A 70,089-nucleotide genomic window follows, 5' to 3' on the forward strand; every position below is an offset into this window, starting at 1 on the left:
CTTCAGAAATTCTGCTCCTGTGTTTCATGAGCTAAACTATTTCACAAGGATGAAATCAGATACCTTTGAGGATCTCCAAGTTAACAACGTCCTGTGAATTCAGAGATTTTCTGAAGGAGGAGTAGATTTCATCGTATACGTGGACTTCGTTTGTTGCCTGAGGATACAGTTTTCCCTTTTTTCATTCTGAAAAGCTGTCTACATGAAGATGAGGTTGCATCCAAGATACAGTCTGGGGAATTAGGTGAAAAAGGACACTGTTAATGAGTTTACCAACATTTTTTTCCATTGGTGTTTCCAGATTTTTTTTGGTTGTTGTTTTTAATACAGAAATGAAGGACAAGTATAAAACAGCAGAGCTGATGTATTTGTCTGAGGCCTTTGTGTAAGCCTCTCTTGTCTGGACCTGGTGCTAAAGGAAGAGCAATCTGCTCTTGATCAGCTGATTGTGACTGTGGAACAGAACCTTTAATTTAAAGTAACTTTCTCTGGCTTGCACAGGATGAAAGGGAAAATTAACATGTTTTACCAGTCAGGGGCATTTTACTGAACTATGAAAGGGAAAGTTAGGTTTTCCTAACTTCTAATTTAAAACCAAGAACTGACAACATTTTTCTTAGAATTTGACTACTAGGCAGATCTCGACAGTTTAAAGCAAGTCAGATGTCAGCAAACGACTCTTCTCCCCCATCCTTACAGAAGTTTTCCCCACCCACGTGTCATGCTGCTGCACAACAAACCCCAACGTTGTCTTCAAGTCCCCAGTCGGGGCTCTCCAGTCGGCTCTCCAATGGCAGTTTCAGCACGCAGAGCCTCACAAACTCCAGGGGCTCTGTGCACGGGGTCTCATTCCTTCTGCAGATCGGTCTCACTCGAGAGACTGTCACCATTGAAGCTCAGGACCTGTCCCTCTCTGCTGTTAAAGACCTCGTGTGCTCTATAGTTTACCAGAAGGTACAGTATAACAGCACCGTGTTCTGCTGTTGGCAGTGATTGTTTTCTAACAAACTGCTAGGAATATCAAGGTGGAATTGGAATGTGCCGAGAAGTTTGGTACAGGGGCAGAGATCCATGGCAGATGGTTGCAGTTACACACAAATTTAGCTGACTCCCGAGGCAGAAGCTTTTGCTTTAGAAGGAATAAACCCTCCTGTTACTTCCTTGCTTTTGAAATCTAATAAGGGAAGGTGTAGAAGTCAACTTCTTGCAGGGATTAGTTTTCACAATATGGCAAGTGTTTTTTCCTTTCCATAATTGTCACCGGTGTCCTGGGTTTTTACTTGCTTCAGTTTGTGCTTGCTGCTGCTAATGGATAGTCTTGGTACAGTATAGCCAGCTGTAACCTAAGGACCAGTTGTAGCTACAGAAGTACACCGCAAGCCTGTGGACTTGCATGATGCTAGCTTTTACTTTTGTTTTTAGTTAATAATTAAAAAAAAAAAAACCACTAAGCAGCTAATGTTGTATGATTTTTTCCATATATGGAGCACATACTCTGCTCTTTAATGAGAGGACTATTATCAGTGTCATTTCTTTGTTCTAAGACAGTTGACCAAAACATAAAAACATCTTAGGGTACTTCTAAGATGTATCTTGATTAGGCTGTTGCATCGTTCTGACTCTCTGGGGAGGAAATGCCATCTCTCTTGTTTTTATATCCAAGTTTTATCCGTGTGTTTACGTTAGGTAGGGTAGGTACTACTACCCAGCCTGAAGAGTGGTTAACAGTGTTTAGTGTAAATAAGAAGTAATTACTCTTTTCCCTCAAGGAAGTCAAAGGTAGATAATTTTGTAGGGAATTGCTTTCCTCATGTCTTTCATTGTAGTGGCTGGTATTTTTGGTTAATTAGTTTTATTAGATGGTTCTTTTTCACTTAATAGCTCGAGAGAAAGTAAATGCAAATGTTACATAAACTCTCCTTTGCATATGCTGGCATATCTTTTCCCTCATCTCACAACTTACTGCATCTTCCATATGTTTACAAATTAGTTGGCAAGCAAGTTGATTTCATAATAGCTTTATGGGCTACCACAATGTACTTCAGCGTGTTAGTTCCTTTCTAAACAGACAAATTATTTGGGTCAACCTTTTTTTTTTTTTTTTTTCATACAGTGTGTCTTAGGTGTACTTTTTTGCAGCCATTTTAGAGGCCGCTTTTTCTTTCTGTATCAACTCCTTCTCTTTGCATCTGCATATTTCCTGTCTTCTGTCTTGAAGAAAGATGAAAACAAATATATTCATACTTACTGCTGTTTTCCCTCTCTGTTCTCTAAGCAGACAGCTAAAAGTTTAGTTCAGGTTCTTGTTATAGCTTAAGAAACTTCCTACACACTGAGCCTAATCTACTGCAAAAGGATTTCAGGATCACAGTTTACCTCTTTCCATCTGGCTTTGATTCAGTGCACGTTCTCCTGCAGCTGATGCTACCAAAAAATGACTGTTCAATGAGCGTATGCTTGCAGGCAGCAAACTGATCAAGAAACGCGTGTGGGGTAACAACTTTATGTGCGGCTGGCTCATCTTTCAAGAGGAGTTTTGCAGCCAGTGCACAAGTGGCAATATCCTCCCTCTATTGGATAGTAATGTGCCCTGCCTGGATTTTGTTCTTTGATCCGGTGACAGTTGCAAGCATATAAAATAAATGAATATTAATATATAAGTATTTATGTAAGAAGTTGTAAACCATGTTCTTCTGTGTACTGCCATGCATATGGCTGCCTGTTTTCTCCAGTTGCAAGCTTGAAGCTATTGGGCATGCCTTTGGGATTTGGTGATGTTAAAGCTTCCCTTTTCTCTGGCATTCTGTGGCTGGCTCAGATTGTCTTCTCTTGACCAGTTCCTGGTTGTCAGCTTTAGGAAGCTGTAGGGTTTGTTCTTGTTAGCAGTATCTATATATTGTTGCACGTCTTTAATGGAAAAGGAGGTATATTTTTTTATACTTGGAATTGTTCATAGCTTGTCTTCTTATTTGAATGCTATCTTAACTCTACTAGAATGAAGTGGAATTTTTCTTACTTATTTCTAATAGTGCTTTCAAATCATATTTCAGACTTGTATTTCTCTATATGCCTTGAACAAAAAATGTTTGAGGGAGATGTGACCACCCTCGGTTGCTTGGGAGCTTGAAGTACCTTCCTGGCTCTGTTTGAGGCTACAACTATGATATCAAACATGTTGGTTAGGACTTGCAGCTGATCTCTGAGGGGGCTGGATTTTGACCTTTGTAAAAGTAATTGCAGCATCCTCAGAAGTCTTTAGAAAAATGACTTATGCCTTTTTTTTTTTTTTTTTTTTTTTTTTCCCAGGGGAAATTAATCAACTGGGGAAAAAAAATCTTGCAAAAGCCTGTCTTGGGGAGCAGCTGAGTTAGGAAATAAGTACTGTGTCTACCTAATGCCTTTTCCTAGCATTTAGTGTCAGTCTTTCTGTAGTACTGATGATCAGTAGTGCTTCCTGTTTCAGATGCTGCTCAGTGCAGCTTGTTCAGGTTTTGCAGAAGGGTATTTAAAAGTAGCATCAGCAGAACTGAAACTAAAGAAGCAGCAGACACATATGCAGGGAGAGGGAGATGGGTAATGCAAACGTTTGATGTGTCTCTCAATTTTGTTAAAAATGTTCTAAACATCAGGAGAGGAACAAGAAAAGATTTTTTTCAAGTTTAAAGTGAAATTTGGGGAGTGCTGTGTGAATGGTATTGAGTATTAGAATGCTTGAAGGAAGTCTTCAGGGAAACAAGTCAGCTGTAAACTTGGTAGGGATGCTTGTGAAGATTCTTCATTCTAGTCTTGATCTCTCTTCTCTGTTCATTCCTTACCTAGATTGCTGCCCGTTGAAGCACCAGGCATACAGTTCTCAGGGAAAGTCTGCAAAGGAAGCAAAGCAAGAACAGATGGGAAGAGAGAAAGTGTGTTTAGAAGCAGACAAATGTGTCTTTAGCATAAGTTGTAGATGGACAGTGTATGTCGTGCACAGTGATCAGATATTAGAGAGACAAGTTCTTAATCTTGTCTTTACATGTTGTTTCTTTGTTCTAGACAAGTAGAACGTGGGCCTTACTAGTTTAAGACGAGAAAAACCACAACATGTGGTGATGCCCTGCTGTCCGCAAACAGAATTATGTAGGACAGCATATGGTGCTAAAAGTGCTTTATTCTAGCTCATTTATTTTGTCCTGCTTGAAGTAATAGCTACAAATGAAAGACATTTGATTGTTCTGTGCTGTTACTTGTACAGCATCAGTATCTGCAGGATATCTTGTGACCTTTTTCCTAAACTTGTACATCTTTACTTTCATGACTCTGAAACTTCCCTTTTTCACTTTTCTTTCCGTGTTGTTTTTTCGTCATCTTTCTCTCTATATGCTGAGTCTTTAAGGTGTCATTGTTTACCTTAAATTTCTTCTCTCAACAATATTTATGCTTTCTTACTGATGTTAATTTCTCGATTGTTTCTTGCTTTATGTTGCTTCAACTTGCCAGAATTCCAGCCTTAATCTGTTAATAGCTATTTAGGCAGGTGCCTAATGTGTACTCATATTTATTTGTTCAGCCTCTGTAAGGTGTTGAGAATGCAGTCGCTGCAAGTGTAGTTGTGTTCAAAAGGAGTTAAATTTTGCATATTACACCTTCTTGTGACTCTTTCTACTGTTTCTGTAGTTTTAGACTCTAATTGCTTTTCTAAATGTCATAGCTCTGGTACACAGTGTTCCCTGGTCAATAGTTTGAATGATCTGTATTGAATATGATCCTGGCAGTATGTTTGTACTTTTTTGATAGCTCTGCCTATCATTTTAATTAGAGTGGTTGGGATTTAGTTTTTGATAGCTGGAATATAACTGAAGTCCTTGGGTTCTTCAGAAAATGAGCCAGTTTTCTGTGAAGATGAAGTACATTTGAAGGAGGCAAGCAAAAACTGGGGAGATGTGTCCAAATGTTTTGCTTTGATAATGAAATAAGCCTGACAGGAAAAACACAAATAATGCTGTAGACTCTTCTAAACAAGTGATGATTAATTGTATACTTATATTATTGATACACCTAAAAACTTTGGTTTTAATGGGACAGTAGTTTGGATAGGTAGCTCTTCTTTAATGGCTGCTGAAGAGGGGAAAAAAAAGAGTGTTCATTTTAAAATGCTTAAAATTATGTTGTGAAGAGACCAAAACATGTGGTATGAGTATGAGCTGTTTTCTGAAGGTTTGGACACTGTCGTAGTAATGGGGAGCTATCTAACCTGTTTGTGGCAGAGGCGTTGACTTGGAGCTGGAGATGATTTCTAAACTGCTAACAGATGTTATGTTTAATAAAATACTGAGAAGTAGAAGCATCCTGTTACAAGGATCATATTACAGTTGATCTGTATTACTACAAGAGTTGCAGAGATCCATTTTTTAATAATTTGGTGTAATAGGTATCAGTACTTGAACCTTTCCCCCCCACCCCCCCAGGTTAAGCTTGTATTCTTAGTTCATGGTGCTTATTTTTGAATGGGTCTAAAATTAATGCAGATCTTGCTTCATGATCAGGCTGTGCTTGAATGTTTTTTTCCCTGTTGGTTTGCCTTCTTGACTTGCCATCTGCTTTCTCCGTACAAGCTAAACAAGTCAGCAGTGTAATAGAGGTGGGGCACGAGAAGCCACCAGGCCTTCAGGAAAATGGGAGCTGGGGGAGTATGGGGGCACAGAGACGGTATGTGCAGGGCAGGTGAGCATCTGCAGTGTGGTAATAGGTTTGTGTGCTGCAAAACCTAGCCAAGCAGTAGTCCAAGTGTGTCTGTGCTGAGGCGTCTAGCGAGGGAAAGATCTCCTCCAATGTGGTTGGAGCCCAGTTCTCTGTGTGACAATGTGATTTGGCACATGACTTGAAAGAGTGGGAGCAGATAGCTGCGTAGGGATGCAGGAGAAGAGATGGGAGTGATTGCAGTGAAGGAGGAGGCTTTCCAAGGTAATGGGTGTTTTTGCACCATTAGACTTTGGGATTAACTTCCAGCAGTTTGAAGCATTTGTTTTGAGTTATGACGGGTCATGAGATATTGGACCTTGAAACAATATCCGCCTACACTTTTCCCTAGTGTGAATTTTTGGCGACTGGTCCAGAACTTTGTAAAGTAAGTCCTGGAACTTGAACTAGAAGGATCTTTTGGTTACTGCCAAGCTAGAAAGAAACCCCAGTCGTGTTCTGCTCCAGCAATACTGGCCGCTGGCTGTTGTGTTCTTCTGGGGAAAAAGAGCAGCGTACCGGTGCGCATCAAGGAAAAGCAGGCATGTGGCAACGCTTCGTTTGAGCACTCTAGATATGACCCTTGTTTTCCTCGGTGTAACTGTAGCAATGCAGTAGTAGTGTTACTCGTGCTGGTACCACCTCCGTACAAGGATCACGTGTGCTCTTTATGTGAGTTAATATTGGTGTACCAGAGATGAATTTGGCACAAGCCATCGCATACGTAGACTTCCCGCAAGTGATTTCCTGTAGTTAGATGCTCTTCTGGAACTGCTAACGCTGGGAACAGCCTCCTTTTTGCTTTTAGGAAACAAAGTGGTACGGGGATTAGCAGTTTATGTGTTCTGAGTGACTGCGCAGATAGTTTGGGCTTTTAGGCAGGAAAGTAATAGCCATGTAATCTGGTAAGATAAAACAAGCTTTAAAAAATTCCACTTTGAATTTTGTTTTCAAGTTTACATTAGGAGCTCTTAACACTTCAAAGGAGCTGGATAGTGTTCCTCCTTAACAGCTTCGTGTAACAGCATAAAGACAGCTATAAAAGCTCTACTTCACTGCACTACAAGAGAGAAAAGTCTGGTAGTGTACAGTGTGAGCACAGTTTAAGCTTCGTGTAAAAATCCTGTTACAAGATACCACCTGAAGCAAACAAACAACCCCCACGACCAAAACCCTGTGTCAATCGCCAAGGTTATTGCTGGCCAGCACTCCACACGCATCCTGCTGGCGAAGGCGCTGGCGAGGGGTGTTGCATTCCCGGCTTTGGGGTGGAGGAGCCAGCAGGCAAGAAATTAAGGCATATCTTTATCAGAAGAAGGAGGCTTAAACCTGTGAAGTGTCACAGGGGCTGCTTCAAATCTGTGATTTGTAGGTGGTTTTGTGAACCGAGTGCAAAGAGGCAATAGTTCATACTATTTCTCTGAGTCACCAGTTAGCTGTCCGTCCTGGCAGCTGCAGTTAACCAACAGCATCGGTAAGGAGCGGTGCGCTGATCTGCAGGCAGATAGCATAGTCTGGTTGGCTTTCTCTCCCTTTTGTTGCGATGAAGTTATTCAGCAACATAGCGCAAAAGATATACTATAATTAGACACTATCTTGAGGATTAAAGGAATTGTAGCATTGATATGATAGCTTTCTCTTGTTGATACGAGCATGAAGTCTGATATCTGGCTAACCAGCATATATAAGATCAAGGAATAAAACCTCACAGCACATATTCAAAGACTGTAAATACATTTTGCTTTCTTGTTAATTGAGGCACACAGACTTTTTAACTTTTTACTCATTTACTGGAGATACAGATTAACTTTATTTTTTTTTTTTCTCTGTTAATGGGGCTGGAGGAAAATGTGTAGTGATTTAGTGTAAGGGGCCATTGGAGCCCATGCAGCAGTTGGAGAGTAAGCGAGTCCTTTACTGTCTTGTAAGAAATGGCAAACAGCCCCTCAAGGGCTCTGCATCCCACAGAACACTTGTGAATATTTGATGTGAATGTGCAGGGCGTGCACACCAAAACAGAGAAGGCCAAATTAATGTTTTGGATAAAATTGCTGCCGGAAAGAGGAAATTATTTTCTCTCTGAGTGGGAAGGGAGTGTGAAAACAATGGCCATGACGGATACCTTCATTACGTCTTTGATTTGGTAGAAATGAGTCTTTAGGCTACTTTAGCAAAGGACAATTGACATACCACAAGCTTCATGCAGTTTAGACCCTCTTACTTACGACGCCAGTCTTAAATTACCAAGCTGTAGTCTGTTTGTTACCTAATCAATAGAAAACATGTTGTGTGCTATTCTATATTTTTTCTGCACATTCTTCCTACCTTCTGTCTAGCCCTTCTGTGTGTTTATTCACACCTTGAGATTGAGTTCTGGTCTGAACAGAAGAAGGCCAGAGCAGCTGGTTGATCGCTGTTCATTGCTCTCACGGTTCTGTTCCTGTTCTTTTTCTCTGTGAACTGTCTCTTAACTTTTAAACTTTTCACTTTAATGTGTATTAATCGCATTCAAAGAGTGGAGAAAATACAGAGTAAGAGTCATTTTAGTGGAACGTCATGGAAATATGGCATGTTGTATAGCATATCTGTTCCCTATATGAATTGGGAATATTATCTTCTGCCCTTGGAATGAACTGAGTTCTCCTTTTTTTGCATCTGCAAATCTCAACTGTTGTGGGACATGAGCACTGAGCCTCTTTGGCTTGCCCCTCAATGGAAGAGTGGCAGGTGCTGCTGGAGTGGCTGGAGCTGCCTGCCTGGCTGATCACAGTGTCTGTGAAATAAGGGTTGCAGGTGGTGATAAGCTGCCTTAGAGAAATCTGCGTTGGCTTTCAGGTACCAGACTGATTACGTATGTCTGAGAGATAAAAAGCCCAAGCATTTTTCCATTTCAGGCTTGCGAAAGTGTCACTGTTGGTTAGCAGAGAGGGAGGGAGGCAGGGAAAAAGTTCTTATCACTGGGTTTTGTTTTATTTTTTTTCTTGTTTAATGCTACATTTCAGTTCAGAAAATGCTTCAGTTCCTCAAAAATGTCAAGCAGATAATATTTTTTTTTCCCCCATGGAACACTTAAAACACTTGAGTTCTGTAGTTATTAAAAAAAATAAATCATTTTGTGGGTAGGATTAACAAAGCATGTGTTAATTTAGAGTTTGCTTTCTATTGCAGTTCCCAGAGTGTGGTTTCTTTGGCATGTATGACAAAATTCTCCTCTTCCGGCATGACCTGAACTCAGATAATATTTTGCAACGGATTACATCAGCAGAAGAGATACATGAGGGAGATCTTGTTGAGGTTGTTCTCTCTGGTAGGTATTGTTAACAGAGTAGCACTTGCTTTGGCTGCTTAAAAGAAAACGGGGTTTTATGGAATATTAGTATTGTGTGTGCCTTGAACTCTTTTGGCTAAGCAGTCTCACACAGGGTCACCGTTTTGGGGTAGAGATTTCCAAGAAAATCCATGCAGTACTGATGCTTCAGTACTGAGTTTTGTTATTGTTTTCATGTTTTAATCTTATTTAGATTTATTAATTATTGAAATTGAAATGCAGGTATGGTTCAGAAATTGCTTTTCCAACCGTGTTCTTGGTCTTTTGCTTAGATTTGTCATCGTTCCGTAGCTTTTGCATTGACAGTTCATATCACGGAAATGTTTCATCCGTATGTAGTTGCTAAATCATACCTATAAGGACAGTCTTAATGGTTATTGTAGTGTTTGAAAACAATTTCTTTTAAATGATGAAGTCTGTAGCACTGGCAGTATTAACCTGTAGTTGTCTTCAGTAACGTCAGTTAGCAAACCCTGAGTGACTTTGGTTGTGTGTGTTTTGGAAATACCCTGTTGAAGTCAACCAGAAGTCAGATGTAGACTGGTAGCTAGTTAAGCTACAAATAACAGCTGGCCTAGTATTGAGCGGTGCTTTCAGGCTTTGAGGACTCAGTGCCAGACTGAAGCTGTGCTCTAGAAAGAGATGTCTTGGCTGTCATGGGGTTAGATTTGTTACTTGGGTCGATAAAGTGTGACTTCAAGAGTTCGAAGGCTGAGTGCCTTGGCTGCATTTCAGGACCTAGGCATGTTTAGTGTGTTTAATAATCGATCATCTCGGTTTGAGCTTTTCATTGCTTCTGGTTAGTGGCACATTGGGAAAACTTGTGTGTGTTTCTTCTTGACAATCTGACAGTTTCCTTATAAACAGAGACAGATCACCAGAAACTGAGGTGTTTTGAGGACATAAATCTCTTTCAGTAGGGTTTTTAAAACTGAGATGTGGGAGTCTGGATATGAAGCATTAGTGTATATTTTAGTCAAAGAATAAAAGACAATGGGGTAAGGTAATGATAGCATAATTTTATTTTTATTTTTTTTTACGTTACAAAGAAATAGGACAAAAACAGTACAATGGGACAAAATATATTTGTGCTTTTTTTAAGAAAAAGAACAGGACTAGTGAAGTTTGCAGTGTTCCACAGAAACTATCCGCAATTCCATTCTGACACACATCAAGTTCGTTCTAATAAACTTTTACTGAAAAAATCCTTTACAATATGAAGGAACCTGTGGAACTATCCTTTGTTTGAAAATGTTATAGGTTACAAAACAACTTGAAAATTGAATTGTTTCATCAATTGTTTACCTTTAACAAAGCTTGTTATATTTTTCCTTCTTGACTTACTGAGGTTTTCAACATGAAAGGAAAAAAAAAAACCAACACAACCTGATGATTGCAATTATATTACTGTGACTCATACTGTTGATTGGTTGTGGCCATTAGCCTGCAAAGTCCACAGGATTTTCTTCCTCAATAAAAAAGCTTACTGAAAACTATGTAATCTTCTGAATGCATTTTTAAATGGTATACGGAATAATGCTGGTGTCTAAATGGCTTATTAGTGTTCTTTGAATCAGCCATTTTTGAAACAATCTATTCTTTTCATAAATCCTTGTTGATCTTATGGCAAGAACTGTAACTTACTGCAATTTTTTAAAAGCTTTGGCTACAGTTGAAGATTTCCAGATTCGTCCTCATGCGCTTTATGTGCACTCCTACAAGGCTCCTACTTTTTGCGACTACTGCGGAGAGATGCTTTGGGGTTTGGTACGACAAGGGCTGAAATGTGAAGGTAAGTCTGATTTTCGCTGTATTTTTGTTGTGATTAGTTTTAACAGATGCAGAGGAAGAAATTGCATCTTGTTCAAAATGGAAACACATAGCATTGGAAATCCTCCTGCATCAGGAAACCTCAGTTCTGGTCTTGGCTTTAATACAAATTGTGTGACCCTGGGCAAACAAACAGCTTAACAACTGTTCTTGTCTCGCTTTGAAATAATAGCTAGCTGACAAATGCCTGTTGCTTGCTCAAGGAGCATGTACTTTGGAGAGACTCACAAAGGGGAATCCCATTGCTTATGGCCTTCGTCCAGCTGGCTGCAGAGTGTTCTGCAACTGCTGACAGGTACCAACCCTGCCTGCTTGCTGGCTGCTCCTTGGCTCCTCTGCTCCACAGGGAGGGAGTGGTGAAAGCCTCCTGCTGGGAGAAGAAGTGAGGAGGGAGATCAGCTGCCTCAGAGTCTTGCACCTTGTTTCTAGGGCTGGGCTTACCGGAAAACAGTATTCCAGTGTGCTATGCAAAAACCGTTTCTGTGAATTGCATCAAGAACACTAAAATCAGAGAATTTAACAGAATCTGTTTCTGTCTTCACCATTCTTTTGAGTCCACTTTTAACGATTCCCCTTATCAAAAACAGTTTGTTGCTATTTCTGTTACTTTTTTAAAATTTTGTCTGCAAAAATGTCTCTTTCAGGTTGTGGGTTAAACTACCATAAGCGATGTGCCTTCAAGATCCCAAATAACTGTAGTGGAGTGAGGAAGAGGCGTCTGTCTAATGTGTCTTTACCAGGAGCAGGGCTTTCAGTTCCAAGGCCAGCACAAGCTGAATACACGGCCTCTGCCTCTGAAGAGGTACGTAATGTGAAAGGGGAAACCATTTCTGGCTTTAAATCTTTTAACATCTGGGGAACTAGTTGGTGTTTTAAGTGGTTGAAAATCAGTAGGAGGGAGTTGAGCTTGACCGGTATGATTAGTTTTAGTTAATTTTTAAATCTCTGGTGAGTCTTAGATTGTGACACTTACAGAGAATGCTATTGCTGTGAGAAATGAAACTGGAAGGAAGAGATAACTTATGTATAATTTTGTCATTAGTCTGTCACTTGTGGTTATGTGAACTATGAGAACCTTGATTTTGGGAATGATAAAATACCTTGCCTTCATTGTAATCCAGATTCATTCTGTAATTATTGTATCATTGTAGAATGGTTATTTAGCTAGCTAAGTACAAACTGTAAGCTTTTATGTTGGGAGAGTAGAGAATGTTCCTGATATGCTGCTAAACTTTTCACAGAGGGAATCTGAAAAACCAGCCCCTATCAAGGAGGATGCAGGGAATGAAGGGCTTGTGGTAAAGCCATCATCCATAACAGTTTTTTGTTATAATGGGTGCTATGGTTGCTAAGACATTACTGGATATACTTATAACACAGGGAGGACAAGGGGGAATGGTTTTAAATGAAAAGAGGGGAGGTTTAGGTTACAGGTTAGGATGAAATTCTTTGCTCAGAGGGTGATGAGGCACTGGCACAGGCTGCCCAGAGAAGCTGTGGATGCCCCATCCCTGGAGGTGTCCAAGATCAGGTTGGATGGGGCTTTGGGCAACCTGGTCTGGTGGGAGGTGTCTCTGCCCATGGCAGGGATTGGAACCAGGTGATCTTTAAGGTCCCTTCCAATCCTTTTCTGTGATTACAACCCTGTTCTGTGATTCTATGACAGGACAGATGGTTATTGGATCCACTAATTTCATTGCAGCTTTTACCAAGGGGTAAAAGGTGTGCTTCTGACACTTAGTCTTTCCCACTTATCTAAGTTTCTATTACTTTACAGTATAACTATTATGTTCTTGTCGTACTTTAAAATATAATTTATTTAGGTTGTCTAGTACAAGAATGTATTTTTTTTAGCTCTGAGCTAAGAAGTATAATTTTGAGTCATGAAATATATTAATGCTGCTGTTTATGACTATTGGTAAGATTTTGTTTAGTGAACATAAAATAGTGTTTCTCCTCTCATGGAATTTCCTAGTGTTTATGACTTCTGCATACCTATTTAGTACCTCTTCAGTAACTCACAGAATCACAGAATTTCTAGGTTGGAAGAGACCTCAAGATCATCGAGTCCAACCTCTGACCTAATGCTAACAATGCCCACTAAACCATATCCCTAAGCTCTACATACAAATGTATTTTAAAGACATCCAGGGATGGTGACTGAACCGCTTCCCTGGGCAGCCTGTTCCAATGCCTCACAACCCTTTCGGTAAAGAAGTTCTTCCTAACATCTAACCTAAAACTCCCCTGGCTCAGCTTAAGCCCATTCCCCCTCGTCCTGTCACCAGGCACGTGGGAGAACAGGCCAACCCCCACCTCGCTACAGCCTCCCTTGAGGTACCTACAGAGAGCGATAAGGTCGCCCCTGAGCCTCCTCTTCTCCAGGCTGAACAAGCCCAGCTCCCTCAGCCGCTCCTCGTAGGACTTGTTCTCCAGGCCCCTCACCAGCTTCGTCACCCTTCTCTGCACCCGCTCAAGCACCTCCATGTCCTTCTTGTAGCGAGGGACCCAAAACTGAACACAGTACTCGAGGTGCGGCCTCACCAGAGCCGAGTACAGGGGGACGATCAGCTCCCTAGCCCTGCTGGTCACACCGTTCCTGATACAAGCCAGGATGCCGTTGGCCTTCTTGGCCACCTGAGCACACTGCTGGCTCATATTCAGCCGACTATCCACCATCACTCCCAGGTCCTTCTCTGCCTGGCAGAGCAACTCTTTGCTATCTGGCTTCTACTATTGGCTTAGATTATCAGTAGTATATTATGGTAATTGCTGTTAATCTTCCAGCAGTCTTACTTTCATGTGTGGGGCCACATTTTCCTCTACAGTTTTTTAGATTTAGATAACTGTAAGTTTATCCTGCTTGAAAGTTCAGTAAGATATTGAGTATTTGTTTGTTTGACTTTACAAAATACTTTTAATTTTTAAAAAAATATTTTTGCCTAACTTAATAAGCTATCCAGGCACGAAGTACTTTGCTTTTGAAAACTGGTAATGTGAGGTAATTGTGGTTTCCTAGTTTGCCTACCTCCAGAGTTCTCCATTTAATCCCCGATTTGGGGGTCTGTATATGCTATCTGTGAATGTGGCCAGGTTGCTCTAATAAAAAAAAAAAAAAAGTCATAAGAATGAATTTTGGCCTTGTTTTTTGGCATTTTAGTTCCTGTGGAAATATAGATTCATGCATACTTTCCTGAACTTTGCAAGGCTTTTCCATCTGGTGTTTTCTTTTTTTTTTTTTTAATAATTTATTTTATCAAAATGTCCTCTTAAAGCTTCTTGGCCAGGGTTTGCTTTCTTTATCTGATCACTTTCAGTGCCAACTCTTTGTCCCACCCGCACCTCACTTTTCTCCCCTGCTTTCCCTCTGAAGTGGAGCTCTGTTGATGCAAGTGCTGCATACCTTCTGTATTCTAGCGCTGCTGCCCAGAACCTAGTAAAAGGATTCCCTCTTGGAGTGGCCGTCCCATCTGGATGGAAAAAATGGTGCTTTGCAGAGTGAAGGTTCCTCACACCTTTGCTGTTCACTCTTATACTCGTCCCACCATATGCCAGTATTGCAAACGGCTCCTCAAGGGCCTTTTTCGCCAAGGAATGCAGTGTAAAGGTAAGCGCTTAATTTTCTGCCACAGCAATGAATTTCAGTAAAGGTCTTCTATATAGAACTTATTTAAACATACATTTTGATTACTAGAAGCTTGTATACTGCAAAATAAAGCAGTGTACATATTTGAAAATTGCATGTTCTTAAGAGTGTTACAGCACTCGTCCTTTTCATTTGAGTAGACTGTGCATTCTGTTTCCATTTTTATGAAAAATGAGATCTAATCATGTAGAATGGAACACTAATTTTAGGATAATTCTGAAGTATTAGTGAAAATGGGAAATCCTTTTCTTTGTCTTCTAGACTCATCAATAAAGACTTTAGAAGCTTTCCCTATATTGTTCTAATACAGGATAATGATGATTATATTTGTTTATATTGATGACTATGTTTTTGGAAAATTTCATAAAGATAGGTACCTTTCCTGAAGTAGCTTAGGTTCCATCAGTTGTATATTTTTTATTTAGCATACGTTAAGATGCATGGCTTCAGCTCTTAGACTCTTCCATGAAGTTCCCAGGATGTAATTAAAGCATTGCGTTTTTCTTGTGGCACTTCATTACTGGATTGTACAGGTGTGTTAGCTTTGTTGCAGGAAAGAAAACTGTAGTGAAGAATCCTAAATATTAATACGGGAAGGACTTTTAATTTCTCATGTGAGTTTGTCAAATGTGAGTACCAGAGGCTAACATATTGAAAGAGATCACTTAAAGCGAAAACTGTAAGCTTATAGCTGTGTTAGCTTTCTGTTGACTAAATATACTGCTGTTTTGTATATGAAAGAGTAGTTTTATTTCTGTTTTTGTTTTATTAATTTGCAGGTCTTTTAGTCTACTTGAAGTATGCATCCCTGTTTGATTTTTCAATTGCTGTATCTCTTAGACATGTGTAATAATGAAGCCTGTAAAAGATGTTTTGCAGTTTTAACTTTTAAATGCCAGTGACCATACACAGTTGTTGTGATTGTATATACAGCTATGAAAAACTGGGCTTACAACTTCATTTTCAGTAAAATGAATGACACTGGATAGAAAACTGTTAATATATAGAAAACGAGGCTAGAAAAATATTAAACTTACACACAGAACATGAATAAATATATTAATAGGCATTTATGCAGTTGTATCTTATATGTATTTTTAATATATTGGTAACTGATGTCAATCAAAATATTTTTATACTGCTTTGTCATACAGATTCTTAATGTTTCCCACTGACTTCCTTGCTCAGATTCCCAAAGTCTGGGGTCTTGCAGCAGTCTCATGTTCTGGAGTGTCTCTGAGAGCCCTGCATTTCTTAAATTCATCGGGGCTTGTATTCTAGACTGTGAGATGATCTTTGGGATGCTAATGCTATATTTATATTAAATTAAATGTGCCCAGGAACATTCCTGGACACTGAGGTCAACTAGGACAAAATGGTCTTTACTCACGCCCAAGTTATCTTAGCCTCCCAACCCTGAGTGGCTGCGTGTGGATGGCTTGTTGGGAACAATGTCATAGGATGCTCTGATTTATGAACTAGGTCTGGGAACTGTTTGGGACTGTGCTAGTGCCGTAGGCTAAAAGCATGTTAGGGATTGTGGCTGTTTACTAGACTAGAGTTGCACTGCAGTACTGAAGAATTTTTCTGGACATCAAGAGTAAGTCAATCCTAATAAGTTAGTTTTTCTAGTTTCCTGGGAGGATCTGAAATTTCTCCATTTCTTCCAGCCTCCTTCAGACTGGCGAAGTAACGGTATTCAATAATACGGACTGTAAACATTGCTACAGAAAGGACAATTTATTAGTCTTCTAGAATTCTTCCTCTTAGGCACTCAGAAGCTAAACCAGGTTGCAGCTGGCCCCAGGGTTTGGCTACTCAGCTACTAAACCAGGAATGATAATGTCTTTCTTATTTGGACTTACAGGGAAAAAGCATGATGAACTTTCTCTGGATAGCAGAAATGGGCTAAATTATTGCTTTGAAAACAGCTGTGGGGACACTAGGGAGCTCTAAAATTCATGATATGGATACGCAGTTGAAAATTACAGTGATGCTGCTAGTAAAGGAAATTCCTGTAATGCTACTAACGGGTGCTGGACTATTGAGTAGGCAGCATCTGATACCTCAAATGCAGAAATGGCACACATCCAAGTTATATTCCATCTCCACATCAGGCCAGATCTGGATGTGCAGTATTCTGTCAGCCACGTGTCCAAGGAGAGATTTGGGCGGGCAGATATGGAGCTTCATTGATGTCTAGCCAAATCTGTAGCCTGAATGATAGGGGAACTGAACTTTGGGATTTACTGCGAAGCATACTTGCTCCGCGGTATAGGAGTGTGATCCTAGGGGCTATGGTGGCTGCAAGTCTTAAGCAGCAGGTGGGGAAACATGATAGAGATGAGACATTTAAAACAAGTAGCAATGGAAAAAAAGGGTGTGGAACAGATGAGAGGATGGGGAAAATTACATCATAATGGAAAAAAAATAACTAGAGGGAAAGCTATAGAAGTAAAATCTTTTGTACTGGGAAGGGAAGTGCTGACATAATAAACAGTGGTTGGACAAATCATGAGACATCAGGACAAGATCATAAATTCTGGAAGTGATCTCATCAGTACTGTCTTCTGTTATGTGCATCTGGACTGAAGCTTGTGAAGGAAGTCGTGATTGTATGTTAGTGTCTGCTTGAAGAGGAGTAAAATCCTGGTATCTTGGGCTTATTTATCTTCTGTTTTAGATTGCAGATTCAATTGTCACAAACGTTGTGCATCTAAAGTGCCTAAAGACTGTCTTGGAGAGGTGACTTTCAATGGAGGTAAGATGAGAAACATTTCAGCTTTTGACGTCCTAGTTTTTGAATATTTTGCATGCTTTTATTTTACTTTCCCATTTTTTTTCACCTGAGATTGTTGACAATTAAAAGATTGACTGTAAAACATATTTTGGTGGCTTTGATTTTACTTAATCAGTCTTGGCAAGTATAGTATGCTTTGCTTGATTGTGATTGTTCATAGAAAATGAAAAATTGAGAAATCTTCTTAATGTGCAAAAACTAACACTTATTGTTAATCATCTCATTGTTCACTGGAAACTGTTCATTGCAAACTGTGCCAGTGCTCAGTCACCTGCACAGTTTAAAAAAAAAAAAAAAAAAAAAGAAAAGTGTTCCCTGGTGTTCATATCATATAGAGCCTCCTATGTTCCATTTTTTGTGTGCCCATTGCCTTTTGTCCTGTCCCTGGGCACCACCAAAAGGAGCCTGGCTCTGACCTTTGCACCCTCCTTTCAGGGATTCCTGTACATTGATGAGATCCCCCCCGAGCCTCCCTTTCTGCACAGTGAACAGGCTCAGCTCTCTCAGCCTCTCCTCATAGGAGAGACATTAACATACTGGAGAGAGCCCAGTGAGAAAGAAATTTTGTTGATTTCCTTTTCTTCAAAAGCTATGTAGACATGGTCCTGGTGACCCTTCTTGAGCAGAAAGGTTGGAATAGATGAGCTCCAGAGGTCTCTCACAATCTCAGCCATTCTGTGATGTGCTGCCCAAAATCTTGGGACTTGTAATTTTTATTTTTGGGGGGAATAAAACTGGTAACATCCAGCAGATCACACTGAATTGCAGAGCCTGATTCAGAGGCTTAGGCAGCAGCCCTGTGTGTCATTGGGTCTGCTGTAATTGCACAGCATATCCCGTCGTTAGTGTTTGCCTTTTCCAGCTTCAAGGCTCTTGCCTGGGTCTTGAGACTGGTGGCCGTGAACTATTATGTTGCACTTGTTGCAGCAGCCTGTTTTCAACACCCTTGTGGTGCTAAGGTGTTAGGGTATGTAATTTGGGAACTACAGTTTCAGACAATTTTTTCTCTTGTGGACTAAAGTCTGGGTAATTTTTTATTTTTTTTTCTATTGTTAAATGGGGCTCTCAGAAAAAGAACAAACAAAAAATAACAACAAAAAAAAACCACAGACACAAACAAGAACAACAGAGGGCTGTGGATGAAAGTGTTAATATCTTTTTATTCTTAGTTTTCAACTGTACAAGTTGTAGAACTTCAGGTAATTTTAAAGTGCCAGCAAAGAGTCAGATGTGAATAAGACCTGTTCTGCTTTTCTCTTCTACAGTACCACAGAACCCTCTTTTCTTTCTTTTGATGTTATGGGCTGCAAGGGCAGCAAGAGTAGAATTGAGTTTCTGTTGATGAAGTATTTGATCTGCATAGGCATTAGTTGCCTGGATCGTCTCTAGCCATCAAGAGGTCACTTTGTACCAGTCGCTTGTGGAACAGAATTACTTAGTGAGATGTGGATGTACGCATTAAGATTTTCACTAAAACCCTTTCAATATGGCTGTTGTTTTGGTTGGCTTTCTCTTGCCCTGATATTAAGCAAAAGCAAATTGACAATGTTTGTTGGGATATTCTGTATCATTTAGCAAAAACTTGAGGATTTTGTATATTCATATTGCACTAGTATGTTTACTTGCATAAATTGGAACTGGAAAAGATGATTTTTTTCAATTGTATATTTGAAATAATATCTGAATCCTGTATTGCTTCTAGAACCTGCTAGCCCAGGCCAGGATTTGGACATGCCAATGGAGGTTGATAGCAGTGAAATGAACAGTGATGGTAGCCGGGGTCTTGATGATACTGAGGAGCCCTCTCCTCCAGAGGACAAAATCTTCTTTATGGATCCATCTGACCTTGATGCAGACAAAGATGAAGAAGCTGTCAAAACCATTAGGTAAGTCATAAAGTGGATTTCAGTGCTCTGGATACACTTTCCTCAATATTTGAAGTAAAACTTTGAATAAAACATTTCTGAGTAGTCTAGCTGTACTGCCTAATGTGTTTTTGTTTTTTTTTTTTTTTTTTTTTTTTACTTGAAACTGCTTTGTAAAGTGATCTTGTCCCAGGTAAATCTGAAAAATAAATAAATAGAAATAATGTAGTCTTTTCTGACTGAGAAAGTACCATGCTATGACTGCTATTCAAGAAATAAGACAGATTATTAAAGCATGGTAAAATGCATGCCTTAGACTAAGTCATATTTTAAGGCTAAGACATGACTAAGATCTTCATGACTTCAGCCTAGGGGGGTCTAGAGACATCTTCCCCAGATCAGGTTGCTCAAAGCCCTGTCCAGTCTGCCTGTGAACACTACCAGAAGTAGTTCCTTTGAGGTTTGTCCTCTTTACTTTCTGTATTCTCGTAAAATCATAGAACAGCTCAGGTTGGGAGGCACCTTGAAAGATCATCAGGTTCAACCTTTTATATGTTTTTTGGGGGAAAGAGAACCTAGATGAGATTATCTAACACCCTATCCAGTCGCATTTTGAAAACCTCCAGTGATGTGAATTCTACCATGTCACTGGGAAACTTCTTGTTCTGAATAGTGTTATCCTGATTTTTTTAAGTCATTCTTAAAAACTGAAGAGCAGTTGTAGTAGGCCAAACAAGGGTGATTTTAGCCCAGTGTCTCATAGCAAATATTTAAGGAAGAGTATAAGAACAGGAAGCACATATAATGATACCTTTCCAGTTTTCAGTGATTTATAGCTCAAGGACTTCCTGAGTTGGAAGTAGCATCTTTTTTTTTTTTTTGTGTTCCACCTCTAGGTAGGATTTTTCCATGTAATTCTAACTGCATCTGAAGCAATTTAAATTTTCAGTATGTTCAGCGTCTTGTGGCAGCCATTTCTACCGTATAACTGCGTGCCATCTTAAAGCATTCTTACGTTTTGGTTTGGAATTTATCATATGATTTTCTGTGATTGCAAAGCATTCTGCTAGCACCACATACATGTAGGAGCTGTGGTGCTAAGTGGGCAATGTGGTGGTGTATTCCACCCTGAATGCTATCAAAACCTGTTGTTTAACTAATGACTCTCAACATCTTAGGCTGTCATATACTTGTCTGCAGGAAAGTTAATATCGATGAACATTGATAAAACTTTCTAGTATGATTTGAATTAATGCACTTCTGTTTGTTTTCATAAGAGAAAATGTACTTGATTAGTGTAATATTATGTTATAATATAGTTGATGTAGGCAAGAGAATGTAATAACAATGCTGATGTTAATCACTTTTATGTTGGGCTAAGAATCAAGTGGCCAGTTAATTGTTTTGAGAGAATGATTTCTGTGGTTATCCCTATTCCACTGTGCTTCTTTTTGTCTTTCTGTAATGCCACTTAAGTACTGCAATACTTGCATTTGGACAGCTAGTGGGAGCTCAGATTTCTTATCAATTTCATCTATTAGTGAGATAAAGTTGGGAAGAGAAGGTGCCTGTTTTATACATTTAGCCAATAGTTCAAGTACTGTTATAATTGCAATACTGTTGTATTTTAATTTAAATACTAACTGTTCTATCTTTTTAGTCCCTCAACAAGCAATAATATTCCTCTCATGAGGGTTGTACAGTCCATCAAGCATACAAAGAGGAAGAGCAGTACAATGGTGAAGGAAGGATGGATGGTCCACTATACTAGTAGAGACAATCTGGTCAGTGATTTTGATTCTTTGTACATTAACTTAAATTATTTCTCTAAACCAGTGTACTTTATTTATGTAGATATACTGATTTACGGTATCATCTGACATAATTTAGCAATTGTGTTCATTAGAAAAAATTCCGGTGCACCTGTAGTTCATTCACAATCCTTCGTGGGGTGATTAAGTAATTTTCATTTTAGAAAGTACTTTTCATTTTAGAAAGAGAAGCATCTCTGAACTGTCTCAAATGAATAGCATCTTTAAGATTTCAGCTTTCCCAAAACTGGAATAATTTGTTTACTTGTATCTTCCTTCTGTTTGGAAGTTTTTTCAATTACATGAAAAGGTGAAAATTGTTATAAAATGATGAGTACTTAAACAGTTAACCATATTCTAGTGGTCAAGGTATTGAGTAAATGTAATATGTAGATATGGAAGCCCTTCATTCCTCTAGCATTAATTCTATTTGGAAGTATTATTGAGCACCGTTTCCTCCCTCAGCCTGCTATTTCTCTTCATGTCAGTGGAATAAAGATCTGTGGCTTGGCTGCATATCCTTAGGTATGCAAGCATCTTTCACAAGGACTATGTTGGTTTGCAGTGCTACCAGTAATGATCTCTTAAACCTTCTTAGGCAAGTTCCTTGTTTTTATATATTAAGGAGGAAGATAAGGAAGGATAGCTGGCTGTCTGGTGGGAGAGAGTGAATTTATTCATTTGAGGAGATGAAAGAAAAATATGAAGTCGAGAAGTTTCCAGAGCTTGTGACACCCAGTTTGTCACGTTGAAACTGTTCATGAAAAGCAGCATTGTATTCTTTGTCTCCATGCAGGAGTCTGATAGAAGGAGACTTCAGGAATTTAGAGAGGCAAGGTTTATTTCAGTTATGTTGCAGTCAAGCTTAAGGGTGTGATACTAGTCAGCTCAGGTTACTGCAGTATTTTTACTTGTTTTGGTTGTCACCTAGACAGACCACCACAAGTGGTCTGTCGAAAGCTGCCTTGCAAACCAACTCTTGAAAGTACAGTTTTCTAATAAACAGATGTATTTATCACAAATCAAAGTAAATATCTACCATATTTCAGCCCAGACTCTTAAATAAGCACTACTGTCAGCTGGCTATCAAATTAGGACCAGGTGGTAGACAGAAGACGAGTAGCTCTAGCAGTGTTCAGGGTAGATGTGATATTCAGATCTGATTTCATCTTTCAGTACAGTCAGTACATTTTTTCCGTGGATTCAATGATCAGATTGTACACCTTACCTTAGTTTGATAATTTTTATTTGTCAATTTGGCTGCCACCTAGATGATAGCTAACAAAAAGGTGGTATAAATGAAATAGAGTATTCTGTTCCAAAGCTAGGTACCTTCAGCCAAGCAAGATTTGAGAGAACTTCCTAATGGGAGGAAGCTTTTGTATTAAGCACTGCAACATCAGATATATTAATTGATCACTTCGGTCTCAGCACTGTTAGCCTATTTCTTATTCCTGATATGATTTTAGCTTTCCATCAGTTCCAATGATGTTTGTTTTACCAGCAATATCCCTATATTTCTTGCTGACCCAGGGTAACACTGTATTTTACACTTCATAAGGAGAAGTTTCCAATCATCATCTGTATTCTTGTTTTCCTTGCTCAGAGCCCTTCCTTTCTCAGTATGCAGTATAAGCATATATTGAATCCCCAAGTACTTACCAACCTGTTCCATAAACACTCTTCTCCACAGGTCTTCCCTGACTTACATTTCAAAAAAAACACCACATATACATGTATGTCAAAAGGATGGGTGTACCCTTATCCTTTCACCCAGCTTCTACTCAGTGCTGGCTTGGAATTCTGTTAGGTTAAATCTCTTCATGTCCAAGCTTTCTTGGCTGAACTCCTACAGGTGGTCCTAGCTTCACAATGATTTAAGCTCTGCATTTGGTTTTAATGAGGGTATTAAGTTTCTAAATGTTGTAAACGTAGGCCAGAGCTAGGGGTCTTTGATTTTTCTTCCAGAAAATAATGTTTTTAACTATATGAACATGGTGCAAGCAAAGTAACTTAGATCCATATGGCTACGTTAGCTTTCACGTGCTTTTCTATTTTGAGGAATGTTCCTGTGCTTAAGATTATTGGACAGTTATGTGCATCAAGCATATTGCTTTTTTTGTGGAGAAGGTATTTCTTGTTCGTGGAGACTTCTGAAAAATGGCTCTTTTAGTCTGTCTTGATTTTTGTTTTATTTTTTTCCCCAAGATATTTTGTCCACCTGAGTCTTCTAATTTGTCTTTCTTGCCACTCTGCACTTTTGACCTTCTAGAATTTTGTGTTGACAAAATGATTAAGGACTTACTAGGCTTGCTCAGTCCTTAAACACATGAGATCTTGTGAGGGCATGGAAGGAGAAAGCATGGCTCCCGTAATTGTTACTGAATGAAAATAATTCAGGTTTTGTGAGTACATACGCCTGGAGTGAAACTTATGTAGGTAGGTGTTTGCTGCAGGAGGTAACAATTGTTGTCACCACTGTCAGAGTAAGGTAAGTTATATTTTTTCTGGTTTGTGGAAATATTTCTGCTAGCCTCTTCTTGAGTTTTAAAAAATAATCATAAAAAACCTGCATTTCCAAAGTATTTTTCATGTGTCTAGCCTAAGATGCAACTGTAGATTAACTTTACTTGATTATCATAGTTGTTTAAAGCATTTCTAATTTAAATAATTGGATAAATAAAGTCCTGTCAGTGATTTATTCCTTTTTGTACTGTGCATTTTCTAGAGAAAAAGACATTACTGGAGACTGGACAGCAAATGCCTCACACTGTTTCAAAATGAATCTGGAACAAAATATTACAAGGTACTTAATGATGAGTAATAACTGTGTTGCACTTGATTTACTCCAGGTGCTTCATGGACTTGAAATATGTCCCAATGAATAGTATACTAAGTATTATCTCAGTTTTCCGTATCTTTTTTTAATCAAAACTGTGACAGGTCAAAATTTGGCCAAAGCTCGTAAGTGGGAAGAACCAAGACTAACTCTCTGAAGCTGCTTGCAGCTCCTGTTTTAATCCTCGAGTATATCTCTTCTGATGTTTTACATGTTCTGTTCTCCTGAATTGCCTTGCATATTGAGCTTTCTTCACAATTCCTAGGTGATGTGTTTGGCTGTGAGTCTACTTAAAGGCTAGGATTTTTGCATTCTGTAAGAAGTGTGGGAAAGTTTGCATGCTTAAATATTTTATTTTCTGGTTCCCAAAATGAAATTCCCAACTGTACAACTGAAAGTTACAAGTAAGATTTAGAGGAAAATTTACTCTGCAGCCTGGCATAAATGAAGCTTAGCAATGAGTATGTTATATTGCTAATATATTAATGTGTTCAGTGGTGGAATGTTCAGAAAATGTCTTGAAATGTATAAAACAGGATTTTTCCCTTTCTCGTCTTACACCCTTAGGTGGGGTCCAAATCTTGCAGCTTCTTCCCTTATAACATCTCTAAGATCAAGCCTTTTCTCTGTACGCCCAGCTAAACTTGCCCAGATCCTTTTCATCCCTATCTTGACCGCTGCAGTCTCTTCTTCTCAGACCTCCCTGATACTTGTATTGCCCTGTGCGTTCAAAACACAGCTGGTAAAATATGTTCCTTGCTTGTTGCTCCGTCCTGTCACTGCTTTTAGTCCTTTTACTTGCCCCTTTGCCCCCCTTTTTTACTGCTTAAATATTAGGTTATTTGTCTTTGCTGTTAGAAAATCCAGTTGTTACCTCTGTGTTTATTTGCTCTTCATCTGAATCAGCTGCTGTCTTTTAACCCCATAATGCCAGCCTGGTGTTCACCTGCTTGTTCGCTACTCTTGCAAGTGATGTGCACCTGTACGCCTTCCTATACATGTGGAATGTCCTTTTCCAACTAGTGTCAACTTACAACCGTTTTTTCCTTCAGATCTGTTCTCTGTACTGCTTCGTGCCTCGATCTTAAGCTGGCAAGGTAGAGGAGCTGAAAGAAGTTAAGATCTATACGAAAGAGAATCTTTACCAAAAATAATTCAGATACATGAAGCAGTGCTTTTTGGCTAGCTTACATAACCACATCCTGTTCCTAATGTTGTCTTGTTTCACTTTTTTCCCTGTCATGTTCTTCTCTAGCTAAGCTGTATAAACTATAGGGGGAGAGAAACAGTCACTCCATAGCTGCGCATCGCTCATATGTTGGGGTGGAGTGTGTTGTGCTGAATATAAATGCAGGTTATAAAGAGAATGGTGATGGTATGGAAGGCACTGTGGTGGGGCTGACAGTCTCTCTAGGCATGTATACAGGAATTTAGAAAGCTGTGGGAGGGTGATGGTTGTCTACAGTTTGACATCAGTTACAAAGCTTGTTTGTTTTTTTTGTTTTGGTATTTTCATGCATGTGCTTTGATTTGTCTGCAAACACTTTAAGTTCTGAACATCAGTGTATTTAAGTATTATATGCATTTTCATTTTTTTCATCTTTAATATTTTTCTTCAGGAGATTCCACTTTCAGAAATTCTCCAGGTGACTCAGCCTCGAGATTTTTCAAACGTGGTGCAGGGCAGCAACCCATACTGTTTTGAGATCATCACTGACACGATGGTGTACTTTGTTGGCGAAAACAATGGCAGCAGTCATCACAGTCCTGTTCTTGCTGCCACCGGAGTTGGACTTGACGTAGCTCAGGGCTGGGAGAAAGCCATTCGTCAGGCTTTGATGCCAGTCACTCCTCAAGCTAGCGTTTGCACTGCTGCAGGACAAGGAAAAGATCACAGTAAGCAGGCAGACAAGGCACTATTACTCATATTCTGAAGCTGTAAATTACAGATTCCTTTTCAGAAAAGTTCTTATGAAGAATGGAGTATTTTTGTCTATTCTCTGCTGAATTGGGTCCATACTCTTCCACCAGTTTCTAAGAAGTGATGTTCAAGTTTGTGGAGGGTATATGGGCAAATCTTTTACCTGCTGTAGCAGGAAGTAGTAGTTAAGAATCGGATTTCCCCTATGAATGCACATTACAAAACCTTTATCACAGGAGCATTGAGAGCTCACACGTTGTTGGTTGTAAAAAAGGGACTATAGTTTAGATATTTCTAACATAAACTTCCATACGTATATTTATTTTAGATGATATATATGCATACATTGGATGCTATTTGATATTGTCACCTATGTTTAGAAAATAAAATTGCAAAATGTCTGTAGCTAAGGAGAAGGAAAGGAGTTAGTGCTGAAGTGTGATAACTGCGAATGATGGAAAGAACTTATGCTGAGCTGTGGGTAGTAGTTTTTTAAAAAAATATATCTTCATATTGTGCCCCTGCTACCCTTTTTCTCTGGCACAGGATCATATTCATTATCAAGGCTCCATGAAGCATACACTGTGCTCTTTCTCTTCAGACATCTTGTTCTGTGCAACAACATCCATGCACGTTCTGTACAGGCATTTATGCTTTCATTCCTTAGTTTCCTTTCATCTTCCACCTACTCCTTAATCTTCTTTTGGTGATGTATATTTTTTTTCTGGAGATCCTGAGATTAGTTTTCCTCTCTCTGGTATCTCATTATTCTGCATCAGCAACAGTTCAGTTCATGTAAATGCTAATCGTAGGTAAAGGCACTTATTGAAAACCATGGTCTGCAGTGGTAAACTATGAAATGGTAGTCCTGGTATTTCTATTTAATTATTGTGAAGAAACATTTTCAAGAAGGTGTCTCAAGCAGGCCATGAACTTAAGTGATATGCCACTTCTGATAAGGAAGTACTACTTTCAAACACATACATACCTGTTTTTTAAAACCTAAAGCTTACTGTTGATGAGAGACTTGCAAACACTGTTGCAATTTGTAGTGTCACGAGATAGTCAATTTATACCATGTTCTAGCCAGCAAGCAATTAGTAATGAGGATACTCTTCCAGTCTGACCCATTAGAAACAATCCTTTCTGACCCTTTACCTGGTGTTTGGGACAGGATGTTTCTTTCTAGGACGTTTCTGAGCTGAAACGGGAGCAGACAGATTAAAGGCAGAGGAACAGTTCAGTAAGCTATTACATGGTATAAATTACATGCTGAATTCTGGCATTACTGTTTTCTTCAGAGATGTCAGCATTTCAGTCCTTACTTGTGTGCATTTTGAACACTTCAAAAAACTAGCTTGGAGTAAGTTAATCTGTACCTAATGTGAGGAAGAAGGTATTTTGTGTTCTGTAGCCATTTGTGGAGAAGGGTTCAGTGTGTTCTCTTAAACAGTTTCAAAAACTGTATCTTCATTTTTTTTTTTTAATAGTTGACTTGTTTCAACTTTGCTGCAATTTGTCCTTAGTCACTTTTTAGTATGCCTTTGTGTTTTTTTGTTTCTTTGTTTTCCCTTGTGCTCTGTGTTGTCGTTACAATACGGACTTGACCATCTTCAGATAGAGGGCAGTAATCACTAGACATATGCAGAGCTGTAGTTCCAATTGGTATTTCAGATGCAGTGTTCAGAGTGCCTTTGAGAACTACTATTTGTTGCTCTCTTAAGTCTGTAAATTCCTTCTTTGAGGTAAGGTACAGGTGACAAAAATCAGGTACATTTTCTTTGTTCTCTGAAACAGCGGTTCTGAAACACAATGCTCTTCTTAGGGTGATAAATATTCTTTTCAAAGTGCTAGTAAATCTGTAGTGTACTCTGTATTCACCTGATATGTGAAGTAGTGTTTTTTTTTTATTTTTGAAAATTAGCATTATAAGTAGTAGGTGTCCATTTTCTGAAATGCTTGACCTCTATCTTGAAGTCAAAGGAAAAAGATTCTTTCTGCCTTCATGCGTCTCTTCTTGTCTGTGCATCCTAATGTTATTTCTGGAATGAAAATTTTGTCAACATCGTTGTAGGCTGAAAAGAAATTATACATCTTTTTCTGGTGCTTTTACTTGCAAGGTATACTTTCAAGATGTGCTCTGAAATTCCCAGGATTGAAAGGCTTCTGTAGTTTATCCATGAAATCCTTTGCTTACATTGTGGGTTTTACTGCTTTCCTAAATTATCAAGTCTTCTGTTACTTGCTTTGCTTGATTTATTTCCTTTTCTTATACATCAATTCTTAAAGCTACAGAAAATCTGTAACCACATTCATTTGACTACAAAGGATCTACTTGGTCCTCTTATATTTTTTTAAATTACTACCAGAATTCTTAGTAGTTCATTGAATTCTGATGCGATTGCCACATCACTGTTGCTTTCAATTCTCCAGCTCTGTATTTTGTACACACTCATACTGTTTTTATAATCATTGATATGACAGAAATGAACGGTTAATCCCAGCTAAACTCCCAGGGTTGTTCATCCAATCAATGTGTGAAATTTGAGTTTCCAAGTATGATGTTTTTGCAAAACATCAGTAAAAAATCCTTTCACTGTGACTGGGTTAGAAGTCAATAAAGGTCTTTTTTTTTTTTCTTTTTTTCCTTCTCACTATCAAAAGCCTAACTTTTCTTATTTTGTTATATCTTTTTATTACAGAAGAGTTATCCCTAAGTATCTCTGTTTCAAATTGCCAGGTCCAGGAGAATGTGGTGAGTCATATGCATTGTAATAATAATGGTGTTCATTTACCTGGGTATTTTAAAGTAATTGATAATACTATCTGAAGGAGGAAGCAACACCCCAGGGTACTGCAGCTACAAAAGTCTGCATTAGATACCTAATTGGAAGTAATCCACTTGCCTACTAGCACAGCTGGTTGGTTTTAATATATGTCCCTGTATATGATGTGGTTAAGTGGAACCACTCCAGGAAAGTTTCTGCTTTTTTCCCCACTCTATTTTGGGGTAATGATGATACTCTTTACGTAATTAAATGTAAAACTTAAGAACAGCTTAGCCAGTACTAAGTAATATGTTTGTGAGTGCTTTGATTATGCCTGATAACTTGTGATTTCTTCTTTTCATGCCTTAGGATATCAGCTCTGTGTACCAAATATTTGCTGATGAAGTGCTGGGTTCCGGTCAGTTTGGTATAGTATATGGAGGTAAATTATATTAGATTCCATTATGCATTTATTTGAGATAGAGTGACTGCTTATAATTTTCATATTTGCCTAGCTGTATCTAGAATGTCTAGGTGAAGTTTAGCTTGTTAGAAGTTTTGTTTGGGTTACTGTGGTTAAGTCTTTGAGGTTTTATTTATAGTATTTCTTACTATTTTTTTTTTCTTTTATTTAGAGTTCTGTGTTGCATCAAAATCAGTTTGGGATTTTTGTGTTTTGACCACATTTAAAAACAAAGCAATCTCTAGTCTGAATTCAGCCCATGTGGACTGTATTATACCATGTAAGAAGTCATGTATTTCAAGAGGCCGTTGAGTATACCTGGTATTTTTATAGATATCTGAGAAAAGTAGAGGAAAGCAATTAGAAAAACATATTTTAGTTTGTGCTTTTCACAGTACTTTATGCAGACAATTTTATACAAATTTTTGTCAGCAGGAAAAAATAGAGGGATTCTTTGTCAAGAGTTCTCAGCTTTAGACTTTATGTAGTTTTATCACTTTTTTATTTAAAACATTCCATTGCAACGTATAATGTGTTTACAGTGTATAAGCTTGACAAGAAGAAATATAAGAAATATGTTGTGTGAACTCTATTTCTTTTTCTTTTTCTTTTTTTATAAATACCATATATTGTATCTCTACGGTTTGTGGTTTTCTCAACACTAAATCTGTAAAGGAATAAAAAAGGGCAGCTAATGATTTAACAGTGGGAACCTTTCTGTTTCTATCATGTTGTCTTTCTAGTCAGGAAATATTGTGGCTATGATTTTTCTGTGAGCCAATATTGTAGTTAAATACTTTTTTTCTATTACTTTAGTACTGTTTGATGGAAGTACAATTTGAGGGTCTAGTTTACATCATTCTTGAGAGGCCATGTTCCCCCTGCGCCCCAGCTTGGATTTCCTAAAGCATATTGTGAATTGAATTATGCTTCTTTTCTTATGAATAGAATGTACATAAATGCAGACAGTAGTTTAATGTTTTCCTTTTACCTCCATATATACTTCCTAAACTGCATTTTAGATAAACCTCAGCTTGGTATTTTTCACAATTCAATGAAATGACATTCGTAAATACATATTTTAAAAGCTTTTATCATATTCAATCTTTTTCACTTAATGATGTCTCAAAACATATAGGACATGCACACTCAGTTTCTTAAGATACAATCACAAGCTGAAAGAGCAAGGGAATATAATCTTACATTTTTTTCTGGCTCTCCACAGCGTTTAATTGTTGCTGCTGTTTGGGGAGACTGTATCTGGTAACTTTGCGTTGTCTTCTCCCCACCTTTATACAATTAGTGAAATAATAATAACAAAATCTGTTATTGAAAGCAATACAAGGGTAACATTAAGTTGCTTCCATTGTTGTTTTCCCCCTCACCCCATCCTCTTCTGGACAAACATTGCACTTTTACAAACTGTAAGTCAAAAAATTATAGGCTGCTAGTATCCAACTGGTGTTTCTTCCTGTGAGAATAGTTTCCCTCTGCTTTTTCTATTTAAGTACATTTTGAAAGGTCTGAAAAATGGATACTTACAGGGGTGCGGGGGGGAGAAATTCTAGGCAGTTTCTAACTGATGTTAAAAACTGATGTTAAACTTCCCCTGAAACTTGGGATAGTTTGACATCAGGAAAGGAATTTTCAGGCTGCCTTTCTGTAAATCTTTCTTCGTGTTCTTCTAGCTTCTGTGGCTAAGTGTGTTGTTAGTTTAGTGTTTTTGTTTTATGTTCTCTTGCAACCTTGTGTTTGTTTTCTGATGTTATTTCTGCTATTTCTGTTTGGTAACCTTGTTAACCCTTCTGGTCCTTGAGTGATGTCTCCATCACTGCCTCACTTCCTCCAGTGGAGATAAGCCTGATTTTAAGCCTTTAAGGCAGGAACAGGAGCTGCTCCATGCAGCAGCCTTCAGGAGCAGCTCCTCTGCCCAGCCTAAATGCTGGCCACCAGTACTGACTGCAGAGCAGCAGGTGAGGCCTGTCAGGGTCAGTGACAAGGCATCGCCAGGCTCTCCAAAGCCCTGCCTCTAGCTGTGATGGCAGAATCAATCCCCTGTGCTGTAGCTGCGTGCATCATCCCTTCTGAAATGGCCTCCAGATGTGTCACTGTGCAGATAACTGCTTTCGTTTTCCTTGGTACACAGGTTCACTTTGATCTGTATTAGTGTAGTATTAAATTATCAAGGTCTTCCAGCATGTGTTCCCATTAATCTCTCTGATCTGAATGTGAGAGGAAACAGTTTTAGTAGTTATGGGGAAGCTGAGTGAGCATTTACAGCTACCCAAATAGCCCTTGAAACATCCTGTGTATTGCAGGATGCTTCTTATGTAGCTGGTGCAGGCTGCAGCAGGGATACTATCAGCATTATCAGCTCTTTATTTAAACTATAAACTTCCAGAGCTTTTTGGTGACAACAGACCACCTCCTGGGTGTTAACCTTTTCTTCTTCATGGCACGTAATTACCTGCGGTTCCTGCAGAATATTAGGTATAACTTCTGTGCACATGGAGCCCGTAAACGTGTTTACTGAAACCACTGAAGACTTCTTTTTAAACACAGAAGAGAGGCAAAATTCTCATTTAGGTAGCGCGTCATAATGTATGAGTCCCTTACACAAGGAAAACCTCCAACTAATACATCTAACGTCAGTGTGTATATCTGAGAGCCAGTTTAAATTTATCCACAGCCCTCCTATCAAGGTTGATCACTCCTAGTTATTCACATGCCAGCTGCAGTTTTAAATACAAATATAGTGATATTGTACTTTTGTACTAAATAGATCTGTTTCTCCAGAAAGGAACTTTTGCTGTACTGTTTTATAGCTGTGAATTATTTCTGCCTTTTGATGTCTGATATTGACTTTCTGTTCAGGAAAGCACAGGAAGACTGGAAGAGATGTAGCTATCAAGGTCATTGACAAGATGAGGTTTCCAACTAAGCAGGAAAGTCAGCTCCGTAATGAAGTAGCCATTCTCCAGGTACCAAGATATTTTAGTATGGTTTTGGAGTTCAGGTCAAATCAGCTATTCCTAAGATTTTGTAATGTGTTTAGGTGCTCTAAATTGATGTCTAAATCTGTATGTGTGATTTCTGAGTCTTTTTGTAAGAAAGAATCTTCTTATTGGGGGAACTCCTGACCATTTGGTAGTGTTGATAACTTGGCATTGGTATCTACTGCGTATGTGGAATCCACTGAAGCCATGTACTTTGGCTCCATGTTGTCCTTCAGGCAACAGGAAAATGTTTGTTTGTCTTTTTGCTAATGGCCACTTAGTCTAAGTGGTGTTTTTGCATGTTCTGCAGTCAAACTGCAAAGAGTTTCAACTTTAAAAAGTAATCATTATAGATAAGTAGCGTTAAAATAAATTAGTCTTAGTAGTGATAGATGGCACGTTTCATGGGCTGATGTGTACGTTTCATGCTCATTTCTTGCCTCTGACATTTTGTTTTTAATTTCTAACTTTCCACTCAGCTACTTTTTGATCTGTGGTATGTTATTTCTATGTAATTCAGAATATTTCATGCTGTTTTATTTTAGTTCTGTACCTCTACTACTTTATTTTAGAATTTGCATCACCCTGGGATCGTGAACCTGGAATGTATGTTTGAAACCCCAGAACGGGTCTTTGTTGTGATGGAAAAGCTGCATGGTGATATGCTAGAGATGATTCTCTCCAGTGAGAAAAGTCGACTTCCAGAACGAATAACTAAGTTCATGGTCACTCAGGTTGGTATTCAGTCATTTTTCCTGGAGATGAAAGGCTAGATATGTCTTCTATAATTATGTAAGAATGGAGTTTGGAGAAGGATTTTTTGTGTAGTTATGAAAGAGATAGATATACAGCCCCATGTACTAACAGCAGTTGAATAAATGTGGAAAGAATTTTGAATGCTAATTTTTTGTTCTTCTATCCTAAGGATTAAGGTTGTGGGTATCCAGAGATGCACATCAAAACTCTAGGTATTCAGAAAGATAGATAGGGGTGGGAAAAATACATTTTAAAAGAAAATCAAAAATTTTTAGCAGGTTAAACCACAACACAAAACCATCAGTTCCACATTTTTTTCCACTTCAGTTCCAGCCTATTGATTGGAAAAAATAGTACTTGCACGGTCTTCAAGAATTAACCCGTATATACTATGTTGATACAAATTATTGCATTGCTCTGTTTTGAAAATATTATTTCCTTTTTAAAGATACTTGTTGCTTTGAGGAATTTACACTTCAAGAATATTGTGCACTGTGATTTAAAACCAGAAAATGTACTACTAGCATCAGCAGAGCCATTCCCTCAAGTAAGTGAAGATTAAAAGAATAATTGTTTCCTGACTTCTCTTTGGGGGTTTGGAGGATGTGATGGGGGTAGAAGTACACTTCAGAGATCAGCCAGAGATTTCTCAGTTTAAAACCTACTTCTTTTGCAGGTAAAGCTGTGTGATTTTGGCTTTGCTCGTATCATTGGTGAAAAATCTTTCAGGCGCTCTGTGGTGGGGACACCTGCGTATCTTGCCCCTGAAGTGCTCAGGAGTAAAGGTTACAACCGCTCTCTGGACATGTGGTCGGTTGGTGTTATTGTCTATGTGAGCCTTAGTGGTACATTCCCATTTAATGAAGATGAGGATATAAATGATCAGATTCAAAATGCAGCATTTATGTACCCACCAAATCCTTGGAAGGAAATTTCTAGTGAAGGTAAAGAAACGAACTTTGTTATGTATTTATGTGTAGACAATGCATTCAAATACTTAAACCACAACTTTTACTGAGACGGGAGTGCAAAAATTATTAATAGTTTGGGTTTTGCTGGCTATGCCAGAATGGCTAAATTTAAGCTGGCATCTTTTTCTGAAAGATAAAATGTCAAATACCATGTTTTAGATCATTTTCAGAGAAGGAGCCAATAGATTTAGCAAGAATAATTGATGTAATGACTTAATAGCATGTTTAGGGAGTTGGGTCAATAGCCCAAAACCCCTCAGAAATCCCAGTGGAAAGTTAAATCTTGCATGAGTCTTCGGTGAATATCTAAAACATATTTTATCTAAAAAATTGAAGTTGAATCTGGAGTTTTAGTATTGTACATTAGTAAGCAAAGCAAAACCTGGATCTAAATGTCAGCTCTGAACAATCTAGAAGTTTACCAAGTTGGTCTTCAGAGCTCTCTAACACCAATTTTGTTGTTATTAATGTATATATGATTAACACAGGTAGATGTGAAAGTGGCACATCATTATACAAATAGTGGAAGTACCTACATAATTCTGGAACGTAGGATTATGCTCAAGCTTTGTTTAGACACTTATGAAAAGCTTTCAATGTTTCCATCAAAGTGGGGAAAATGACAACAACAAAAAAGTTTACCCCATTCCTATTTTGTGGCCTCGTTTAACATAAACAAAGGTAAAAATCAAATTCGGGAGCTTGATTTGTTGTAAGAGCTCAGTAGGACACACACACACACACACACACTTCACTTTCACTGCAATGTGTGAATGATGATAGATGTGATTAGTATATAAACAATGTAATTGTTTTGTTCCTCTTTGACAGCCATTGATTTAATAAACAATTTGCTTCAAGTGAAGATGAGGAAACGTTTCAGTGTTGACAAATCCCTTAGTCACCCGTGGTTACAGGTAAAATGATTTGCCTTTATCACTATGCTTATAATGATTGAATAGTGATTTTCGGATTAAATCCAAAGTGTTTATCAAAGTGCTTATCAAAACTGTTTCTACTACTGCTTGTTAACAAGCAACTACGGAGGCTTGAGTATTTCTGGTTTTAGCTTAATATTTTCCGTGCTCCAGGATTGTGCCCATTTCTTAATGGCTTTGTTTTTAGGGAAAACTGTTCACCCTTCCTTGCCCTCCCTCCCCTTTCCTTCTTATTCCCTGCCTGATGCTAACAGACACTTTCATTTTTCTGCTGCCTCTGAATGCAGACAGTGAGAAATGCACAGAGCCCCACTGAAAACGGGATAGAGAAAAGCATTGTTCCATGCTGAAGGAAATTCACAAGCTAGTGTGTGCTATAGTTTGTAGTCATTTTAGAAGAGAATTGAAATAGAATTTATTAAATAACTTAAAATACATTACACAATTTAAAAAGATATTAAGGGGGAAATCTAATTAATGTTGAGTACAAACTGTACTGGAAATATTGTTACTTGATGTATGTGTATGTATACCATTAGTTTTAGTTTAAAACTCACGTATTTGTCTTGCTACAAAGAGTTTTCAGAATTTCTAGTATTACGGCCTTGGACACTAGCCTATTTCTTTTTGAACTCTTTTTTGACGTGTTCTTTTTATTTAAACAGATCCTGTTGGCTGTATCTTGTGGTTATTTACATTAAATTGTGCAGTTAGTCTCTGTACTTTTATCTTTGGGAAAATAGGACTTCTGTTTCTTAAACTGCTTCTTTGAATCTTTTATTCCTTAGGATTATCAGACTTGGCTTGACCTCAGAGAATTTGAAACACGCATCGGAGAGCGTTACATTACCCATGAGAGTGATGATGCACGCTGGAAAGAACATGCGTATGAACACAACCTTGAGTACCCCCAGCATTTTATTATGGCTCCTAACCCAGATGACATGGAAGAAGACCCTTGATTTATTCGTTTTGCTAAATTCCAGCACAGATGAACACTCCAGACAGAAACTGAAGATAAGTTTTGGAACAACTGTCACTCTTTCTGAATGTTGTACACACAGCGCAGTGTACAAAATCTCAGAGGATCCTGCATTGACTTGGGGATAGACTGTCACCCAACAAGCTTTACTCCATCTCTGACTTAAACTCTGAGTAGTTACTGGACAGTGAGATAAGCCCCGTTGGGTAACATTACACCAAGTTGTATGGCTACAGAGCCATTACCGAAGTGGAATGTGTACAGATTGAATGGTTTGCGTGTTTTTCCTTTTTTTTTTGTAGCCTACACAGTAAGAATTTTGTAATGGTTTCCTAATCCCTATTTAGTAGGCCATAGAGGACTGTTTTCTGTTACTTAGATACATCTCCCATTTCTTAGACTGCATTGTGAAAAGACATCGTGTAAGGAAATCAGTGCAGAATACCTTGGCTAATAGCAGAACGTGTTTTAGGGTTGAATATGGCTTCAGAGATGAAGGAGTAATTTGCTGCTGTTAAGACAGTTATGTATGTCTGTCTTTGCCCTAACTGAACTTTTTCCAGATACCAAAAAAAAAAAAAAAAAAGAAAATCCTGTAACTTCTTACATTCCTCTTGAAATGCTGACTGACAATCTAAAGAGACGACAATCAAAGCTGTGCTAGTCCTTTATTTTGTCTGTTAAAACAGAGCAATAAGCCCCAACAGTGTGCTGTTGTGCAAGGCTGGCACATGTTGTAGATGCACACCAAAGGCATTTGGCCTTAAAACCACACAAGCAGTGCAGAGAGAGCGCGAGACTTGATGTAGCATATCCTTTCACTCTGGAAAAAGTTTCTAGCAGAAGGATGTGGAAAAATACATGCAGCTTTCTTCTGTTGTTTTTCAATAACTAAATTGAAAATTTTTATAGTATTTTTCTAATTTTTTTTTAAGGTTCCCTGGATTTGCATCAGGACTAGTTTGTAGCCTGCTAGCTTATACCTTAATTCTGTTCTAAACCTAGGTGTGACAAAATTACCTGTTGCTTCCGCCAGGGCAGCTGGACTGTAAGAGAAAGGGCTCTGCCTTCCAATCTTTACCTGCAGCCCCTCCTATTCTCTTCACTGTGCTCAGCTTTGTTGTTCTGAGCTGAAAGAAGAATCCAAAACCAACTTCTAATTCAGTTTTTTTTGCAGATGTTTTGCTTGATGGATTCCCAGCCACTTACGGGACTTTGTGGCACAATTGAGAGGAAGCAGCAATGATCTTTGAAATGATTCCTTAGGAGGATAGTGTAACAAAATTCTTCGTATTTCAAGGAGGTTTGAAGCCTTGGATGATAAGCAGATAGAAGAGTTTTTTTTTTTTTTTTTTTTTCTTCCCCCCATCCTGTTTAAAAATGGGAAAAAAATGAAATCTTTTGTGCGGGAACAACTGATCTGTGCTGCTGGAAGGTGCTGGATGGCTGTATGTATCCCTGGTGTGCCAAGCTGCTTAACTGGAGCTTGGTTTAAAATACTTTTTAAAATACTGATACAGGCTTGAACTGCAAAGGTAGTAGGAGACCTTGGGGTAGCTCCTTTCTCTCCTAACATTTTTTTTTTTGTGTATGTAGATGAGTATTATTTTTTCTTCCTTCTGTTGTTCAGGTAAGGAAATAGGTGAGCAGATGTCTTCTAAGCTGTTAGAAACCCGTAACATTTTAGAATTCTGGGGCTAGCAGCTCCTTGCAGTCACTGAACTGGCAGTAAAGTCAGCAGCAGCTGCAGAAGTACGTGCCTGTGGGCAGGTTTGGGTCTTGAACCCACCCTTCCTTTTCTGGTTGCCCTTAATCTAACTTCTACCACATTTTGTATGCATCTGAGTTGATTAATCTGAAGCTTGGTTTCCCTGTTAGGATACACTGAGCTTTGCACAAAACTTTTGGTGCAGCCTGCATAGCAGTTTCTACAGCCGCCCGTGGGCAGAGCGTTCCCACCCGTCCTGCCATCCCGCCCTCTCTCCCAGCACGTGTGTTTCTCAGGTTTGTGCAGGGGACTTGCCTGATGGCGGCCTGGTCCGTGCCACTCCTGCACTGGGGAGTCATGCTTCCCCTTTCATGCTGCCAGAGCAATATAAAGGAATTCAAGAGGGGCAGGGTTTGTCCCTTAACCTTGCCATTGTGTTAAGGTGAAGCTTTGGGACTGATTCTTCTCAGACAGGCACTATTTTTTTAATCTATAGAGACAGAACAATCATCGATTAAGTTGGTAGTCTAGTATTGGCCCAGGTGGCAAGGGAAGCGGTGTTTTTTTTTCTTATAACTTTTACCACCCAAGCGACCAAATTTCAGTGAAGCCATTGCTATCTTCCATCCCAACTGTAATAGTGTAGATACGGTTTGGTTTTAAGCTTCAGATTTCGAACTTGAGCTGTCACGTCAGGTTTTCCTTCCTTTTATTTTTAAGGGAGGAAAAAAGCCAGCTCAGTTGCTTGAAAAGCACAATGCAGAAGAAGGGGGTACAATTAAAAAAAAATAAAAGGCCTGGCTGATGTCTCTCCCCATGAAGTCTGCTCTGTGCTTCAAGAAGTTATATGCGCTATTTATTCTTAAGTTGTATTTAAAAAAATAAAAAAATAAAAAGCTGTTGGCCTTTGGAGTGGATTGCCTGACAATATATGCAGACTTGTGGGGCCAGACAATAGAAGCCACAAGCTAGTAGTACAAGAACCACAAAAAATCAGATACCCACCAGAAGTAAACTTTCTTCACTGATGGATAAAAATAGCTGTCTTTTTTTTATTCCCTTTTTTCTACCTTTACTGCAACCTTTGACAGCAGTAGGTTATAGTGTTTAATATCCTTATCCCTAGATGAATTAAGTTGCGTTCATTCAATAGTGCTATGATGATGCTAGAAAAAAGCTCATGTAAAATTTTATAGCCTCAAAAGGACACTGTCAAGTACTTTTATATTTTTATACATCCCGTTGTTTGTAAATATCCTCTGATAAGCTTGAAAATAAAATTTATTTCCCTATCACATTTGTTCTCCTTATTTACATGAACTCCCTCTCCTTTCAGATGTTCTCAAAGTCAGTATTTTTTCATACTTGTTTGGGGCTCTGTCTGGCATGAGGTGTATACCCTGCTATGGGATTTCTGTTAGCAGGTACTTTCAAACAAAACTGTTTTTGCATTCTTCCTATTATCAGTCTATTTATTGAAAAAGAATCTTCGGTGGCATCAAGGCATGTTGTTTTGAGCAAGTACCTCTGCTGAATACAGTTAAAGTCTCAGAGCAGATTTGTCACCGACAAATTGTAACTGGATCGCATCAGTGAATACTTCCCTTAGCTCTACGGTGAGATCCATGAAATGTTCATTCTCCCCTCTGTGCACACCCATTTCCAGATGTGGAGTTTTCGATTTCTACATGCACTGCTTTAAGTAGGTCAGTGTCTAGGTTTGGTTTGGCACTAGCTGTACCCTTGAAGCATGCTCTACCAAAATGCCCCAAAGCCCTGAAGTGTAGTGATTTCCCTATCAGCTTTGTGAAAGATCAGTGTGAGGAAAACTGCCTGGAGAAAGTGTGATGTTTCACGTGCTTTCAGTTCAAAGATCACTCGAAATGCTTACTTCTGTACCAATTATATTATTGCAAAAGCTTTAATACTTGAAACCAAAAAATGCACAGGCTTTGATTTCTTTTACTCTTTTTATTCAATAGGTTGCTACTGGAAGCTGCCACTATTAGACATTTTGGTATTGCAATCGATATTATTTCAGTAAGAGCTCACCAAATCCAGCAACAGGTGGGAGGGGGGACTTGGATTGCAGATTATGTTCCTTGTGAGGGGGTGTAAGTCTGTGATGAGGCAGCAAGGCAAAAAAATGAAAACGATCTCCCATTTTCTTAGGGTTCATCAACATATCATAGCTGTGGAGTAACTGCTCCCGAGTTGCTGAGTCACGTGAATTCTGCAAGAGCACCTACAACAAAAAGGTAGGTTGTAGCCCTTCCTGCGTTCCTACAAATTCCCTGGTACCTGCAATCTCTTATTGAATCCTTTCTTTTATGCTAGTATAGCAGCACCAGTGTTCAGTAAAACTCGTGAGCTTGCTGGCAGAACTCACACATTAATCCACGTAGCCAACTTTTGCATTAAGTACTCCTAAACATAGTATGATCAATTCACTTTGAGGGATCCAGAGTAACTTATGTCTAGGAGAAGCAACTCTTTCTTAGACCTACAAGTAGTTTTAAACAGAAATCTGATTTTAAAAGAAGCTCTTTTTCTGCTTAAGAGCATTGCTTGTGCATTAGGAGTGTGTTATGTGCCTGTAAACACTGTTTGTACCTGCATTCGGAGGTCAACACCCATGTTCTTTAAAAACTCCCGTTGTTTTATGGGGCCCAACGTGGCTATTTTTCCCTGTGCCATTTTTCGAAGATAGCTGAAATCAACATCTGCTGTCAGGTCTGCTGTACCTGGAGCTTTCAGCACATCGTGGAGTTTGTGATTCCGGAAACCCTGAAAAATTGGAAGATTACACTCAGCTTTACTCCTACCGGGTCTAGCAAAGCTGTAAATGCAGCAAGGGCTCAAAGTGGTTCTTCCCATATGATAGAAACCCCTGCAGGTACTGATTAAATGAAAGATCAGTTACTCACTTTCATGGTTGCAGTGTAATACTGTTGCTTTTGTGATTACATCCATCCAAGACCTTTCTTGTACAGGAACTTAACGATCCAAGTGAGAAGGTAACTGAGTGTTTTAGCACAGTACTTCAGGGAAAATGCCTTACCCGGAAAGTGTCAGTTTTGGTTCCATCGTGACCATAATCAGCAATCAGTGCGGCTCCGCCATCCTTTTCGATGCGACTGGCAAGCCTCTGAATGAGGACACCGGCCTCGGGACATACTTCCACATGATCTCTCGTTTCCTCAGGCTAGTGCAGAGTTCAAACATCAAAACACCTGTATTAGCAAACAGGTACAGGGCAAGAACTTTTCACACTTGACTTCTTGGAACTGTTGTCATTATTTGGGTGTGGAGGTCCAGGGGTATACTCCAGGCTACCTATTGCTCAAGCTAGTTTTTGATAATGGCCACTTCCAATTAGTGCTTTCAGAGTTCTCTCTTTCCTTCATCTTTTGTACAGCCCAGAGACAACTGGAATGAGTTTTTATAGGTAAGTGAGAATACCTACATTACTGTGGTAATGAAAGAATTAAAATAGCACTTCTTCCATGCATACACTTCAAAAAAGCCTTTCTGTATAAAATCTTGTAGGTGGTTTAAATCTCTATTACTTCATTTTATAAATTTAAGAATCCAGTGAACTTCAGAAGGAAAAGAAAGTTTTAGACACTTGCCGTTACAGATTAGTATCGCACCTGTACTCAGTGACTGTGTACGCAACAGGTTGAGAACCTGGCTTAGGCAGGGCTGGTATTGAGATGGTGAGGTGACACCTGCAGCACAGAACTCTTTGCTGCTTGCCGCCTCTCTGAAGTGTCTGCTTAAGCCCTGATTTTGCCAAATTTGATGTACAAGTTTATTTTTGTGCTATATATTCACAGCACACAAGGTTGAATTGCTGGTGGAAGTTTTGTAAAATACAAACTGGAACTGTTTACTTGTTAATAGATGGAAAAGCCTCCTCTTTCTGTCCATGTAACTGACAGGTAGTGCGTGACTTGAAAGGGTAATGATTAAGTTATGAACGCTGACTGGTATAATCTTACCTGAATAAAGTTTTCTGTTGCAGGGGTACTGGATGGTGACAGGACAAATCGGAGCTGGTCAGGAGCCTCTGGATCTATATCAACCAACACCTCACGCCAGCCTTTCTCTGTTCTCTGTTTAGTAAGCCCAGAGTACTCATTTTACACTCTTAGTAGGTACACAGAATCTTACTTGATTGGACTAACGTGCTACGCATTTTCTCAAGTTTTAAGCACATAATGTGCTATTAACAATAATTCATTACTATTTAATTCCAGAAACTGCCTTAGAAATGCTTGCAGTAGAAATGGGTCTGAAGATCTAATAAGTACAGGTTTAATTAAATGGAATAAATGATGCTGTTGAGCAGAATGCTGCCTCTTCTAGCGACAGTGCACTGGTTAACTTACCAAAACAATTCTATCAGTAACTTTTCATAAAGTAATTATGAAATTGAAGTTGAAAGGTTCTTCTGAAACATATCTAGACTTCATTTTGCTATTCACATTGCTGTTCAAATGAAAGCTATCCAGTGCACTGTCTTTGTTGGCAGTGACACATAGAATAATGTTGGAATTGGAGCCTTATTAATGTAGCGTAAGAAAATAGAGGAAAAAAAAAGTTTACTTATGGAAGTAAAAACAAGTCTTTAGGTTTCTAAAAGGCTTTTGCATTCAAAAACAATTAACATAAGGCTTGGTTCAGCTCTTATTTGTCCAAGCTTAGTTACAAACATTTTATCACCATAATCCATGCATGTGTTCCCTTTGGCACCATAATTCTGTTCTTCAGCAAAGGCCTTTAAGTTGATGGTCACATTTATGGTATTCCTCTTGCTATACCTGAAACTTATGTATTGGCAGGGCATCCAGAAACTCATGTGCTACGTAAAAGCTGTAACCTGTGGAAAGGTTAAAATAAATGCATTACCATACCAATGCTTCCATAGCTGTTTCCAGCAGAAAATTTAAATGTTTTTTATAAATTGTAGTGCATTAAACTAGTTAATGTCATTGGGAAATTGCTATTATTCCCAGCTTGGAGACAGTAAAGGGAACACTTGAGGTGCTAGCTACAGCTTCCAGTGCATGATTTTTTTTTAGATCTGTATCTCAACATTAGCTCCTCAGTCATTATTTAGACAAAACCACTGAATGGTGTCCCATGCAAAGAAAATAAGAATCAAACTACGTGAAACTGGATAGCTATCCCAAAAGGAAGTTATGATTCTCAGTTATAAGAATCTGAGTCAAGATCTCATCTAAGACTCATACATGAAGTAGGACTGTATATGTAAAACTACTTTTCTATACAGTATGAAGGCTGGTGTGATGTCCCCAGTTATTAAACACTGCAAATGGAGGGAGGATGCTATTGCTGTAACAAAATGTTCAAGCTGCTTACCTTGTGGTACATCTTGAATGCCTCTGTACCAGTAAATTGGAATTCCAGTCTTGCTGATGCCTTTCATATAAGCAGCTTCGTCCTCAGAGTTTGACTGCACCTTCCCTCCTGTCAGCATCTGTGCTTGGGTCTCACTGAGTTTGGGACTCACTTCTACCAGGTGAATGGACACGTCGCATTTACTAAGTAAAGAGGCAAGCTGCTTGAAGACCTACAAAGGCAGATGAGTTCTATTAGTCAATCACAGGCTCCATGTATGTCTTAAAGGTCTATAAATGTCTATTAGGTACAGTCAGGGGCTCCATGTATGTCTCAAATTAACCTTTAATCACATTATATTTAAGATAGAAGATTGTTAGCTCTCATCAGTAAAATACTCTCGGGAGAAAGGACTGTGTTTTGCTCTTCTCGAAGGAGAATGGGAATTTGTTAGTTTTAATAAAAGCTGCTATGCTTCTAATAGAAGTTGGAGAACTACTACATATATAGCAATAAGGACATAAAATGCTAGTAAGTAGCTTGAACGTGAGTAGCTCTTCTAGTAGCTGCAGAGGAGCTAACAGGGAGAAAAACGGTTCAGTTTGTTTAAACAGCATAAACAAAAGCTGCTCACTATTGCTTAGTTCACTACGGTTATTTGGGCTTTTTCATTAGCATACGTAAATGAAACAAAGCTTTTGAAGTACTAAATCCCCTTAGCAGTTCGGTTTTTGAATTAGTAGTATTATAATTAGAGTGCTAGGACAGGAAGGGTTAACTCAGAAGCAGCAAGCTCCTGAAAGCCTCAGAGAGCTGAATTCAACTTCACTCCTGTGCTCATGGCCTCCCTGCTCCGTGCTGTTGCTTGCACTAAGGCCTCTCAATTAGGCACAGCAGCACCCTCCAAGATGGTGTTCCAGTTTGGAAGAGATCTTTCCATAAATGAATAATCTGTGCTGGAGCTTTCCTGCCCTCCCTTTCTATCAAGAGGCGATTGCAGCGTTGCAGGTGCCTGTTCAGCACACGGAGGCCAGCCCACGTTCTCCTGCCACTAGAGCAATGCCGTCTCTTCACCAAGTCCCACTAGGGAATGTTACACCTCCATACCAAAACCTTACTTCAGATACCAGCGTAGCTACGCAATAAAATAAAGCCAGAAACGAGCGGAATAACCTTTATTTCCACCTACCCGCAGGACATCGTCGGTGAGCGCGCCCGTCCCCGGTCCCAGCTCCACCAGCTGCATGGCTGCGGGCCTGCCGGCGGCCATCCACTCGCTGAGGCACCAGAGCCCCACCACCTGCCAGGGACACGGCGCCGCTCTCAGTCTGAGCCGCAGCCGCACCCGCCCCGTCCCCGGCTCGGCCGGGCTGTGCCGGCTGCCGGCGGGCGCTCACCTCTCCCGGCAGCTGGCTGACCTCGGGCGCCGTGACGAAGTCCCCGCCGACGCCGCCTCGCCGCGTGTAGTAGCCCTGCGGGGGGAGGCGGTGAGCGCCGCGCGGCCGGCACCGGGACCGGGGCCAGACCCGGGGGGGCTCGCGGAGCCCCGGCCCCGCCGCACCTGGCCGGGGTTGGTGAGCGCCTCCCGCATGTACTCGGCCACCGTCAGCGGCCCGGTGGCCCGCAGCTTCAGCAGCAGGTGCCGCAGCACCCCGCCGCCGCCGCCCCCCGAGCACGGCCGCGCCCCCGAGCCCGATCCCGGGGGACCGAGCGCGGCGGCGCTGCCCCGGAGGCGGCCGCCGAGCCGCCGAGCCGCGGGCAGCAGCAGGCGGCCCGGCCACAGCGGCGCCATGGCGGGGAGGGGCCGCGCACGGCCCCGCGGCGCGCCGGGAGCAGGCAGCGCGTCTGCGCCGGGCGGGGGGCGGGCGGCGAGGCGGCCATGGCGGCGCTGAGGGGACGGCGGTGGCCGGGCGAGGGGCGGGCGGGCGACGGCGACGAGTGGAGCGAGGAGGACGGGGATGGCGACGGGGATGGGGATAGAGGCGGCGGGGACGGCTTCACGCTGGACGAGGTGCTGCGGCTCGGCGGCACCAAGGTGAGGGGCGCGGCGGGGAGCGGGAGCACGTGGCGGCCGGTAACGGCTGCCCCCGGGGTAACGGCCGCGCGTGTCCCCGCAGCAAGATTTCCTCATGCTGTGCGCCCTGGACGAGGAGGAGGAGGAGATGGTGGACGGCGGCAGGAAGGGCGCCATCGATGACCTGGAGGAAGGGGAGCTGGAGGCCTTCGTCAGCTCGCTGGGGCTCGGCAGGTTCGCGGAGAGCTGCCTGCAGGAGGATGAGGAGGAGGAGGATGGCGGTGGGGAGAAGGGGAAGCCGCCCAAGAAGGAGAAAGGGAAGAAGGAGAGCGCCCCGGCTTTGCAGGGGGGGAAAAAGGAAAAAAAAGGCAAAGAGCAAGTGAGCGGCAAGAAGGAGAGCAAGAAAAAGAAAGCTGGTGGGGTCCCAGAGCAGCAGCTCTCGGCACAGAAGGAGAGGCCAGAGGAGGATTTTGAGTTTCACGCCAGGCAGGTGATACTGATCAAGCCAGGAGGCAAGTGGTATGACCTGGAATACACCAGCGAGTTCTCCTCTGAGCCACAGGACCAGGCGCTTCTGTCCAAGTATAAGGCCTTGGCCCAGAAGCTGTACCAGCACGAGACAGACCTGTACAAGAGCAAGACAGATTATCAGAAGGGGGCCTCTTCGGCGTGGATGAAAACTGTGGTGTCATCGGGTACCTTAGCCGACAGGATGGCAGCCATGACCCTGCTCATCCAGGACAGCGCTGTCCACAGCCTGCAGTTTGTTGAGAACTTGGTGAACCTCGTCAAGAAAAAGGGTGGCAGGCAGCAGAGCCTCATGGCTTTGGATACTTTCAGGGAGCTTCTCCTTTCAGATCTTTTACCAGACAATCGAAAACTGTGGTCCTTCTCGCAGCGTCCTTTTAACAACATAGAGAAGATGTCAAGTGGCAACAGGGATTCAAGAGACAGGAGGCTGATACTGTGGTACTTCGAGCATCAGCTGAAACTGCAGGTGGCAGAATTTGTGCAAACCTTAGAAACCCTGAGTCACGACTCTGTGACAGCAACCAAAGCGCGAGCGCTGGCAGCTGCCCATGAGCTGCTCTGCAACAAGCCTGAGCAGGAGAAATTTCTGCTCGTTCAGCTGGTAAATAAACTGGGAGACCCGCAGAACAAAATAGCCACCAAAGCCTCGTATCTCTTAGAGACGTTGCTTTACAAGCATCCAAATATGAAAGGAGTGGTGTGCAGTGAGATGGAGAGGCTGTTGTACCGCTCAAACATCAGCGTGAAAACTCAGTACTATGCCATGTGCTTTCTGAACCAGATGGTCCTCAGTCATGAAGAAGTGCCGCTGGCTAACAAGCTGATAACTTTGTATTTCTCCTTCTTTCGGAACTGCATTAAGAAAAAAGATGTTGAATCCAAAATGCTCAGCGCTCTTCTTAGCGGGGTGAACAGAGCTTACCCTTACGCTGAGACTGGTGATGAGAAAGTGAAGGAGCAAATGAACACCTTGTTTAAAGTTCTGCATCTCGTCAACTTCAGCACCAGCGTCCAGGCCCTGATGCTGCTGTTTCAGGTCATGGACTCCCAGCAGACTGTGTCGGACAGGTACTACGCAGCACTATACAAGTGAGTGGCACATTTGGATTTCTGGTCTAAATTTAATTTTATGAAGTAGTCGCTGATAATTCGAAGTGATTTTAACTTGTAGAAATGTGTACTTGGCTTTTAGGATCTTGCAAGTTTTGTGTCTCGCTGGCTAGATGTTTCTGATGTTTTCTGTGAGCTAGAAGAAAATATATGGGGTTTCTTTTACTTAACAGGGGGATAAAACATGGTAGTGGTAGTTCCTAGGAACATGCCTGAAGGATTTTATGCTTTGTGCTGTTTTCTGGTAGTATGCTTTAATTCCAGATATATTTTGAAACTAAATTATAATCGCTTCTTCTAAAATCACTTGTACAGGTAGTGTGTTTTAGCTATGTAATAGCCTACAATCCTGTTTTTTTAATGAAAATCCTTTTTTCATGAAAAAATGCAATGTCAGCAAAATCCTTAGGTGATTTAATTTGTTAAGTTGGGAAACCTTGGGCTGTAAAACTATCACTTTCTTCTGTCCTGGCTGATTTTTTAGACTCTTCATAGGATCCTTGCAGGCTTCTGTTTAATTGCTGGTGATTTTAGAAAGGGAGCTCAGGTTCTCCCAGGACATGCAATGCATTTAGCGGCCTTCCTGAGCCAGGTGGCCTGGAAAAAAGTAGAATAGAAAATGCACTTGCTAACACAGATACCTGGACAACACAGATACCTGGACTCATTGTGAAGCTTGCTGATTGCTAACCATTTTCTTTCTACTTTTTGAACATCTGAATAGATCACCTTCTCACTTTATACGTCTTCAATTTTTAAACTTTTCTGTTGAGCTCTGTTTCTCTAGTATTTTTTTTTTTCATTTACTGCTAGCTGTATTCATAATATACGATATACTGAAGATTAAAACTATTACTCAGCCATTGATGTTTTGGGCTTGGTCATAATGGTTTGGAGTATTGGCGAGCAAGCTGGAAGTGGTCTTCTAGATACCAGTCTGAAAAATGTACCTAATTGTTGTTGACAGCAATTACTATTCTATGTGCATCGTGACAATTAACAGTATTTTCTCCTGCGTTTTCTACAGGAAGCTTCTAGATCCTGGTTTAGCAGCCTGCTCAAAGCCATCCATGTTTCTTAACCTTGTCTATAAGTCTCTGAAGGCAGATGTAGTATTACGGCGGGTGAAGGCCTTTGTGAAGAGGTTACTTCAAGTTGCTTGCGGGCAAACGCCACCCTTCATTTGTGGAACCCTCTACCTTCTGTCCGAGCTTCTGAAAGTAAAACCAGGACTAAGGGTCCAGTTACAGGATCACATGGTACAGCATTTCTTTATTTCGTTGGGCTTTTACTAAGAGCTAATTTCATGAACGCCTTTCCCTAACCTGTTTCCCTTTGCAAGTAATTCCTCCTTTACTGGAAGGACTGCCTTTCTAAACAGAATTTTTATCAGAGTTTACTAACATTTGGTTACCTTATGGGAGAAAGTACTTGAACAATCATAATTACATTAAGAATCTGTATAGATGTAAACATTCTAGCAAGTCTTATGTCCTTCTTTTATGGAGAGAGGATTATTTTGCTAAATGCCATATAAGCAAGCAGGTAAACGTTCCTGCCCAGAAAGCTTTTTCCAAACATGTCCTTCTTTGTGACTGTAGAGTTCAGTTTTAAGTCTTGTAAATATCAAGGCCAAAAGTCTGTGTTGCAGAAATACTGGCCATTGTTTGTCTGTGTTTTTGTGAGCAGCTACTTTAGAAATACATGCATCTTTCTAACAAATCAGAATAAAACTGGAAAGGAGAAGGTGTTCACAAACTTTTTTTTTTTTAAATTTATTTAGGAGTCTGATGAAGAAGAGTGCTTTAAGGATCAGGAAGACGATGAAGAGAATGAGGAAAAATTTGTAGATGCAGACAAAGAAGTAGAAAAGGAAGAGGGAAGTACAGCAGAAAATTCTGGTAAACCAGACAATTCGAGCTCAGCAGCTTCATGGGTGCATCATGTGAATATGAGAGGTAAATTAGCAAGAAACTATAATGCATGCAAGGCCTAACTTCAGTAACACGTTGACCAAGAGTTTTTTGTAAAATTGATTTAAACATTGTTTTATTTTTTTTAAATGTAAGTTTGATTCAAAGCAATCAGAATCATTTTTCTGGTTTTCCGAAGAGACTGTGTTAATCTCCTAGCAATTTTCTCTGTACGTAGTTCAGTGTACTTGTGCCTAAGTAGTAAACAGATTGGGGATTTCTTGCTTCTAAATTGAAACACCCACAGAGCAACGTAGCCAGTGTTACGATGTGTAACTGCACCTTCACTTGAAGCTTGCTAAAACAAGTTGTCTAGCTCTGAGCCTGCTTCTAGCTTTTTTCTTTCCTGATGACCTTTTCATAGCAACGTAGAACCATCTAGGTTGGAAAGGCCCTTCAAGACATCAAGTCCAACCATCAACCTGACCTACCGAGTCCCATCACCAAGCCATGTCCCTTAGTGCCATGTCTCTTAAATACTTCCAGGGGTGAGGACTCCACCACCTTCCTGGGCAGCCCTTCCAATGCTTGACCATCCTCACTGTGAAGAAATTCTTCCTAATGTCCAATCTGGTACGACTTAAAGCCGTTTCTTCACATCCCATCACTTGTCACCTGAGAAAAGAGACCAACACCCTTCTTGTTGCGGGCTCCTTTCAGGCAGTTGTAGAGAGCAACGAGGTCTCCCCTCAGCCACCTCGTCTCCAGACTGAACAGCCCTGGCTCGTTTAGCTGCTCCTCATAACACTTGTTTTTTGGTTCCTTTTTTCAGCTTTGTTGCTCTTCTCTCTACATGCTCAAGCAACTCAATATTCGTGTAGTGAGGGGCCCAAAACTGACCAGTATTCAAGATGCAGTCTTACTGGTGCTGTGTACAAGGGGACAATCACTTCCTTTTTGGAGCAGAGCAGGGCTTTTCAGGGGATTCCTTGGAAGCAAATCCTTTGAACTCTCCTGTGTCCTGATCATAGTCTGGGCTGCTGAATATAATCCTGTCTTGCTACTGTACAAATCTGTGGCCTGTCCAGCTAAGAATGATGGGCGGCATTGCTGTCATGGTGAAATGAAAATAATACTCTCATAAAGTTGCTTGAGGAAATTTAAGTCTTTTTTTCGTCTCCTTTGCCCCCTAGGCAGGAAGAATGGGGTTTCATATGATCCTTTGCACCGAAGTCCTCTCTACTATGGTGCTGAAAGTACAAGCCTTTGGGAACTGAAGAAGGTAAAGCATTCTTGTGTTGGTACTCTAAAGTGTTTCTTAGTATGGCTCTTGCTTCAGGAGAAGAAAATTAACTTGGTTATTTTTGCAGTAGCTACCTGGGTAATGTGACAGAGGTTAAAGGACACATTGTTCAGCTCTAAACTTGTTTATGCTACATTCAGTGCTGATAGTCCAGAGGAGGGAATAGTAACTTTTAGGTGGAGATTTGAACTGTAATAATTTTTTTTTTTTGACTTTTGGATCTTAGTTTTTATTAACAAAACTTTCTAGCATTGCATTAAATAAAACTATAGTTGATCCTCATTGTATTTAGTTAATGTAAGTAGAAGGTTAGAACTTGATGTTTCTCAGTTGTTCAAGGGCAGAGCACATCGGCCTTCTGCTACTCATGCAGGTCTGTGTTTTATTTGGTGAGTTGCAGAGTGGTGTTAAAACGTAGTGTCAGGAGTCTGATATGACAGCATGAATGATGTTCGCATTTATTTTTGGACTAGAAATAAACAAATGATTTGTGTTTTTCAGCTTTCCGAACACTACCATCCATCTGTGGCTCTGTTTGCAAAAACAATTCTAGAAGTAAGTCTTTATCAGTCTCTAGCTTTGAACTTTGATTTTTTTGTTAGCTGTCCTTTACCATTAAAAAAAAAACACATCGTAAGGCCTCCTTGAACTCTGCAGGTAATTAGAAGTTCTGCAACACTGTGAGTAGCATACGCTCGAAAACAAAGCCTTTCATGGAATCAAAGCCTTTTTATGTAAAGCAGGCTGCTCACAGAAGTAATCAACTTGGCGAAAACATGGTATCACGTGATTCTTAAAGCTGGTTTAGAGTTTTTGTCTATCTGTTTAAAGTTCTGTTTTTTTTTTTTTTTTGAATGTGGGGAGCTCTGCTCTTGAATCAAATCCTTTTTAATTCTGCTGAATTGTGCACAATGCTTGCTTAGAATTTTTATATTCATTTGAATATATGATATTTAAATTACACCGAGTACTGACTTCCTGGCTGCAAGCTGTAAATCTTTTTGTCAATAAAAATGTTTTGTCTGTTAGTACAGTACATTGCAAGGTAGTTCATCACTGAAACAAAGCAAGAGAGATGCTTTTTGTAGAAAATACTGGTATTTCAAAAACAAAAAAGTATAAAGGCTGCAACCTTTCAGGCTTATATGATGAAATATCCCCCAAGTCCTTGTCTTTCGAATTGTGGTTTAATGATCTTGGTCTGTTTGAGTCCTCTAACTATGTTTTGTTGCTGTCTTTTGAAAATGAAGACTGTAACGATTTTTTCTCCTTTCAGGGAAATCACATTCAGTACTCCGGTGACCCTTTGCAGGATTTCACATTAATGAGATTCTTGGATCGTTTTGTGTACAGAAATCCCAAACCCAATAAAGGCAAAGGTAAACATTGCTATGTACATATTAGCATTTAATCTTGATTATTGACGATGAAACTTCTGTCAGACAGTCAAGTGCCAATTTGTGCTTGTCAAGAATTTGGAGTACACGTGGTGCAACAGAGGAATGGCGTCAGTCTTCAGGGCAGCATGAGAGATGTCTGCACCTTAGCAGAAAGAATCCCTTCCCTTGATATGTTTGTTGGCATATCGGTCACTCCTCCCAGCTTTGTATCAGTTGTAATGAAGTGTTTTTTGTTCTGCTACAGAGAACACCAGCAGTGTGGTAATGCAGCGGAAGAAGAAGCAGTTTATGACAGACAGGCGAACTCTTGCAGGTAATCCAGCCACTTACCCTTTAAGATTATGAATAAGAAGTCATAATTTTATAGTTAAGAAATTCTTGACTGATTGTTGTGGGCATCCATCCTGTGTGCTGTCCATACCACTTCTGCTAGCAATAAAAGAAGAACAGATAGCAAGTTCTGTCCATCAAGAGTGGTATTTGATGTTCAGGATCAGGTCTAAACTTCATGTAAGGGTGCATGAAGTCTCCACAGCTGAAACTTTGGATCCATTAAATCATCTTGAGACAAAGGAACTGAGTTCCTTTTTTTAGCGAGGTGGGGGTTGGTCTGTTCTCCCACGTGCCTGGAGACAGGACAAGGGGGAATGGGCTTAAGTTGAGCCAGGGGAGTTTTAGGTTAGATGTTAGGAAGAACTTCTTCACTGAAAGGGTTGTGAGGCACTGGAACAGGCTGCCCAGGGAAGTGGTGGAGTCACCATCCCTGGAAGTCTTCAAAAGACGTTTAGATGTAGAGCTTAGGGATATGGTTTAGTGGGGACTGTTAGCGTTAGGTCAGAGGTTGGACTCGATGATCTTGAGGTCTCTTCCAACCTAGAAATTCTGTGATTCTGTGATTCCTTCAGTCATTATCTTTGAGTAGGAAAGCAGTTTTTCTTCTACTGTACTTTCACTTGGCTTTACACGTCAAAGCTTGCTAATACCTTTCTTTTCCCTGTATTTTTTCCTTTAGTTGTCAATTATTTTCTATCAATATAATTCCTTTTTCTTAGGCATTGTTAAGGTCATACTTCCTCTTAGCCCTTAAAAATGTGTAACAGCAAAGGACAAAGCTACTGCAAACAGTGTGCCTTGCTATCACCTGCATATGCTTTCTGTATCTTCTCTCATGCCAGACTACCCTTCTCTGCATACCCTTGTATGAAAAAAGATAGTACACTCACTGGGTAGAGAGTAGATTTGCAATCTTATACGAAAAAATTAGAATATTGTGCTTATAGCTGGCAACAGCATTGGGGAAAAATTCTAAAAACCTTAGAGTTTGTTCCAGGTTATGGTATTTCTAGTTAGAAGGGCAATCTGTTAGGGTACTAACTTCAGAGATAGACGTATTTATAAAATACTAAGGTTTCTGCGCACAAACATGCCATTTTTATGTCTGGCATCCTAGTTTTACAAATAATCCTTTTTATTTTTTTTAATACATAAAATAATGTAAAAATCTTTAAAATGTAAGCTTATCTAGTAGTTATTGCAGTAGTAGTATGTAGTTAATGTTTTTTTTTGTTTCCAAGTTATTGTGTAACCACATTCTGCTTAATAAAAGTGACTTAAAAATAAGAAAATTGATTTATAAAATGATGTAAATTTCATTAACCTCTTTCCTTAAATGATATGGATTCCTTCATGCAGTGCCTCAGCTGCAGCTGTTGCTAGGATTAGCGTAATGTATCTCTGGCATTGTTATTTTGGTTAGCATCTTCCTGCCTCCTGAAAGAGGCTGGGTTTTGTCTAGGCGCAATTTTTACAGTAATTAAGAACTATTAGTTAAAAATCAGTGTAAAAACTCAGTGAAAGTTGCTGCTCGAGGACAGAGGGAGGTACCATCTTCTGTGCTGGAATCTGTAACATTTTCAGGGATGTGCTTCGTGTCACTTCAGGTCTGTGGTGTTGTGCAGAGGTTTTACTGCTACAGATTAGCTGATGTATCCATAATTGTGCATGGCTTTAGGGCTATCAAAGATTAAACTAAGAAGCTTTACCTACAGTGCATTTGAGGATACAGTTTGTTTATTGCATTCTTTAGTTTATTTTGAATTGAAGAAATTAAGTGATCATTTAGTACAGGTTTGAAGTGGTTTTGTGATGAAGTTGCTTTATTTAACAGATGACACTGGATATCAGTGTGCTTCTGTCTGTGCAATGCTGTTTCACCTTTCAAATGAATAACAATCATTTCAACTTGAAGTAATATCAATTCTTTTTGGCCTTTGCAGTCAACAGTAAAGAATTCCTTGCCAGAGATGAAAGCAAAATCCCAGTGGATGAAGTGTTCTTTCACAGGTAATGAAATATTTGACAACATTCATTGTAAGTTTTGTTTTTGAGTGCATTGCCTTCAAAAAAAAAATTGCTTTTCATAAATATTCTGTAGTGTTCCAAACGTTTGCAAATTTTGATTAATTTGAGTGACTTGTGATGACAGTACTTTCCTTAGAACATAATTTCAAAATTGGGCAAAAGGAAAGAATATTACTTATGAATGAAAGCAACCAGTCTACATATCAAGTAAGTTGACATTATAATATAACTTAAACACTGGGTGATGGTGAATGTCTTGTGGGTTGCAATTCTTACGCATCAGAAGTAGATTTAAGAAAATGGAATATTTTTATTAATTGTTTATGTTACTAATATCAAAGCTTATTAAAATGGAACAGTGCGAAGAAAGTCAGAGGAGCTAATCTTCTGCATTTTTTTATGATTTTTTCTATATGGTTGGTTTTCCTTTCGGATCATTGTCTAAAAATGCAGCTATAATACTTAAGTTGAAGTGTGACACATTTGGCAAAAAGTAGTTCATATCTCCTTGGGAGATCAGTCTTTCTTTTCCCATCTTCCTTTTGCCCTTTTATGAATTCAGTATGTTCAGAATGATTTCTGTCACCTCTGTAAAATTCCTTGGTTTTAAACTTTACGGTAGTGGCTTACAGTTTAAAAAACAAAGAAAATACAAATCTCTGTTTTGGGATGAAGCAGTTAACTTACACTTTTTAGCTGGGGAAATACGCATGAAGCAATCTCCTGTTTTTTGTTTTTTTTTTTTTTTTTTAAACTTGTCATAAAGATCATCTCTTGTGCCTTCGTGTTTGAGAGCAATTATGTTATTTCAGATTTTATACAAAGATTGACAATAAGAGAGAGAAACGAAATCATCAAGAGGATGAAGAAAGTGTGGAAGACGTAGATGATGATGAGTTCGAAAGAGCGTTGGGTAAGGTTACGGTTTTCCGTGAAGTAACTGTCCCAGTATTTTGTGCTTATATGAATTATTAATGTATCCTTCACTAGTTTATGTTGTATAAAAGAACCAAATACAGTCATATGAAAGTAGAAGAAAACTATCTTTTCAATTCCTATTCTATGCTACTATAGTCAGCAGGTCATACTGTCCCCTCACATGAGACAGGCCAGATGGATCGCTGTCTTGTAGAAAGTTTCTCTCACTACTCCAGTAGTGTTCAGCTTGTTCAGCTCAGGCTGGAAGTTTTCAGAGTTTGAATATAAACTTGTAAATAGCAGTTTGTGCCCTTTTGTTCTTTTCGTAGTGTAACCTAAGCATTAAATAACATTTATAATTTTGTATAATGTTTTTTATAGAATTCAGAGCTCCCATACTGGGGGTATTCCTTAGTGACATGATTAATATGGTCCTAGTTATGAGAAGAACCTGTCACTAATTGTATTTACCATTTAATTGTTAGTATTTCTAATACATAAACTGTCTCTGAAAATTTTTGACATTAAATTGAGATGCTTAAATTAAAGGTAGTCTAATGTTAGATTTTACTCTCTGAATCAGAACATTTCTAATTTTTCAGATCTCATTTTTACCACTTTTTTTTTTTTAAGAGCAATTTATTCCGAAGTGAATCTGATGATAGGAGCTTTTGCTCCCTGAAATCAGGGCCCTTTGTTATTGAAGCAGATGTTATTAACTAGTCAGGAAAATGACACCTAAAATAATGTATTTTGCATTGACTTCACGTTTTTTTTTTTTTGATATCTTTTAGTAAAAAGTTTTGTTTTCTTTGAATTTCCCCCCCCAGATACATTTGAAGCTGATGATAGTGCTGTTGATGTTAGCCAGGATGACCTTGATTTTGCTGGGTAAGACCTTGAGACAATTCTTTCATCTCTTGTTCTAATACCCATATAGAGTTTTACTTTGAGAAACTGGATAGAGGTTTTTCAGAAAGACTGCGCGTATCACTTTGCAAAAAAAAAAAAAAAAAAAAAAAAAGGCAATAGCAGTTGAATGCTGGGTAATCCTGCTTTTCTGCATCCCTCGGAATGGGGCATCATGATCCTGTGGTGCTTACAGTATGTTGGCTTGAAGTGTGAGACCTGTAGTATTTATCTATACAATGCGGTGACCCAGTAAGCAAAGTGCAGTCTTACTTGGTTTTCATCATCTCAGGTTTCTGTTTGAGAATTACCAAGTACAAAACAAAGCAGAATGAGGCATAATGGTACTACTCTAAGGATTGGTTGTAACTGGACCTAACTGAGTGATAAACTTTGTGGGATCCAGAATCACACAGCTCAGTTTTCAGGAGGTCAGCAGTTACATTACTGATTAAGTAGCCTCTTCTTTACTTAAACCATCTGCAATACAACTTTAAAATCAGCACAGAAACTTTATTTTTCAAGACATTTTTGTGATGCAGACTAGTGTGTGTATTAAAAAAAAATAGGAGACACAAAACAACCAAGCACCTAGTGTCTGAAGAGCAATGTTTACTTTCTGGGAAAAAAAGAATATAGGTGTTATCCTCATTTAGAAATACCTGCGTGTTACGTGTTTTTTACAAAGACTTTGTGAAAAGGAGCAGAGACACATAAGGAAAAAATACTAAAGCTGACTTTTGTGTTTATTTTGGAATAGGATTCTCTCCAGAACTTAAAATGGTTTAGTTTTTAACAGTTCCATATGATGATGTTGAAAACATACCTGAGTGCATAATACGTTCACTAGCTCTCATCCTACATTTACTACTGTGATGCAGTGCAGCTGCAGTGATGTTTAAGTTTTCTAACAGTGTTTGCAGGTAGATAAATGTTATGTGGATGCAAACAGTATTTTGCCAGATGATTTGCTAAGCCTGTTACATATTTGTTTTAGTAACATAAAAAAGAAAAACACGGGCAGTAAGAAAAGCAAAAGAACTGAGGATTCTGGTGCTGACTGGGATGATTCTGATGATGAAGATGAATTCAGTGATCTGGATGATGAGGAGGTCTCCTTAGGAAGCATGGATGAAGAAGACTTTGAGAAGGATATGGATGAAGAGGGAGGTGTATTTATGGATGTGTCTGATGATGATGACAACCTAGGTAAAGTAACATTTAATACCAAAAACAAGAAGAAAAAGTTTTTAAAAGTACATTACCTGATATGTAATCACATACTTAAATTTAGTTACCTAGGTGGGAGGTTTGGTTTTTAAGAAGTGACCAGTCCTTCTCTGGACAATGTAGTATTTAGTCTTAAGAGAAATGACATTTTTTGCCACAGTCTCCTAGGTGAAAGTGGGCATTAGGCATCTGGGTTCAACAGTTTGCATACAAAACATGCTTTCTTCATTCTGAAAAAAATGGCAGAACAAACGTAGCTTTATAAATAAATAACTGTATGCAAGATGCAAAAGTATTAAAATATTTAAAAGACAAAAATAATAAAAAATCTATTATTTCTGTACCAATAACTGATTGGTGCACCTTTATGGTTTTATTATCTTTTCAACTGAAAAGCATTTTACTCAGAATGTGCTTTATGTGGCTGGAAAAGCACAGATTAATGGAGTATTTCAACTGATGACTTAAAGTCACAGGAAGATGATTGAAGGTAGAACCAGTAAACTATTTATACAGCTGTTCACACCTTAATCTTTCATGAGATTGTTACTTCATTAGGCTTACCAAGCAGACATTCGAAGTTTACATAATGTTTTAGCCTTCATATTGTTATCTTACTATCATTTTTCCACAGCACAAATATTAAGGAAATAAGTTATGAGGAATGACACACCACTGAACAATTTTTAATTGATAATTCTGTCCACTGTGTTTTAAACTTACACATTTTTGAAATAAAGACTTGCACTAGACAAATATATCTAAATAGATATTTTATTGGGTAGTGTGCTTTAAATATAGAGCTTGGGGATATGGTTTAGTGGAGGGCTGTTAGCGTTAGGTTGGAGGTTGGACTCGATGACCTTGAGGTCTCTTCCAACCTAGAAAATTCTGTGATTCTGTGATTCTGTGAAATATCATGCATGAATTATGAGAATAAGGAATTGACTTTTTTTTTTAATTCCCTGACAGACCTTAAGAATGACAGCCAATCAAAGTCTGTCGGAAAAAAGACCAAGAGAAAGAAAGAGATAAATTCTGTGGGATCGCTTGAAGGTAAGGAAACGCTGCCATTATTTCCTTTTAAGAAGACTTAATGCAAATAAGTCTGAAAACTTTGGCTTCAGAGGTGTTTAATACAGTAGATTATCTACACTTTTGGATCTGGCTTCAGATTTGAATAAACTACAGATAAAAACAAATTTTTTCCTTTGTCCTCCAACCAGGGTGGCCTAATTCAGAATGACAATCTGCTCTTGAAGGATTGGGGATTGAAGGAGTTCTATTTGAAGGAAGGATGGAGTTTTTCTGGCAGTTACTCTAGCTTGTGGGGGTGCATTTGATACTGACACACATTGCTTAGAATTGTGCTATTTAGTTCTGTTTGGAATTTTTTTTTCTCCTTTTAAGGGGGTGGTGAGTAAAGCTTTCTAACATCCCTTTTAGGTGGTCTTATTAAACAATAGCAATAATTAAAAAAAAAAATACATTTTGTTTAAGTATCATTGTAAATTTGAAATTCTGTCTCATACGAATCATACTTTTTGTTTGTAGGATCCAGCCGAGGAAAGAAGAGGAAACTCACAGATGCCAATATGCTGGCATCCGCAGAGGAGGCAAGTTTGATTAGTGCTTAAAAAAAAGTGATTAAGTGTTTTACATGTTTCTTAATACTAAAATATAAAATTTGTCTTTTTAAAGTTTGGCTATCTGCTGGATGAAAATGCTGGGTCCAAGTTTGACAATATCGGATTGAATGCCATGGCTAACAGAGATAATGCAGGTAAGTACATGCTGTGAAGAGCAGATAGCTGTAAAGCTGCTACTTGTTTTCAGATTCTGTACTTAAAAAGACATACTTAACTGGGATACATACCAGGTCAGAGAGCACACAATAGGGACAGCAGCTCAAGATCAGTGAGACATGACTTAGTACCGAGCATCTCTCTTGACTGAAAAAAAAACTAATATTAACTGTGACTGCTGGAGTGAGTAAGGCTTCAGAAAAGAGAAGCAGGCTAGCATGTGCTCCTTTTACACTGTAAATAAGAAGTGGCAATATGCTGTTACTCATGCTTTCATGTGAATTCTGCTCTGATAAAGAGTATTCTGGCTCCTTGTCAAGGGAAGACATAGCACAGATATCTTTATTGGAAATATTTCCTTGCTAGATCGGTGAGGAAAAAGTAACTTTCTAGAAATAACTTCAAATTAATACAAATTAAATGTGTACTGCTTTCGGTCCTTTCTTTGTATAACCTTTGTAAAGGCATAAATGTAAACCTTTCTTTGTATAACCTGTACAAGTCTTTCTGGTGTCACCTGAAAAAGTATTAACAGCAGCATTCAAGCAGTGCATACTTCCACAGGAACATTAATAAAATACAAATCAATGGCAAGGGTGGTCTTAAACATGGAGATTTTGAGATGGTACATATTGTGAAATGGAAAAAAAAATTCTCAGGTGTCAAATCCAGCAATTTGCACTTTATTAACATTTATAGATAAAGTAGTCAAGTTTTAAGTTCTACGTGATTTATCCATATTCCACATAATGTACAGAAGTATCCATCAGTTTCTCACTTCTCATCTTCCCTCTTACAGATGTCAAACAGATCAAGTGGGAAGTAGAGCGTGACAGGTGGCTCCACAACAGAGATGTGAAAAGCATCATCAAAAGGAAGAAACAGTTCAGGCACAAAGGGCTGAAAAAGAAGTACAAAGGCAAGAAATCAAAAAGGTGAACCAAACACCTTAATGTGGACATTTTTACAATAGCTGTTCTAAAATAATTATTTTTCTTATCCACCTGTTTTTCTTACTTTTAGTTTTTGTTGCTTAACCATGCCATTTGGTCATTCTCCTTTATGCCATGAATTCCAGCCCACTCATTTGATTTGTAATAAACTGAAAAGAAAGAAAATATTTGTTAGCTGTAAATTAGAACTGTATAAAGGTGAGCCACTTTATGGCTGGTTTGGTTGGGTGTATAGTCTTCCACTTCTGAGTAAGTCTTCCACCCATTTGACACTCCAGCCACACCTACACATTACAGTAAACGCTTCTGCAATCTCTCCTGGGGTAGTTTTAAGCAGTAAGAAAATCTGTTTTATACATAAGATGCAACAGAAGCTTGAGCCATCTTTTCGAAGCAAACTACAAGCCTACCTTCCAGAATTGATGGAAACCTTTTCTGCATTGTGTATCTGAAATCTGACAAGAAAGATAAATCGGTTAATTTACACAGCATATTTCAAGACAAATAATTAAATGCACTATTTTTCTAATTACTTTTTTTTTTCTACGTTTGTCCTAGCTCTTTGTTATAGCTGCCCTCAAATAATGTTATCTGATTTTTTTTTTTTTTAATTGTATCACAACTGTACTCAGGTTTCTCCTGTGTGTTTTCTAAGCTTCCTTGTACTGGTGTCAACCAAATACGGGCTAGACTTGAAGATGAAGGATGCTCAAAGCAGACACTTAAAGGAATAGTAGGAACCTTACTTTCCCTATATGGCCTTAGGTGTTCACTGAATCCTCCTGCGAGTAGCTGCACCAGCCCAACAGAAAACCATGAAATGACAGCTTTATGTCATGTGAATGATTTACAGCAGATCAGGGACAGATCATGAAAATGATAGCATATTAGCATGAAGTGCTGAAAGCCTCCTCCTGCGTGCAGTCAGCTACTGGATGAGCTCAGTGCGCCCTGCAAAACTATACAATAAAGAAAAAGTAGAAGGACGCGTTGGAACTGGGATGGTGTAGTAAGAAGTGGGAGAAATGAGAAGCCGTGGAAGCTGAGACCAACTGGAACTTGAGCAGCTGAGACCAGCTCCCTGCCTGGCTGCTAGCAGGGGTAAGCTGGTGTCCCCAGGCCGGCCCGGCTGGCCCCAGGGCAGCAGGCGGACACTGCAGGGCGGATCCCCTCAGCCGGGAGCTGGCTCATTGCTGTGCTACCCCAGCGCCACGGCTGGAGCCTCAGAGGCTTCATGGGCCGCAGCTGCCAGCTGCAGGGGGACCCGGCGCAGCCCGACCCCAGGGGCGAGCCCGGGGAGCCCCCGGGGCTGCGCGGCCGACACGGGAGCGAGCAGCGCCCGCCTCCCCTCCTTGCTCGAGGCAGCGCTCTCGCTACGCACAGGCGCGATGTTCAACCTCCCTGCCGCACCGGCTAAGCTCCGCTATGTTCTTTAAAAAATATAAAACCCCGCAGTTGGAACGAGCCCGGCGGCGCCGCGCCGCTCTCCCAAGCACCTCGCCCAGCCCCGAGCTGCTCCCCGGCCCCCCGCACCTCGGCTGCTGTCCATGGCGCGGTAGAGCAGGAGGACGCCGCCCAGCGCGGTCGCCTCCAGCGCCACCAGCCCCGCCAGCAGCCGCCGCCTCATGGCCGCCCGGCCGCCATCAACGGCCGCGCACGCCCGGCGCCGCCGCGCTCCTCCCCTAGGGGGCGGCCACGTAATGGCGGCCGCGCCCGCCCGCCTCACGGAGAGGGAAGGCGACGAGAGGGCGGCTGGGCAGTGCCTATCCGGGCCAAACCACGCTGGGCTGTGCCGAGCCGATCCGTGCCTTGCCAAGACGCGCCATGCCCGGCTGTGCCAATATGCGTCAAACCGTGCTAGGCTGTGTCAACCCATGCTAAGCTGTGCCAAGCCGTGCCAAACAGTGCTGAGCCCTGCCGAGCCGTACTGAACCATACCGAGCCAAACCATGCTGAGCCATGTCATGCTAAGCAGTGCTGAGCTGTGCTGGGCCATGCCAAACTGTGCCGAGACGTGCTGAACTGATCTGAGCCATGCCCAGTCGTGTTGTGTTGAGCTGTTCCAATCTGAGCTGCGTCAAAGGCCTTGCTGAAGTCTAGGTAGACCACATTGACAGGCTTTCCCTCATCTGCCAGCAGGGTCACCCAGTCAGGAGGAGATGAGGTTGGTCAGGCACTTGGCTTTCAGGAACATAGTGGTCCCACATACATTGCGTGACTGCATTCAAGATGAACTATTCATCACCTTTCCTGGCACCAAGGTCAGACTGATAGACCTGTAGACCCCGGTTCCTCCTTACGACCCTCCTTACAGATGAGTGTTGCATCAGCAAGTCTCCAGTCATCCAGGACCTCTGTGGATGACCATGACCGCTGATAGGTGATGGAGAGCGGCCCAGCAATCACACCTACCAAAATGGCAGCATCACTTCCCCCTCAGTGGTGGTCTTTTTGTTCTGTGGTTTTGATTTCATTGTTTTCTTTTCTTGATTCATGGTATGGAGATGAGTTTATTGTCAAAATCTCTCGGGACTTTCATTACTAAGGACTTTCCTATGAGGCTCTTTTTTCCTATTAATGTTATTTAAGATTAGTTTTAATACCTTGCTGCTATTACAGGGCAATTCTTTTCCAATTCTGTTCTCCCTGGTGGCCAAGCTTGCTAGTATTACTTGCTCACAGTGGGATTTAGTACTAAAGTAATTCCTTCTCTGTAGATGATAAATGGGCAAGATCAACCCAGTTTCTGTTTCCAGAAAGGTGGGAAGGGGAAGAGAAAGAAATGTATCAAATTCTAAAGGTTTTTCAGGAGTAGAGGCAGAGGCAGAAATAATGCCAAGTATTTCTACTCCACCCCTTAAAAATGCCTATTTAAAGGCACTTAACTGCATTAGACCAGCAGTTTCAATCCCCAGCAAAAGGTGATAAGCATGGCTGAAGAAAGGAAAGCCTTTGTTGATGAAATAAATAAAGCACTGGCCAAGTCCGAAGGCCTTTCCCTGAAGGATCTGCTGTTCTCCTACCGGGGGACTCCTTATCCCATGACCGTGTGCAGTGCGGAGACCTTCCAAGCCCTGGAGAACCTGGAAGCCAGAAGGGACGATCTGGTGCTGGTGTCTTACCCCAAATGTGGTGAATAGATTATAGATTACTCGCTGTAGTCTGTGATACTGTAACTAATTAGCTGACACCATAAGGAGGAAAATAACCAACAGAGGATGGTTTTACATTGTGGGGGGATATTGGGCATTTGTAGTACAACCAGAGGCAGCAGGTTTTTGTGCTCATTGTCTCTGTTATGTAGTCTGGTCTACTGTTTTTTAATATGGTTTATGTTTCTGAAGAGATAATATGTTTTAGCATTCACAACAATTTTTGGCTGAAGAAGTGGGAATAAAGTATGTAGTTATTATGTATCAGTGGGGCAAGATACCTCTGCCAGTATGATAAACTGCATTCTGAAAAGTGTGTTAGTAATGTAATGCAGTGTAATGTACAAAAGCAATACAGTTATGCAGTAGACTCCTTATAAGAAGCAGAAAGCAGCAGGGCACGGCATCTTGCAAAATTCAAGCAGCTTCTTAGCATTATCCTTATATTCAGCATCACTATTGTTTTTTGTTTGGTGATTGCAAAAACGATAGGCTGTGACATAGTGGAATTTTAAATCTTGTAGTCGGAGGTTTGCAGAAAGGATGAAAGGTGCAATAGGAGCTTTGGGGGGGGGCGGGGGAAACACAATAAAAACAATAGCCAACCAACCAGCTGATTTTGATCAGTGTTATAAATGTCTTGTGTGAGATGGTTGCTTATACGAAAGGGATGGGTTTTGTCAATCTAGGAAAGAAATCCTTTCCAAGTGTTTCTGCCTTGAGACCCAAGCAGCAGAAACATAGGGTTGTCAGAGAAAATGTGGTCCAGGAAAGGATTTCAGTGCAATAACATGGTAGCTGATGCACTCAGGTTGGTCTCTGATCAGGGGGCCCTTAACCAAGGTCTCATCCAGCAAGGTGAAGAGCACATACTGTTCCTGTGGTTTTGGCTTGGTAAGTTCTGATCTGGAAAGAAACTGTTATGTATTTAGGGGCTTAAGAAGTAAGCTTGTAGTGTTTAGGGTAAATATACGGCAGCTGTGAGACAAAACTGAGCCAAGAGAAAGAGAGGGCAAATACAGAAGAAGGGAGCTGACGTAAAATATGAAATACGTATCTTTGTTGTAAGGAACCTTTATTTCTGCTGGATTTGAGTCCAGGGTTTTTGCTGGACTGTATAAGGACAGGCCATTGACAAAGCTTGGCACCACAGCTTTGTCTCTCGGAGCTTTAACAGTGTCCTCATTCCTTTTAATTATTGAGGACTATGAAGGTTAAGTTACAGTGAAGTCTCACTGTATGAAATGTTTCCCTCAACTCAGGTGTGTGCAGTGGAGAGGAAAGCTCTGACTGATGCAGAGACACATTGATGAGGTGGGGCTGCAGGCTGACGGAGCTCCTGGATGCCAAGCTTCCCAGGGACAGGTTGCATGTTGAGAAGCCAAGATGGGATTTAGGGACTAAGACTTTTAGGTTTATCAGCTGTAGCTTTTGTTTAAAATAAAATCAGTGTTTGTGCACATGTAGTTAATACTGGGCAGATGGAGACATGGATTTAGAGACTTTTAATGCTTTTGGCATTGGTCTTTATGTAAAAGGGAGATTGATATAAATTATATACATCACAAAATGTCATATATAAATCTTACGGTATTTGGTGGTATATAAATACATTCAGGTGTATTATAAGACATGGCATGCTGTGTACGCATTGCACACACATTACTGTATAAATAGGACACAGTCCTGAGCCACTTTATGTAACATCGGGTGGAAGAGCTCCTTTCTGAGAATAACTTTCAGCTGCACGCGTGAGCTTAACGCTGTTTGCATCCTGTGTTCCCTGTTAGTGCCTCTGGCAGCTGCGTTCACAGGGGACTCGCAGCCTGCTGGAGGCTGAGGCAGCTCCGCAGCTCCATCCCCGTGGCCCCAGCGGGAAGCCTTCCAAGGCCCTCTGCAAGGACGTGGGGAGGGTGCCGCAGGCGCGGTGAACACGCCGTTCCCTCGCTCTGTCCCACCAGCAGTTGGTAGGGCATCCGCAGAGCGAGGTCCCCGGGAAGCTGAGGAAAGCAGGCAGCACAAAGCAGCCGCAGGAGGGCATGGAGCTGGCTGTGGAGGTGTGCTGCCCCAGCACAGCTGGTGCCCGGACAGCCATGTGTGGGGAGGCTTTGCCATGAGATCCTTCCTGAAGGGTCTGGTGGGTGGCAGCTCCTCTGGCATTCTTCTGGCATGCGCTTTATGGAGACAACAACAGGCACAACTGGGGATGAGCACTGGTGGTGGCATTGCATTGATGACTGTTTCATCCTTGACCCAGTGCAAGGAGGGAGGGACAGACACTTCTCCACTGCAGAATGAGCAAAACTCCTTGCTCACTCCTTTCTCCTACCAAGACCCTTCCCAAGTGTTTCTCCGTACAAGTCAGGCAAGCTCCCTTTATTGTCTGTCACAGATTGCTTTATGACTGTATTAAAAAGATACTGAGTGCATCATTAAGTCGGTTCTACCCCCAGTGCTTTCCACATATCAATCGTAAGTGAGCCAAGAAGGTCACAGCTAAGAAGCCGTTGAGGATCTCATTAACTGAAAACATTATTTTGTTTATAATCTTTTGAGAGCTTTAGTATTATCTGTAATTTGATGACTGTCTATTATGCTGAATTAAGCCATGTAATGAGAAGGCTTTGAGATCTTATATAAACCTTTTTATTTTGTTCTCTGGGTTTCTTGGTCCAGGTGCGAACTGGCTTATCCAGATTTTAAATGACTTGATATTCACCACCATCCAGACTAAACCTGTAAGCACAGAACTACCATTTATTGAATGTGGAGATCCAGATAAATACCAGGTTAGTGAAAAGAACCTACTAAACCACTTACAGTCTGTTGTTTTCTTTCTCTCCCGCACCCCCGCATGCAAGTTATTAAAATGAAGTCATGCAGCAAGTAAAGATATTTCTCCCAAGAGGGGAAAAAGGATAATCTTGGATGACTAATGCCTTTTGATTAGGTTCTGCTTCACACTGGCAACTCTCACAGATCACTGCTGCACTCATGTAATAAGCCTGATCTCACTTATTGTTCTGTTTATTTCTAAAGAGGATGAAGCAGATTCCATCCCCAAGGATTCTGGCAACGCATCTGAATTATGATTGCCTCCCCAAGTCTATTTTCAAGAACAAAGCCAAGGTGGGCTTTTTTTTTTCTTTATTTTTTTTTTCTCTCTCTCTGCAAGAACAAGCCTCATTTTTCTGACGGTACCAACATACAAGAATAATTCTCAGGCTGCATCCTTTTCTTGCACCCATGCAGGTGGCATTGAGGAAAAGCAGCTTGGAGACAGTGGGAATCTCAGGAGTCCTGAGCTGGCTTAGCACCTGCTGTAATACAGTAACCCTAGGGGTGCATAAACAAGAACAGATCTAGAGGCTGTGAGAGTGCTCAGAAATGGCAGGGGTGTCATGCTTTTCTTTCTTATGCTGCTCTTTTCTGTGTAAAACAATGGTTGTGGATGGGAATGAAAGTGGCAGCAGTATCTCTGGGACACTGACTGTCTCCATGCAGAGCCACACTGTTAAAACTTCAATATTTCTGGTTCTCAGTCACTGAGCAATGGCAGGTACATAGCATTTAGGAGATGTACCACAGAGGAAGGGAGGAGTTGGTTAAGGAATGAGGGTTTTATCCTTGTTCCATTAATATTTTTCCCTGTTTTATGTATAACATGTTTTCAGAAGTGTTTACACTTCTCTGAGGATTGCTGCCTCATAGGATTTCAAGTACATTATTGCCATGCTTTGAAAAATGGAATATAAATGTAGCAGCTGTGGTTTCCTGAAGGAGAATCAAACAGATTTTTACAGCAAGGGGCTGGCAAATGTTTCCTTGCTATTTCCCAGGTCTTAGGTAGTTGTGGGATAGTACTCTCTGACAATATTACACTTTTTTCCCGTTGTTCCTTTCTACAATTGCTCCATAACATAAGCAAATCTTAAAAGTGATAAGTGGTCTTTATTATGACCACATTATACATTTATTCTCAATGCCTTACCTAATAGTGAAAATATTTTGTAGCCTCCAGTAAGTTATTGATTGCAGAATGTTTGGTTATACTTTCATTTTGGTTGCCAGGGTAAATATGTCACCTACAACTGCTGACCTCTTTCTCCTACTCCAGATACTAGTGCTGTTTCGAAACCCTAAAGATACAGCTGTTTCATTTTTCCATTTCCACAACAATGTGCCAAGCGTCCCCAGTTACAGCTCTTGGGATGAGTTCTTCTCCGAGTTCATGAATGGAAAAGGTATTGCTATAGTTACTGAATGTAGCTGAAGGAGGAACAGAAGAAAATATTTAAAAACAACTAAATGGGACCAGTGGGAAAACATCTGTCTCATAATTAGCTTACTGGTGGCCATACCTCATGATAAAGGAGGCAGCTGAATGCCAGAATGGGGAGAAAGTCCAAAATATACTTTGCTTCTGGGTATTTTGCTCTTCCATGCAAGTGTGCGGGAGTCTCCTGGAAGCTTGATAATGGTATTGGGCTGAAATTATGTCACCAAGTGATGGAGGAAATGCTACAGATCTGAAATAGTAATGGAATGACAGCTTGTTGTCTTTGCTGTTTGCATGTAGGAGGCCAAACACCTCATAAGCAACGCAAATTTTAGATTTAGACTGATGTCTAACTTTGGCTTTTAAGAGTTATCTTTAATGACAATATAGAAATGGAGGGGAAGCACAGAGGAAATTCATATTTCTGTGCAGAAGCCACTTACATTTACATTACACTTACAAAAGCCCAGTGGAAGTCTCCATCATTCTGTTGTGTAGCAAGGTACCACAGAACAGACAGGCTGTTCTGTTTGCTTGCGTAGATGTAACTGATGGATAACAGAAGGTTTTTCTTCAGTTAGAGAGAAATAAGTACCCAGTGATAAAAGAAGGTCACACTGATGCTTTTTTTGCTTCTTCACAGTTGGCTGGGGATCTTATTTTGACCATGCAGTCACCTGGAACAAACACATTGAGGATGAGAATACCATGATCATAACATATGAAGACCTGAAAGAGGTAAAGCAGGCACTGTACCGACAGGCAAAACAGATCTGAGTCTGTTCCCTGAAAAATTGCTGAAATTAAAAGCAATAAGCACAGGTTCCTGAAAGAGCAACATCAAGTATCTATTTAGGAACAAGTTGAGTCTGGCTATATGAAAGCTGAGCTCCAATATGATGTAGAAGACATACTGTGAAGGAAGATATTGTTTGTAGATGATAGCTATACACATCCCAAGTGGGTAGCTCCTTTGTCAGAGGAAGCAAATTCTGTGACTCCCCTTTCACTGCATTGTTTTCAGAATCTGACTTCTGGTGTAAAGCAGATAGCTGAATTCTTTGGATTCTCCCCAGCGGCAGAGCAGATCCAGTCTATTGTGGACAGGGCCACTTTCCAGGCAATGAAGGACAAGGCTCAAGAAACTCATGGTGCTGTTGGCTCAGTTCTTTTCCGCAAAGGTAAATGTGTTTACAGCAAACAAACAGCGTATTTTGCAAGGTTGGTGAATGGTAGCACTGCAGTTTGGGCACACAGGAATTTGGATCAGTAGATGCTTAATCTTTGTGCATAATTTTCAGGGCTAGAAGTTAAGGAACATTGACTGTGCTTCAGGATCCTATCACTTGATTTCATCACAAGGGCCAAAGTTATTCAGTAAAGCCCTGTATAATGTGATCAGCAGAAGTGCCCTACATGTAGCACAACCTCCAGCATGCAGTGAGCACCAACTAAAACAGAGAAGAGTCTTATTTTGACTTCTGTGAGTACTGGAGGTGTCCTGGACAAAGTGCTTCCACAGATTTTTCTTGGATTTTCTAACTAACCCTTGGGATTGTGTAGGAACCTCACTCAGCACATTGAATCCAGACACTGCACAGGTTGAGCTGTGTCTTTTAGCCATGAATCAGGCTAGAGCTACAGACTCTCCAAAACTAGATCAGAAGTAGACTGCAGCTTAGGGCAGTGTCTGGTTACAGCACACAAAGCTCTTGCTGTTACAAGTGACATCTTTGAACATTCAGAGTTCTTTTCACATCTGCTGGCTCTGTTGCTAGTACTCTGCAGCTGCACAAAGCAGACCAGTAGCTTCCTATGTCCCCTTTATGTTCATATTCTCTTGAGGACATCAAAAGTAAAGCAGCAGAATATATTCTTGGGTCATAGACTCTCTCTTTTTTTTTTTTTTTAATTTAATTTTTGTTGTTCGTGTTGTTGTTCTTAAAAGAAGAAAAGCGAAAGAAGAAAAAGAAGAAAGAAGAAAATCCTGACAGAAGATGAGATGGGATTTTTTTGTTTGTTTTGTTTTAAATCATACTCCTTGTTCCTTACTGTCAAGGGTATTATTTTACTTTTCTTTATGTTCCAGGTGTTGTTGGAGACTGGAAAAATCTTTTCACTGAAGCTCAGAACAAGGAAATGGATGCCAAATTCAAAGTGTGCTTAGAAGGAACCAAGCTGGGAGCAAAGTTAAAATATGATGTGTACTGCAAGGCCTGAGAATCTATAGAATAATCTTGTGTCCAGACAGCTTTTCATTCACTTTTATGAAATCAAAGAGAAATCAGAACAATACTTGATTTGAAACTTTTGTGTATCTGTGCAATTGCAAGCCTGTTTGTGCTGTCTTAACTTGCACAAGCAACCCTCACTCATACAGTTAGTATATTGACTGTACCAGCTTCTCTTAAATGACCTGTGGTTCTTTGGCTTCACTTGTTTTTTAAAACTGATTTTTGTCATGATTTCATGTTACTTAGTAGAATCCTTTGTGAAATATATATGTAGTATTTGAACATGCTGAAATCACTGGGAATGTATTCAGTATGTCAGAAGTGATTTTCCAAGAGATTTTTTAAAATAATAGTGACGTTTCTTGATTTTTAGATTTGGAAGTTCATAATATTTCAATTTAAAGTGAAATTTCAAAAAGTTTTGTTGGGTTTTGCCACTTTCTGTGTGTAAATAAATGTGAGAAAAAAAATAAAGGAACTCAGGTAGAAACTGACTCCCCCTTTCACCACAAATATTTTTCTTTCTTTTGGTAGTGTGAGATCTCATCCTGAGCAATTGAAGGAATAGGGAACTTGGACATGGAGGTTGGAGTCCACCTTCTGGTGGTGGCTTGCTTTGCTGCTCACCCAGGGGAGAAATTTGGAACACGTTGAGAATATCTGGTTTTGTACATGTGATTGTCAGGAGGACTCTGGAGCACTCCAGAGAAATCACTTTGGACGTTAAGGAGGTGAATGAAAAAGTTCCTGGCTGGTAGGAATGTGAGTAAGTGACTTCTTCACAGCATCAAGGCAGGAGGGTCAGTAACCCTTTGGTTCACTTGGTGGAAGAAGGGTCTTTTTAGATATGAGAAAAGGAAGTGTGCTACTTGCATAACACTGTAAATACTTTGCATAATTGTCTAGGTTTGCCTAGGTTACTTTATGTCTGTAGATGTGAATTTGCTTTTGAAATCTACAGCTGTGATAACAACCATTTAAAATCAATAAACCAAAACTGGGGTACCAGTGAGGATTGCAGAGCAAAATAGAACATACCAAACCAGAACTAAGTGGGTTAATACCAAACAAGCAAAAGTTTAAAGTTGATGAAGCTTCCCAAACAAATCCAAGGTTCCATGTAAGTCCTTTGTAGATGATGGGGGGATGGGAGTGGGGGGTGGGGTGGAAAGCAGCTGTATTTGTCATATATTTGCCTGAGGTGTAATAGGCCCTGCTGGGGTAGTAGGTTAATGTCACTGCTAAGCAGTTAACAGAAGGAAGTTCAAAG

At 40.1% G+C, this 70,089-nt stretch overlaps 4 protein-coding genes across 4 annotated transcripts; 3 read left to right on the top strand and 1 right to left on the bottom strand.

Annotated features, from left to right (window-relative positions):
- Positions 1-313: 313 nt before the first annotated feature.
- PRKD3 (protein kinase D3) lies at positions 314-35,933 on the top strand. The gene is made up of 18 exons (XM_032185006.1): positions 314-954; positions 8,887-9,025; positions 10,707-10,838; positions 11,521-11,678; positions 14,294-14,483; positions 17,206-17,283; positions 19,025-19,208; positions 20,848-20,971; positions 23,727-23,804; positions 25,457-25,733; positions 28,461-28,513; positions 28,896-28,968; positions 31,864-31,970; positions 32,558-32,719; positions 33,190-33,288; positions 33,418-33,685; positions 34,544-34,629; positions 35,439-35,933. The coding sequence occupies exons 1-18, from the start codon at positions 664-666 to the stop codon at positions 35,610-35,612; spliced, it is 2,673 nt and encodes an 890-aa protein (XP_032040897.1). The 5' UTR covers positions 314-663; the 3' UTR covers positions 35,613-35,933.
- A 3,358-nt stretch (positions 35,934-39,291) lies between these two features.
- On the bottom strand, positions 39,292-44,499 carry NDUFAF7 (NADH:ubiquinone oxidoreductase complex assembly factor 7). The gene is made up of 9 exons (XM_032183781.1): positions 44,269-44,499; positions 44,105-44,179; positions 43,897-44,007; positions 42,729-42,939; positions 42,167-42,225; positions 41,345-41,458; positions 40,402-40,545; positions 39,954-40,127; positions 39,292-39,585 (listed from the first exon to the last, which is right to left on the bottom strand). The coding sequence occupies exons 1-9, from the start codon at positions 44,497-44,499 to the stop codon at positions 39,373-39,375; spliced, it is 1,332 nt and encodes a 443-aa protein (XP_032039672.1). The 3' UTR covers positions 39,292-39,372.
- An 87-nt stretch (positions 44,500-44,586) lies between these two features.
- On the top strand, positions 44,587-59,683 carry CEBPZ (CCAAT enhancer binding protein zeta). Its single transcript, XM_032183782.1, has 16 exons — positions 44,587-44,742; positions 44,825-46,341; positions 47,390-47,621; positions 48,146-48,320; positions 49,469-49,557; positions 50,080-50,133; positions 50,855-50,957; positions 51,223-51,291; positions 53,255-53,321; positions 54,152-54,252; positions 55,088-55,148; positions 56,164-56,375; positions 57,369-57,452; positions 57,951-58,012; positions 58,098-58,179; positions 59,001-59,683. Exons 1-16 carry the CDS (start codon positions 44,587-44,589, stop codon positions 59,138-59,140), a joined length of 3,204 nt encoding a protein of 1,067 aa, XP_032039673.1. The 3' UTR covers positions 59,141-59,683.
- Positions 59,684-62,072: 2,389 nt separating this feature from the next.
- On the top strand, positions 62,073-68,857 carry SULT6B1 (sulfotransferase family 6B member 1). Its single transcript, XM_032185346.1, has 7 exons — positions 62,073-62,286; positions 64,983-65,095; positions 65,346-65,435; positions 66,424-66,550; positions 67,229-67,323; positions 67,610-67,766; positions 68,675-68,857. Exons 1-7 carry the CDS (start codon positions 62,085-62,087, stop codon positions 68,803-68,805), a joined length of 915 nt encoding a protein of 304 aa, XP_032041237.1. The 5' UTR covers positions 62,073-62,084; the 3' UTR covers positions 68,806-68,857.
- Positions 68,858-70,089: the final 1,232 nt, after the last annotated feature.

This window comes from Aythya fuligula, chromosome 3, assembly GCF_009819795.1.
Source record: "Aythya fuligula isolate bAytFul2 chromosome 3, bAytFul2.pri, whole genome shotgun sequence".
Taxonomy (NCBI): domain Eukaryota; kingdom Metazoa; phylum Chordata; class Aves; order Anseriformes; family Anatidae; genus Aythya; species Aythya fuligula.

What these genes read in the sequence shown, in the direction of transcription:
- PRKD3 (XM_032185006.1), top strand. Translation starts at nt 664, where the DNA reads ATGTCAGCAAACGACTCTTCTCCCCCATCCTTACAGAAGTTTTCCCCA. An exon ending in CGGCCTCTGCCTCTGAAGAG is followed by an intron (nt 11,679 to 14,293) that starts GTACGTAATGTG and finishes TCTGTATTCTAG; the next exon opens with CGCTGCTGCCCAGAACCTAG. An exon ending in ATACTAGTAGAGACAATCTG is followed by an intron (nt 20,972 to 23,726) that starts GTCAGTGATTTT and finishes TGCATTTTCTAG; the next exon opens with AGAAAAAGACATTACTGGAG.
- NDUFAF7 (XM_032183781.1), bottom strand. Translation starts at nt 44,499, where the DNA reads ATGGCGCCGCTGTGGCCGGGCCGCCTGCTGCTGCCCGCGGCTCGGCGG. An exon ending in CGCTCACCAACCCCGGCCAG is followed by an intron (nt 44,180 to 44,268) that starts GTGCGGCGGGGC and finishes CTCCCCCCGCAG; the next exon opens with GGCTACTACACGCGGCGAGG. An exon ending in CCAAAACTGACACTTTCCGG is followed by an intron (nt 40,128 to 40,401) that starts GTAAGGCATTTT and finishes CCAATTTTTCAG; the next exon opens with GGTTTCCGGAATCACAAACT.
- CEBPZ (XM_032183782.1), top strand. Translation starts at nt 44,587, where the DNA reads ATGGCGGCGCTGAGGGGACGGCGGTGGCCGGGCGAGGGGCGGGCGGGC. An exon ending in TTGCAAAAACAATTCTAGAA is followed by an intron (nt 50,134 to 50,854) that starts GTAAGTCTTTAT and finishes TTCTCCTTTCAG; the next exon opens with GGAAATCACATTCAGTACTC. An exon ending in GATGACCTTGATTTTGCTGG is followed by an intron (nt 55,149 to 56,163) that starts GTAAGACCTTGA and finishes TATTTGTTTTAG; the next exon opens with TAACATAAAAAAGAAAAACA.
- SULT6B1 (XM_032185346.1), top strand. Translation starts at nt 62,085, where the DNA reads ATGGCTGAAGAAAGGAAAGCCTTTGTTGATGAAATAAATAAAGCACTG. An exon ending in GAGATCCAGATAAATACCAG is followed by an intron (nt 65,096 to 65,345) that starts GTTAGTGAAAAG and finishes TTATTTCTAAAG; the next exon opens with AGGATGAAGCAGATTCCATC. An exon ending in CATATGAAGACCTGAAAGAG is followed by an intron (nt 67,324 to 67,609) that starts GTAAAGCAGGCA and finishes CATTGTTTTCAG; the next exon opens with AATCTGACTTCTGGTGTAAA.